Consider the following 68,356-nt stretch of genomic DNA (forward strand, 5'->3'; position numbering starts at 1 on the left):
GCAATATATCCATTGCAAACCCTTTTGTTCAAGAGAGGCTGCCCCTTTGTCTTTAGGACTTTGTCTCTGCAAGAATACAGAATGCTTTGATTTCAGCTGCAAGGGTGTTTGGGTGGCAGCCAGAGTCTGTAACATTTGGGGTCTTTAAGCCTTTATACATCTGTTGTGTGGCCATCACAACTGACTACACTGAGTTGGTTGGAATTACAACTCAATTTACACCCTGTATTTTCCCTTTAGTTATTCCACATCATGCAGGACTTGAGATTTAACAGCAGTTCTTTGATTTTCTGATCTCCTCTCCAGACTTTATGTGATTTCTACAAGCCATATAATAGTGTTTTTCGGCAGCCAGTAGTAAGTGTTCAATGGGACACCCTAATCAGGCTCTCTGCCTTGGCAGTGAGCCCTAGCCACCTTCTCTTCCATTCTGCAGGCGGGAAGATGTCTCCATTTTTAGAATGAGGCCAAAGCTAATTCAACAGGTGAAGGAAAGCCGATTATCATGACAGTGAGACGGGTAATTCCTCTAACAGAAAGTTCTGCTGCTGTGGTTATAATCTAGGGCATCGAGTGTTTTCCCTGATGCTTGCTTGTCTCGTGATTTAAGAAGCCTGTTTCCTTCTCTGGGACTCAGTTTTCCCATCTGTAGAATATACTCTGGCCTCTTCACCACAGAGGTTAAAGCACTTCCCCATATGTTACCTGTTTCCAAGCCATAATCCTGTATGAGTCGGGCACACATCATTTGCTTTAGGACCTGAAAGGAAACAGAGAAGGAAGAAGATGTTGTGACCTTCCCATGGTTGTACTGTAACTGGGATAAAGACTCACCTTTGTTTGTCTTCATACTAAGTGTCCTTGTTATCTAGAAACTTCTTTGTCATGAAATGGAATTATTAACGTAGAAATACAGCACCTTGCTTAAAGTGGTCTCTTGATCTGGATATTTAAATGAACTTGAGAGATCTGAAAATCCAGTCTAATGGAAAACATTAACAGGTAGGAAACATGCTGGCCCAAAGAAGTTTCACATTATGTAAATATTCCACACATGGGGCCTTCCACCTTCAGACTCTTACTACTTGAATCCTCACAGTTACCTGGTGACCTGCATGATTAGTCCCTGGGAGTTCCATTTTACAGCTGGAGGCACTGAGGGGGAGAGTTTTGATGGACTTTCTGAGACCATGGAGAAAGTCAGTACTACACAGGAGAAGTTGTTATATGCAGCCTCTCTTCCCCATACCAAGACAGAAAGCAAATTTTCTGAAGACAGTCTCTCCACGGAAATCCATCTTGCAAACCTGATGCACATCCACATGACGTTAGCTTTGGGTGCAGTCACAGCCATTGCATTTCTAAAATTTTAAAATAAAAGCAAATGTAAAAGCTCCATGTTGGGCAAACATCCTTGAGGTTGGGTTTCTGTAAATGCAGTCCCTGTACTGCCAGAAATTTGAGAGGACTCTAAATTATTCACAGATGATGACACTTACTCTCTTACTCACGAATTAACTATATATTGGTGGCATTCCATCAAAAGCTGAAGTCTTTTCACACGTGTTTGGGCCAAAAATAGCAGCAGGCTTCCCATTGACTCCCACGATGGGAACTGTTGGTGTGTGTGGTGGTGAAGTGTGGGGGGTGTTTGCTGGTGGTGGTAAAGTGTGTGTGTGTGTGTGTGTGTGTGTGTGTGTGTGTGATGTCAATCACTTACTGAGCATCCGCTGTGTGTTAAGCACTGTGCCTCCTTATTGGGAAAGAGAACTAAAACTATCTTCCTTCTGCCCAAGAAATTTAGAATTTCAGTAAGGAAGCAAAACATACAGATATGTACCAGGTTTTGGTAAAAGTGAATTTTAGATATGTACTATTATTTTTCTTCTAAAAATTGTTTTCTTTATTTTGACTTTAAAAGGCAGAGAGAGAAACAGAGAGAGAGAGATGGAGATGTCCCATCTGCTCGTTCACTTCCCAAATGCCTACATCTGGGACTGGGCCAGGCTGAAGCCAGGAGCCCAGAACTCCATCCAGTTCTCCCACATGGGTAGTAAGGACCCAACTACTTCAGTCATCCCCTGCTTCCTCACAGGGTAGGCATGAATGGGAAGCTGGATCACAGTAGAGGAGCCAGCGCTTGAATCTGACACTTAGACCTGGGATGTAGATGTCCCAAGCAGTATCTTAACCACTGTGTCAAAGGTTGGGCCCAGATAGATGTTCTTTTAAGTTTTGCTTCACCCCTTCTTTCTTTAAATATTTGAATCCAGAAATATTTTTCTGGAAGAACATAGGAATGCCACTGCCATTACTTCTTTACTTTTGAAAATTAATTTTTTAAAATCTCTCAATCAATATTCAGGTGTGGACTTTTTGTTCTTTCTTTTTTTTTAAAGAATTATTTATTTATTTGAAAGTCAGAGTTACAGAGAGAGAGAGTGAGAGACAGAGAGATCTTCCATCTGCTAGTTCACTCTGCAAAGGGCTGCAATGGCTGAGGCTGGACCAGGCCAAAGCCAGGAGCCAGGAGCTCATTCCGGGTCTTCCTCATGGGTGCAGGGGACCAAGAACTTGGACCATCTCCTGCTGCTTTCCCAGGTGCATTAGCAGGAAGCTGGATCAGCAGTGGAACAGCCAGGATTCAAATCACCACCGGAAGGGATGCCGGCCTTGCAGACGACTGCTTAACCTGCTGCACCACAGTGCTGGCCCCTAGAATTTTCTAAAATGTTGCTTTACTTAAGCTTACTTATAAAACAATTGCATCACCAAAATGCAAATGAAGACTGCTTAACTTACATTTATATTCCATTATTTTGTGTTAGATTTGGGCCTCCTATCTGCTGTGAGTTGAGCAGGATAAAAGGAATCAACATGCGCCCTGCCTGATCTTGTCATGGAAAAGAGATATGCAAACCAAAGACTGCAATGCGATGAGGGGAATGCCGGTTGACAGAGCCACAATATACGATCAGCACCTAGAGACGGCCGTGCTCCCAGGTGGAGTGCACCGGGATGTGCAGAGTGAGGGAAGGCTTTATGGAGGAAGTGAGGTTTGAGGGGCTCTGAACACGCAGAAGGTCCCCACGGCGAGAAGAGGATGAGGACTTTTCCAGGCAGAAGGAGAAGCAGGTGCAGAAGCACAATGGCATGATTTGGGAGTCTCCTGAGGGGTCTCCCCATCAAAGAAAACCTCCTGAGCAGGCTGACGACTGGTGCAGTGTCCAGAGGGGACTGTGCACAGCAAGCTGAGTCAGACACCAGACTGCTTCAGCATGTGACATCTGCTGCCGGTATCCCCGCTCCGGGCTGCGGCCGCCGAGACGCCCCTGGCTTCTCCCCATTTCCCCTTCCTCCTCCGTCACGGAACAGCAGATGCTGCTTCTGATGCCCCAGCCAGTGGAGAAAGACCTCGTCCTCTATCAGTGAGAAAAACCAAACCTTGTTGGCGTCCTCTTTGTCAGATCCATGAAAAGGACTCTTCAAACAATAAGTAACGGTAACATTTCCAGGGTCCAGTGGCCCATACGTGTATTAGCCCTGCATCTGCGACCCCTTCTTCTGCCATTTACCAACTGGCCAGTTTACTGTTTGCTGCAGTTTGCAGGTATGCACAGAATTGGTTATATGAGCCTGGTTCTTCAGCTTCAGTAATTTCTCACAGTGATGGAAGCTAAAACAGAGGAGTATAATAGGATTTGGAAGTAATCTGTAGAATTTCTTTCTTTTTACTTTTATCTATTGCACAGAAAATCAAGATTTTTTTATTTTTCAGAAAATTACACTCTTGTCAAAATTTTCTATTATAGTGCCTTTTGGTGAAAAACATTTTCAACCTGATTCCACAATTATTTGCCATGGTTCTGCTGAATTTCTTTTTTTTTTAAAAGATTTATTTATTTATTTGAAAGTCAGAGTTATACAGAGAGAGGAGAAGCAGAGAGAGAGAGAGGTCTTCCATCCAATGGTTCACTTCCCAGTTGGCCACAATGGCCGGAGCTGCGCTGATCCAAAGCCAGGAGCCAGGAGCTTCTTCCGGGTCTCCCATGTGGGTGCAGGGGCTTAAGCACTTGAGCCATCTTCTACTGCTTTTCCAGGTACATCAGCAGAGAGCTGAACCAGAAGTGGAGCATCCGGGTCTTGAACTGGTACCCATATGGGATGCCAGCGCTTCAGACCAGGGCGTTAACCCGGTGCGCCACAGCACTGGCCCCCTGCTGAATTTCTTGAGTAGTTAAGGGAAGTTTCTGTAGCAAGCAGTCTCCTGTTTTGACATTATTTGCAAAGGAAAATACTGTAGGAGGTAATTATACTGTGGCTAATGAGGTACCTTAAGCTAAAGTCCTTGAACAAAGGACATTTACATGTCTGAAGTTCTGTAGTGAAGTAATCATGGGATGCTTATGTAGATATGCCTTGATTGATAACTGTCAAATGAAAAGTTTTTTTAATTTTTTTTACTTAAGAAAGAAATTTATCAACATTTATTAGAGCTAATAACAGAGTCAGGTTTTAAAATCAGGAATGTCTAGTTCCAAAGGTTTATCTCTTCACTCTCTCCCATTGGCTTAGGTAACAGTTGGAGAGCTACACACTGCAGATACTTATCCCTAGCCGGAATCATAGTAATACATCACTTTAAAGCCAGCAGAATGTTTTTATATGTGTTAGAATGCAGAATCGCTAACAAGCCTTTCGGTAAGTTAATTAATTCTTCAATTTTATAGTTGGGTAAATTGAAGCATTAAGAAACTATGGGACTGCCGGCGCTGCGGCTCACTAGGCTAATCCTCTGCCCTGTGTCGCCGGCACACTGGGTTCTAGTCCCGGTCGGGGTGCCGGATTCTGTCCCAGTTGCCCCTCTTCCAGTCCAGCTCTCTGCTGTGGTCCGGGAGTGCAGTGGAGGATGGCCCAAGTGCTTGGGCCCTGCACCCCATGGGAGACCAGCATAAGCACCTGGCTTCTGCCTTCGGATCAGCGCGGTACGCTGGCCCCAGCGTACCGGCCATGGCGGCCATTGGAGGGTGAACCAAAGGCAAAGGAAGACCTTTCTCTCTGTCTCTCTCTCTCACTGTCCACTCTGCCTGTCAAAAAAAAAAAAAAAAAGAAAAGAAAGAAAGAAAGAAAGAAACTATGGGATTTACCTGCCTAAGTCACACAACTAGAGTGAGGCATAATGAAGAGCAGTAGTGTGGTTTCCTGACCCCAAACCCACTACCATTACTACCAGGCCACCTTGTACTCCAAAGAGACAGAGAAGTGATAGAAAGTTTGCCCACCAAAAAGCCATGCTCATATACTCAACTAGTAAAGAGGTACTACTCTTTCTGTTTGTACCAATAAAAAAACTTGAATTAAAACATTCACAATTTTATTTTTTAACAAAAATTTTGTAGCAATTAAAAAAACTTCTTAGAAACAGATTTATTTAGGGAGCCAGCGCTGTGGCGCAGTGGGTTAAAGCTACAGCTTGCAGCACCAGCATCCCATATGGATGCCGGTTCGAGTCCCAGCTGCTCCATTTCCAATCTAGCTCCCTACTAATGTGCCTGGAAAAGCAGCCAAAGATGGCCCAAATACTTGGGTCCTTCTAACCACATGGGATAACTAGAAGAGGCTCCTGACACCTGGCTTTGGCCTGGCCCAAAAGTTGTTGAGGCCATTTGAGGAGCGAATCAGCAAATGGAAGCTCTCTCTCTGTCTCTCTGTGACATTGCCTTTCAAAAAAGCTAAGTGAAAGATTTATTTATTTATTTATTTGAAAGGCAGAGTGACAGAGAGAGAGGCAGACACACACACACACAGAGAGAGAAAGAGAGAGAGGGAGAGAGAGAGAGGGAGAGAGAGAGAAGTATCTTCCATCCATTGGTTCACCCCCTCAAGTGACGATAGCAGCAGGGGCTGGGCCAGGTTGAAGCCAGGAGCTTGGAACTCCATCCGCAACTCCTCCTTGGGTAGCAGGGGCCCAAGTATTTGGGCCACCTTTGGCTGCTTTCTCAGGTGCATTAGCAGGGAGCTGGATGGGAAAAGAGCAGCCAGGGCTTGAACCAGTACTCTGATATTGGATGCCAGTGGCACAGGGAATAGCTTAACTCACTAAGCCACAATGCTGGTCCCAGCAATTCGAACTGTTAATAAGAGTAATAACAAAGGCCAGAGAACCACTAGTTTATAAATCCTCATGATATGATAAAGTTTTACTGATTATAATGTATATATTTTTTCTTATTTTGTTTAATAACCTTTCATGGACTAGAAATTTTTGCAAGTTAATTAATTTGAGAGGCAGAGTGGCAGAGAGAGAGGAAAAAGATATACGTATGTATAGAGAGATCATCCAACCACTGGTTCACTCCCCAAATGCCCACAATAATCAGGGCTGGACTAACCCAATGTCAAGAGCCAGGAACTCCACGTGGGTCTTTCATGTGGGAAGCAGGTACTTAAAGCAGAGACAGGACTCTATCCCAGGCATTCCAGTATGGAATATGGGTGTCTTGAGCAGCAGTTTAACGCACCATTCCACAGTGTTAGCCCCTGATTATGTACTTTTTAAAATTATAAGTAATGCTCTGGAAAAAAAAATGAAGCAAGATGAAATCTTTGCATTTTGTTAATTAATGAAGTTGAAAAATTTTAAGTTTAAAATGGAGAGAAGGGGTGGGCATTGTGGCATAACAGGTTAAGCTATCGCTTGGGATACCCGCAATCCCATATCGAAATGCCAGGTTCAAGTCCCAGCTACTCTTCTAATACAGCTTCCTGTTAATAAGCATTGGAGGCAGCAGATGATGGCTCAAGTACTCAGGTTCTTGCCACCAACATGGAAGATCCTGATGAAGTTCCAGGCTTCTGACTTTGGTCTGGCCCAACTCCAGCTGTTGTGATTGTTTGGAAAGTGAACCAGAAGATGGAAGATATCACTCTTTATCTGTCTCTCTTTGTCATTCTGTCTTTCAGATACATAAATAAAAAAAAAATAAAAAAGAATGCACTAAAATGGAGAGGAGAGAGTAAAAAATCTATCCCTATGAAGTGCCAACAACAATTTATACTCACCATGAAGAGCAACACATTCTGCCTCTGTGGTTTGTGTCTGGAGCAGAAAATAAAAGAAAAGGACAAAATTCCAAAGGAGGTTCAAATTTATTCTTCAACCTCAGAGGCTAGTTCAGGTTTGCCTGTGTGGTTTTATTGCTTAGTTCACATATACAAATTATCACTGGAGATCCTAAAAGCCCATAAACAAAAAACTCTCACTCCTGACATTGATAAAAGAAGACACTCTTTCTCAAATACAATTATTTGGTTCCTCACAAATTCAAGATGCATGAAAAGAGAGGGGAGTTTTTTTAAGAGAACTTTTTTCTACCTCATTTTAAAATGTTGCTCTTTCTTCAATGATGGGCAATCAGGGGCTTCTAAAAGCACAATAATATAATGGCATCTTCCAAATTAGTCATCAGGGAACTTAGCGTCAAATTATGTATATCACCAGAATACCATGGAGTTAATTTCTGTGGTTACTCCTTTAGAGGGAAAAAATAATATAATAATTTACATTTTAAATCATTGGGATTTAGCATTGACCTTTACTGCAGTAAAATCCAGTTTTGGGGGAAAAGTCTTGCTATGACATTCCCTCAGGAATCACTTTTTATAGTTATAGCCAGATAAAATATGATTTGCCTGTAAGGTGAAGCTACTACTATATCCTACCATCTGTATTACATATTACCATAAAATTATATTGAAGTTATATTGAAATAAGCATTAGGATAAGACCAATTGTCTGACCAAAGAAAACATTTACAAATCTATAGTTTAAGAAAGGATATGAAAAATGTAAGGGACGGAATATGTGTTTTACTAAAGTCATATAACAGAATAATTGGAGGGGGGTGGGGAATATATATAAATTGCCTAGAAATCCAGGAGTTCATGGTTGTGTGTTAAATTCCAAGTTGGTAGAATCTTATTGTCCTTGCATAACCACAGGAACCACTTGTAAATACACCATGTATGTTAGTATTTGAACTTTACCTAATACCTTTCAACACTTCAGAGGTCACTGCCAACCAACCTAGTTTTTAAAAATACATTAGTGCTTTCTTTCTTGGTCAACACAGTCAAGCTTTGGATTTTTTGAAGTTTTATTTGTTGTTGTTGTTGTTTTGTTTTGCTGGTAATTTTGCTCTTGGTAGCATCCACAATAGGCTGGAGATGAGATGAGGACAATCTTAAAACTCTTTGTTTACTTCTTGAAACAGGCACCATCTCCCATGTCTGTGCTGTCATTCAAGTTTGTTCATTTCCAGTTATTTGATCTTAGCATCTTTTTTACATTTCGCAGATGAAAATTTTCTTCTTAGCACTGTCCAGAAAATTTACACTAGATGTGAGGATTTCAAGGACGTGTCATAAATTGGAAAGTATTATTTACTGACAAAAATTGAAAATTTCAAACACTACGATCCACCAATCTGCCCACTTTAAGTACTTTGAATGAGTCTAATTTTTAAATGATTTAAAAAACTAAACCATGTCCCCTTGGCTGAACCTCAAATGGCCACCTCCTCGGGGTAGGTGTAATGAATTTGAGGTATTGGGGTACAACATCTGGCAAGGACTTGTGAATTACAGTTTTCTTTTACAACTGAAAACCATATCCTGGTCAGGTCTCAGCGGGGTTTAATGCTGTCAGAGCGCACAAGGTTTGTTTTGATCTGTTACGGAGTAACACACATAGCTTTCAGTTCACACTAATAACATCCCTGTGTCTGGTATACACCAATCCAGAGGCTACTAATTAAAGGCTGGAATTAACTAAACACAGTTTCACTATGAAACATGTGAAACTTATTAAAACTTAAAAGTAACTGCTGATTCTCAATGCAGGCAGACTAAAGAATGTTGGAGTCTTGTGAGGTTACTTGAGCAAAAAATTTTTCAAGCACATTCAAGATGCTTTTGGTCTGCCTATTTAGTACACAATGTGTTAACATAATAGAAAAATGTGCTAAACTTTTAAGATCACTGAAAGCAACAGATGAAAAGACTTTAACAGGGAAGCAGCCCATTTCCCTCACCAGGGTTAACTTCCACTTCTGGTCTCCGATCTAACACTTATTTATGCGGTTGTTTGAAAATTACTTTACCATTTTCTCACCAAAAAACCTGTTTGTTGATCTGGAAATGAAAGGAGGCCATGGAACCAGTGAAGATGACAGAAAGGAGGTGTGTTTCAGTAGCCAAGTTACATAATTCCACATAAGACTATGGCTTTGTTTTATTTTTAAAATTTTTATCAGCATGTAATATACATACAGGAATGTGAACATCTTCTTATGAGTGTACAGTTTGCTGGATTTTCACAAACTGAATGTATCTGTGTAACTAGCATTCAAATCAAGAAAGAGAACACTCATATATATATATATACATTCATATATATATTTATTTAACTTGGCAGCAGATAAGAAGGTCTTCAAAAATTCATGGAGTGGACATTTGGCCTAGTGGTAAAGATACTCACATTCTGGGTTCAATTCCTAGCTTCATCTCCTGACTCCAGCTTCCTGCTAATGCAGACTATGGGAAGCAGCATGGATGGCTCCAACAACTGCATTTCTGTCATGCAAAAAGGAGACCTAGATGATATCCTCAGCTTTTTCAAATTAAATGAGAATGTCATGGAAATGAATGTCATGAAAAATTTATGCATGGATTTCAAACATTGCTTTCCCCAAGATAAATGTATCTTTTAATTCTATTTTTCATGAATTTTTGGAAGTGCCCTTGTATCTCAACACACAGCAGGCAATTAGATCTTGCTCTATGTTGTGATTTGAAAGAACAATTAAGCTCTGGATCTGCAAAGCAATGCAGAATGACAACAGGCAATATTGAGTTCTTACTGCTTGTGGTTTTGACAAGGCTGTTTAGTCCCAACATGCCATGTGTGATGCCAGCTGCTGAAGCTGGATCCAAGAAAGGAAACAAGGAGGAGGAAATCACTTCACTGAAAACTTTTTCTCCAGGAAGTACACTCAGAGCTATGGTTAATAGAAGTTGTGAATGCATGGTGGGGCTTGGGCCTAGGTTTCAAGTTCTAGCGTTAAGGAGATACCATCATCACAATTTAGTAGCTGACACATCCAACCTTAGTTACTTAATCTCTCTGGACCTCAGTGGCCCAATCATAAAATAAAGATGTGTCAGTGTCACTGGGATACTGAGAAGATCACATGAGATGCCTCATAGTTTTACATGGAAAGTGCTGAATACAAGCTAGTAATTCAAAAATGGCACTGATGATGATGATGATGATGATGGCAAAAAGCTGATTCACCCACTGGAGAAGAGAATTTGGGTTTTCTCCTCTCTTGAATCTCATTTACCATCTTCATGTGGAGTTTATCTATCTCATAGCCTGTTAGCACTGAATTTAAGACTAAAGGGTATGGCCAGTGCCGTGGCTCAAAAGACTAATCTTCTACCTAGCGGCGCCAGTACACCAGGTTCTAGTCCCGGTCGGGGCGCCGGATTCTATCCCGGTTGTCCCCCTTCCAGGCCAGCTCTCTGCTATGGCCCGGGAGTGCAGTGGAGGATGGCCCAAGTGCTTGGGCCCTGCACCCCATGGGAGACCAGGAGAAGCACTTGGCTCCTGCCTTCGGATCAGCGCGGTGCGCCGGATGCAGCGTGCCAGCCGTGGCGGCCATTGGAGGGTGAACCAAGGGCAAAGGAAGACCTTTCTCTCTGTCTCTCTCTCTCACTGTCCACTCTGCCTGTCAAAAAAAAAAAAAAAAAAAAGACTGAAGGGTGTGACCCCCTGTTGGTGAAAGACCCCTGTTGGTGAAAGAACTCCATCCCTTCTCACTTCTGGATTTACATAATCTGGGAACTTTAAGCACACACTCCAAACATGTACTCTACACAATGCTTTCAAACTTTTATGTGTATAAACATTACCAGGATCCTGGAGCCCCATATCTAAATATTCCTTTCAGTAGATCTTGGGTAGGGCCCAGAAATTTGTATATCATCCCACAGAATCTGCATGTAATCATCGCCCAGGTGACCCTGGCACAGGTGTGTTCTAGGCCACCCTTTCAGAACCAGCCTCTGAATTACAGGACCTCAGACGTTATGAAGAGCATCTGTTGAAGCAGAGGAACAGTCACTGATTTGATTTGCCACGCTAAGTCGACAATATTCACAGCTGACACTTTCCAAACATTAAAGGAATTTTCCAAGGAATAAAAAAATTCTCCAAACATGTGGGTTGCTGGCCTTCATTTCAGATAGATAATTTGCATATCATTAAAAATCCCAAGCAGAAATGAGATGCTAATGAAACTGGTAGAGTCAAATCAATGCAACTTTAAAATTCATGAAAGCAAAAATAAGATTCCTGCTAATGTATAAATGTAACATTTTTCTCATTATGGTTTTCCATTTCTTAAGCATACTTCTTGGCATCTGACATTCTCTCTCTCTCTCTCTCTCTCTCTTTTTTTTTTTTTTTTGGCATTTTCCGTTCCTTTTATTTTTTTCTAAAAATGAGCCCATCAGTACTCTACAGACCAAGACATTAAAATTGATTAATTGATTGATTGATTTGAAAGGCAGAGACACACTGACAGATCCTGTTATGCCACAATGCTGGCTCCTGCCCCAAATTTTATTTATGATTTGAAAAGCACAGAAAGGGAGGGAAGGGTAGAGAGAAAGAAAGAGAGAAAGAGAGAAAGAGAGAGAGAGAGAGAATCGATCCTATCTGCTGGTTCACTTCTCAAATGCCCGCAACGGCTGAGGCTGGGCTTGCTGGGAACTCAAGCCGGGTCTCCCACCTGGGTGGCGGGACTTGAGCTCTCACCTGCAGCCTCCCAGGGTGTGCTTTGGCAGAAAGCTGGAATCAAGAGCCTGAGCTGAGGACTGAACTCAGGGACTCTGCTGTGGGAATCGTGGACTTCTAAACCAGTGTCTCAATCATTAGGCCAACATTCACTCTGGCCCAAGATATTTTTGTAAAATTCATTCATGCATATACACATAAAGACAGATTAGATACAGCTATAGCTATGCTCTGTACCTTGAGATAAGCATAATGGCTTGCTAAATGAGTAACTCTTCCTGGCCTTACATTTTACTACTTTTTCTCCTTTTCCATTTTCATTATCATCATACTAAATTTTGTGTACATTTGCTTAAAAGGTACTATGTTCAATTAAAGATATTTCATAAAAACTGAGGATAGTCTTAAGGAGATGGCTATCCAGACTATACATTTGGTTCTCTTCATTTGAGCCCAATAAACAGACTGCTTGTTTTTCTGAGAGGATGTGACTCTGGCTATTTCTAAGAAAGCACCTGCTAGAGCGAAAAAGAAAAGATTTGAGGCTAGATGAAGTGCACCAGCATAACTGCTTATCCTCAGGAGAAGCAGGGATGATTAACTGTGATCATTTTTCTATTCTCTCCAAATTCTCCACAATGAAAATGTAGCTTTCATAATTAGAAAACGAAACTTTAAAAAATAAGGGGAAAGTGTGTCTTAAACTGGAGTGCTGTCCTGTTAGAAAACATGTTAGTGGGTAGGCATTTGGGACAGCAGTTAAGACATCACATGAGCCACCCACACCTTACATTGGAGTGCCTGGGTTCAAATTTTGGCTCCGTTTCCTGTTTCCTCCTAATGTGCAACCGGGAGGCATCAGGCGATGGCTCAAGTATTTCACTACCACACATGTGAGAGACCTGATTTAGTTCCCAGCTCCTGGTTTTGGCCTGACTCAGCTCCTGCTGTTGTGGACATTTGGGAAATGAACCAGCAGATTGGTGCTGGCTCGCTCGCTTGCTCTCTCTCTGTCTCTTTCTCTCTCTCTCTTCCTCTGTCTGTCTTTCAAATAATAAATAAAAACTGGGTGGGGGGGCAGCGTTGCAGCATAGCAGGTTAAGCTGCTGCCTGTAACATAGACACCCTATATGAGTGCCAGTCCAGTTCCCATCTGCCCCACTTCTGATCCAGCTCCCTGCTAATACGCCTAGAAAAAGCAGCAGCAGATGGCCCAAGTACTTGAGTCCCTGCCACCCATGTGGGAGACCGAGATGAAGTTCCAGGCTCCTGGCTTCAGCCTAGCCCAGCCTCAGCCCTTGAGCCCACTTGGAGAATGAACCAGCAGATAAAAGATGTCTCTCTCTCTCTCTCTCCTTCTCTCCCTACCCCACACCCGTCTCTCCCTCTCTCTGTCTCTCCCACTCTTTCTGTAACTCTGCTTTTCAAATAAATAGATCTTTTAAAAAATTTTAAAGAAAATATGGTATACAGCCATTGTAACTGGTGCTATTATCAGATATTTTTATTTGTATTTGAAGTTCAACTGCATATTAAGTTCACTAATATAGTTGCTTTGGAAAAGGACTGTCAACAAAATAGCCAATTGCTTTTTTCTTGGATATCAAAATTTCAGGCATGAGTGAGATTGAAGATAGCTTTGTTTTCTTCTCCCCACCAGGTTTTCTAAAATACATGAATAACTGTTATAATTAGAAACATAACAATAAATGTTATTTTTCAGAAAGATTTTAGCAACAGCGAGGTTTTGTCCTAATATATATTAGGATATTAATATATATTATATATATATATACTTCAAGAATTTGCCTAAAACTGCTTTCATTGTGTTGGATGATTTCTTAACACTCAGTGAATTCATAAGCTTTTGTGATTTTATAATTATATATCTTATACATTTTCTTGGTTTTTAAGTCTACTTGGTGTTAGGATAAATTGAATTCAAGAAACTGCACAATTAACAAAACTCAATCTGGTCTGGATATGGCCTTTTAAATAAGCGAGCAGCAGATTTACAATGTGGCACTTGTGAAAATGTCTCATTACCTAGGATTATCATAATCCTGGAGATGACAAATTTTAAAATTTGTAGATTCATTTTAAGACCACAGAGAAGGCTGAAAGAAGGAGTCCGTATTTATTGTGACCAGGTGCTCCTGGGCCACTCTGTTTAATGGCTGGGACCACATTGCTCTGTCCCCAGAGCTCTGCTCAGGAAGGTATAAAAGGGCCTGGTAAAATCTTCACCTCCATTGCTCAAAGTGCGCCTCATTCTCAGGGTAGAGTTTAGCAGCTTCCAACTATAGGTGAGAAATGCTGAGGTTTCTAAAAACAGATGTGCAAGTCTGTAACTTCAGTCTGTGTCTAACTCATCATCCCATTGGACATTATGGGGGTTTAAGGAATTAACTTCATGAAAACAAACAACAGTGAAAAGGCAAACATCATGGAAAGATAAATGATGGAATGAGTAATTCTAGGCTCAGTCTGAGCCGACCATCACAGAATTTCTGTGTTTCCACTTACAGGTGATCTTTATCACTGAACACAGTACTGAAGACATGCAACACTTTGAAATCATGCAAGGAGAAAAGGAAAGAGACTCACCAGTCTGTTTTAATTTACAGCGCCTAAAACAGATGATACAGGGACCGATGCCATGGTGCAGCAGGTCACAGCCCCAGCCTGCAGAGCTGGCATCCCATGTGGACGCCGGTTTGAATGCTGCCTGCTCTGCTTCTGATCCCGCTCCCTGCTAATGCACCTGGGAAAGCAGTAGAAAATGGCTCAAGTCCTTGGGCCCCTGTACCCACATGGAAGACCCGGAAGAAGCTCCTGGCTTAAGATTGGCTCAGCTCTGGCCGTTGCTGCCATTTGGGGAGTGAACCAAAGGATGGAAAACCTGTCTCTACCTCTCTCTTTCAAATAAATAAATAAAATAAATCTTTAAAAAAAACAGATTATATGTTTCAACTCCATCTAAGGATAAATATCTTCTTCAGTAGGAGCATCACTGAGAACAAAGCTTTCTTAGTGTTTCATTTTAAGTTTATTCATAAAGATTGGATTGCTCCTTTATTTATTTATTTATATAAAGAGAGCAGATTTCATGTATTTCATATGTACAATTTTAAGCACATAATGATATGTCCCACCCTCCCTCCATCCTCCTTCCTTTCCTTTTTTTTTTTCTTTCAATTTTTGTGATAGCATACTTTCAATTTACTTTATAGGCACAGGCTTAATTTCCCCCCACTAAATAAAGAATTCAATGAGGAGAAAGTAGAAAGACTACTATTCTGCAGGAGTAGAGACAAGGGTAATAAGCGATAATCAAATCTCAATGTGTCAATTTCTCTCAGGTATATTACATTTATTTAGGGATTGATCTTTAAAGATCTTGACTTTCGGCAGCAAAGCAGCTCAGGGAGGGGCACATCAGCTAAGTATTCTCCAACACTGAGACTCAGAGGCCACTGCGTACCTCAAGGTTCCCTATTAGTGCCTCAGTCCTTAGGTTTGAGGGATGCACTCTCTAGTTTGCTTCACATAGACTGAGACTTGAATGGTAATGGAGTATAGAGGTTAAGAACTGGCATGATTCTGGAACCAGACAACTTGAGTGCAAGTCTCTGATCCTCTGCTTACCACCTTGGGTTCTTTGCCTATAGATGAGAATAATTATACCGCTGTATCATAAAGTTGTTGCAAAGTATCAATGGCATTAATTCATGTAAAACTCTCAAAGCAATGTCTGATGCACAGTAAGTTGTCTATAAATGTTAGCTATATTCATAAGTACAATCATAGTGAAGATACAAATGAGAAAAAACAAGAAGGGAGAAAGAACAATTACCGAATAGTACAGAGCAAATCGTCCTAGAAAGACTTACCAATTACATGCGTGGTCTGAGTTATGTAGTTTCAGGGTTTTCTTTTCATCTGGGTGAAAGTCTTCCAGGAAACTGGAATGGAGACTTCTATGTTATCATTCAAAATTTCCCATAAACAAAAAACAAACTCTCAGCAGGCTACGATAGTGTTTTAAAAGAAACAGCAGACACTTGTGAGACATTTTCACCTATACAAATAATGGACAAAACTTGTTCTCAGTTTCACTTAGAACCCATTGTGTTAAGAAGTTAATCTCTTGGGGACAGAACATCAATTGCATGTCTGTGTCCGAAATATTTTTTTTTAGTCACAGACCACTCATGGGAGACGGCGCAGAAGAATAAGCAGGTTCTCTAATGAATGGGAAGCACAATGACAAGACTCCAATTCAACAGATTTCTCAAAGGCCTTTCCAACAGCTATTATAGCAGTCAAAAGAAGGGGAAGGTAACAGTGGATTATTACCTTTCACTCAACACTTCTCTGCCTGCCAAGAATTTTTTAAACGTCACAGGAATATAATTCACATGCTTCACAGATTGTGAACAATTTTTCTCTAAGCCTTCGACCATGGATCCAGCAGCACTCAAGCTCAATATAATCTGAGCACACAGCAAATGGCCAGCGTGCCATCTGTCCTGCCACCCCGAAGCCCCAGGGTACGGAAGACAGCATTCCATGCAACACTTGGCCACGGAGTCAGGAGACAAAATGCTGCAGGGATTGATGCCATGGGAACACCCTGCAGCTCTGCCAGAACAGCCAAAAAGCTGGGAGTCATCACTCTCGGCAAGCCCAGCGAGGAGCTCCTGTTGATGCTCATGTTATCAACTTGGCTGACTGTACAAAGGGGAGGTTACTCTCGAGCCCTGTGGTGCCAATCATTCTCAAGTTGTGAACTCACGGAAAGCCAGGGTCACCCTTCTTTCGTCTGTGGAGAGTTAGAGTTTAACCCAGTTCCTGACATGTAAAAATAATGATAGTCACTAACGTTGAAAGCTTACTGTATGACAGACAATATACTAACAGCTTTTCAAGTATTACTTCATTTAATTTTAAGCATTCCATTTTTTAAAGATTTATTTATTTATTTATTTGAAAGGCAGAGTTACAGAGAGGGAGGGGGAGAGAGAGAGAGAGAGAGAAATACAGAGAAATAGAGAGAGAGAGAGAGAAAGATCTTCCATCCACTGGTTCACTCCCCAAATGGCCACATGGCCAGAGCTGGGCTGATCTGAAGCCGGGAGTCAGGAGCTTCTTCCGAGTCTCCTAGCCAGGTGCAGGGGCCCAAGCACTTGGGCCATATTCCATTGCTTTCCCAGGTACATTAGCAGAAAGCTGGATGGGAAGAGGCGCAGCCAGGACCCAAACCGGTGCCAATATGGGATGCTGGTGCTGCAGGTGGTGGCTTTACCTGCTACACCACAGCGCTGGCCCCAAGAATTCTATTTTATATTTAAGGAAACTGAGGCACACTGAGGTTAAGTATTTTAACCAGTGTCATCCCTTGGCATTTGTGACATTACACAATCAAAATCCAATATGTATTTGGATAAATGAATAAGAAATTGAATGCATTTCAAGTCAGAGTCTAATTTCCCAACATACAAATTCACTATGTATTCACATGTTGCTCAATCCAGAAGAAGGACACCATAAATGGGCTAAGGATCGCAGACAGTTGACAGCACGATTCAACAAAATGGAGAAACATTAATTGCATACTGTAGAGGAAGCTGTCATCACATACCATCCTCTTCCTCTCCTCATTTTCTTTCTGTTGTTACTGAATTTCCCATGGATGTGTTTAAATCAGCTTTGAGGGCTGGCACTGTGGCTCACTTGGTTAATCCCCTGCCTGCGGCACCAGCATCCCATGTGGGCGCCAGTTCTAGTCCCTGTTGCTCCTCTTCCAGTCCAGCTCTCTGCTGTGGCGCAGGAGTGCAGTGGAGGATGGCCCAAGTGCTTGGGCCCTGCACCTGCATGGGAGACCAGGAGAAGCACTTGGCTCCTGGTTTCGGATCAGCACGATGCGCCGGCCGCGGCCATTTGGGGGTGAACCAATGGAAAAGGAAGACCTTTCTTTCTGTCTCTCTCTCTCACTGTCTAACTCTACCTGTCAAATAAATTAAAAATAAATCAGCTTTGAACGCATATGAATCATCATTAACATGGCTGATGCTTTTTTGGAGCTAGCAGTTGATTGGTCTCTCATCCATGGAACAACTCACTAGCAGTAACATCCATTAGTAGTAAAGGATCTGGTTCATTCATTCCTCCTTCAAATGTTCCTGAAAGATCTATTACACATCAGGCCTGAGAGATACAGTGGTAAATGAGACACAGTCCCAATTTTAGGATCTTACAGTGTAGCAGGGAAGGGTGAACAAATAATTGCCCAAGAGTTAATAAATTACCATTGAGACACAAGTTATCAAGGAGAGATGCATCATGTGTGAGGGAGGTAAGAGTTGAACCCCACGAAGTTTAAACTGAATGGAAAATGAATGGAAGCTCACTGAGGGGCTTGGGGGAGGAATAGTGGAAGTGTTGCTGGCAGAGGCATATGCAAAGATGCTGAGGCAGGAAAGTGCTGGGTCTAGTGCAGGTATTAGTTTTAATTATTAAATAATTAATAGAATAATAAATATATGCAATTTGTTACAATTTAAAATAAATATAAAATTATTATAAAATAATAAATAATCACCACTGGTTGGCAAGAGCATAGTATCTTCTAGAAACTGCCATGTAAGCTGAGCATTAGAAAATAGGACACTGCAAGAGAGACCCAAAAAAGCATTCATACCCTCAACAATCACGCCAGTATTTGCTCCAGGAGCAACTTCTTGTGTGCTTGTGAGTCCACTGTGAAGATTCTGTGGCCTCTCTCAGGCTCTGCTTGCCCCAACTGCTGCCACACAGAATCCAGCATGAGAGGGCCAAGGGAGAGGGGGTGAAAGAGAAAGAGTCTTACAGTCCATGCATTTAAAAGAATCTCTTGAAAACATTCATCTGGTGATTCCTCAGTTCTTCCAGCAAGGCAAAACAGGGTGGCAGCCCGACCCACCGCATTTCCATTTTTTCCCCCACACACTTCCTTCCCTGAATGCCTCCACCCTCCTTTCACTTAGTCTTATGCATTTGCCAAAGTAAACAGAGATGCCTTAAGAAGGGAAAGCAGTGAGAGGAGGAAAAAGGAGAGAAAGGAGAAAACAGATCCCTCCTTGGACTCCTTGCACTTTGGGATTCAAACAGCAAAGTGCCAACCTGACTCTGTAGCTTTTCCAAGCACACAACAACCCCTTGGCCAGCTTAAGTGGCAGGAAAAGCATTTGATTGCTTTCAAGGTGTGTGGTCCAGAAAACCAATCCATTCAGAGAACAAAGCCCCCACCTCTTCTTTGCGAGTTCATTTGTTTCTTCCCTTACTGTTTTCTCCAGGTAATGCCTGTAACCTAAGCAGGATCTGTGAAGTTAGTAGCCCTTGATAAGGTACAGGAAACCAGGAGGGAGGGAAGGGGTGGAGGGCAGAGCCTGCTTTGTCCCCTGGACCCTGAGCCCAGTCCGGCCAGAGCCGTCTCCTGCTGGAGAGTATGTTCAAAGCATGGGTAGGGTAGCACCGAGTCAGGAATCAGGACGGAGTTACAGCACTGCTGTGAAGCTGAGTCACAGGCCACTCAGCATTTTCCTAATTTTGAACCCCTAGAGACCCAACAGGCGTGGAAATGCAGCGAAAGGCCCTCCGGGCTTTTCAGCAGTCTCAACCCTTTTTCAAGGATAGATTCTTACCCAGAGTCATTCACAGCTGGTGAGTGGTTTTAAAAGTGAATTCTGGGGACTGGCACTGTGGTACAATGCGTTGAGCCATTGCCTGCAGTGCCGGCAGCTCATGTGGACACAGGTTCACGTCCCAGCTGCTCCAATTACAATCCAGCTCCCAGCTAATGTGCTTGGGAAAGCAGTGGAGGATGGCCCGAGTGTTTGGGCCTCTGCACCGGTGTGGGAGACGCAGAAGAAGCTCCTGGTTCCTGGCTTCGGATCGGCACAGCTCTCGCCCTTGTGGCCATTTGGGAAGTGAACCAGCTAGCAGATGGAAGATCTCTCTTTCTCTGTCTCTCCTCCTCTCTCTGTAACTCTGCCTTTCAAATAAATGAAATAGTTTTTTAATTAAAAAAATGAATTCTGAAGAAACTAGGAGTTGTTTACACTATCCTTAGCTCCTTATTGGGTGTTAAAGCAATCCTTTTCTAACCAAGCAAAAAATATGTTTAAAAGATTTATGTATGTATTATTTGAAAGGCAGAGAGAGGGGAAAAGAGACAAAGAGATCTTCCATCTGCTGTTTCACTCCCCAAATGCCTGCAACAGCCTGAATCCAGGTGCCCAGAACTCCATCTGGGGGTCTCCCACAGGGTGACAGAGACCCAAGCACTTGAGCCATCGTCTGCTGCCTCCCAGAGCGGACATTATCAGGAAGTTAGAATAGGAGCAGAGTAGCTGTACTTGAACCTGGCACTCTGATGTGAGATGCAGGTGTCCCAAGTGGAGGCTTACCTTCAACAAAATAAATAAAGATCACCTGAAAAGACAAGCACATCTACGCAACAGGTCTAATTCTCTCTTCCTCAGATTTCCCCTCATAAAGCAAGAAAAATTAGAGCCTCCTGGGGCATGCTGTCATTTTCATTTTGTTCTCCCCTTATTATGGGCCTCAGTATCCTGATCTTGCCTCCACAGAGATAAGAATTGAAAGCAGAAGCATAAATACATCACACGAGTGAGAGCTGGTTTTACTTAAAAGAGACATTCATTCACTCTGGTGTGTGGGCCACCCCACAGAGAGAGTCTTGTCATGAGTGGACCAGAGTTACCTGCGAGGAGAGAGTGAGAGGGGGGCCAGGGAAGGACCCACAGCGTGGTCTAGAAGCCCATGGCCAAAGGAGGGTCCCTCTCACATTACCGGTCTCTTTAATGAGATAGGAGGTGGTACCCTAATGAAATATACAAATGGTAGGTAGTTTAGTGAGTGTCAGGCTTTCTGGGAGTCTCACAGCATATTCACATGGAGTTTACCCTCCACATGGCCATCTTGATGTTTTCTCTTTCCTGGTCCCAGATCAGACACAGCTGCATCAAGGGAAACTGGGCATACTAGCTTGACAACGCGGGGCTGGCCAAAATTCCAGCTCATCTATTCCTACCTAATCTTCCTGCCTAGATCCCCATCACCCTCCGTTTCCACAAAAGTGAACCACACAGTGCCCAACCGCAGGGAACACTGGTTTTGTTATTAACTATGATGTGAACAGTACAACGTAGAAGCTGCTCCAAACACATATGAAGATCAACGTCAAGGTCAATATTACAGAATGTCGGCCTGATGTCCATCGACACCTGCATTTACAACAGTGCTTCTCACAGCCCTTCTCTCTCCAAAATAATTCTTTGTGTTGCCAATGCCCTGTACAAGGGAGGGAAACAAGCACCAAGGGAAGCAGGGCCAAGTGAGAAGCAGGTTGATTAGAAACCCATTCAAATCCGCCTTCTGAACCACATTTGCCTGGGAGAAGCCTGAAAACCTACGCTTTTTGTACATCTTCTTAAATTGAAGTATTTCCCACTGAGTGTGAGGTCAGCCACCCTCCCTGTGAACACACATAGGGATTCACAAGACCCTCGGCGCGTGTAACCATTGCTCATTTCCCAGCTGGAACCTGGAGCTTCTGGCTGCAGCTTAGTGTCCAGTTGCTTCCCTCAGGCGTTTGCTCTTCAAGAAGGGACAGCTCAGGGAGGCGGCACGTTTTCACTGGCACCCCGGTGACTACACGGCCACTTGAACTGATCAAGGACTCAAACGAGATAGCATAAGGAAAGGTGCTTGGGAACTAACGGCTGGCTTAGCTTTTGAATGCTCTGCTCCCAGAATGCCCTCCCAAGAGTATCAAACTTGTAGGACACTTAATACACAGATGAGAATGCCCTGCCTCTGCAATGGGCTGTTTACAGGATGGGGAGCAGGAGAACAACAGTTTTCTCCAGCAATACTGGAGAATGCAAAGATATATTTGATAGCAATATTTGATGGGGATGGAGAAATAGCTTTTTTTTTTCCCTAGGAGAACTTTCTTCGGCACCACAAAATTAAAGGATTTTGTAACCCTGTCTTCTTTTCGTCTTTCCCAGAGGAGGAAATTGTAAAGGCCAGCCCTTGAAAAATAATATAGTAAAATCTAACTTTATTCCCCTAATCTCTTAATAATGCTGCAGCTGGCCATAATCTATTTAGCATAACACAAAAATAATGTATTTGTACCAAGCAGATTTGAAATGCTTTAAAATAGTGAAAGCTATTTACTTGATTGATTAAGTTAAAGTGTTTACATAAAAGTGTCATATTTTGACATCAGTCATACAACACCACATCTGGTGCTTCTAATTAAATTGTGTGAAGAAGACGACATTTTTTATTCAGTCACAACAATATGGCTAAGGGGAAGTACAAACGTATCCGTCATGCCCAGAGCCGGGGATCTGCATTTACGGCATGTGGCTGCTAAAATCCCCAGTTTTGGATTTTGCAAAGCTTTCATAGCCTCCAACACATGTTTTGCCTGAACAAAGACTAAGAAACTGGGCCCCACCTCTGTGAGTCAACGGTTATTATTTTTCCTATTTTGATTTAAACCTCTCCCAGCGCCCTCCGTGAACTAAAACGTAATGAGAATTAGAATAAAGTTGTCTTAAGGAATTGGTGCCCAGAGCCCAGGTAAGGCGCTTTGTTTTGTTAAGCTTTATTCCTGCAGATTAGGAAATAAACTCAAGAAACTTTAATGGGGGAATAGGGGAGCAAAACCCTATTATTCATTCGGAGTGGGAGCTCATTTGTATCTTCGTTGAAGTGTGGAACTCATACATCCCTTACAAATGGCCTGCTCCTTACAGGAGCACTTGATTTAAACCACTGATATTTTTTTTCTCCGAAAATTAAGATGAAATATTTTACATTCAGCAAAGAAAAGGACAAAATGGCCAGGCTTGTTAAGGTATGCTCGCTTCACTTTTAATATAGACAAATAATACTTCAAACCCCTCCTTTTATTTTTTTAACTTAAATTATGTCCACCCCATGTGCGGATTCAATTTACCGGCTAAGTACACAACCACGTCTAGCCTCCCTGGGAACCATCCATTTGCTTAAGAAGGCAGAGGAGACACTGCTCTATTTTCTTAAAGAGATTCCTGGCATTTTTTTCCTCCTTCGTTTCGCCTTAAAGACTACCTTGAGAGAAGTTGCCCAGCAGTAAAAGGAAAATGAGTTCAAGCTTCAAAATCAGGAAATTTGGGTAGTAAAATGTAAGTTATAAAGTCAATGTTGATCGAAAAATAAATCGAGCTCTTATAAATGGGTTAAGTGTCAGCCATGAGAAGCAAAGACCATCCGACTTCCTATAGAATTATTCTTCCTTCCTCAAGCAGACGTTGTTTCTAAAAGACTCCAAAGCTGCAAAAGGATCTGTTGGCCCAAGATGGTGAAGTGTTTGAATCCGTATGTGGGGTATGCACTTATTTACCATGTACTACGTTCAACTGAAAGAAAATAAACGTGAAGGCAGGAACCATGAACAAATAGAGGGCATGGTTTTCCATAATTGCAAGGAGACTTAGGTAATGTTCTATGCGGTGTTTGATTTAAAATGTTAAAATATTAACAGAAGTTTTCTATAGTGGAGTGTTCCTATCACAGTGAAATGACTCATAAGAATGCTAAATTCAAACCAGATGGGCACAAACATTAACTGAAAAAAAAAAATCAGATATTTAGGGGTCAGCATGGGTCTTCATAAAAATGAAGACCTTGTCCGAGTTAGAGAAAAATGAACTTTCAGTGATAAAAAGAAAAATGAGAGAAAATATTAGTGACTTTATTTTAATTACGCAAGCCACTGTCAATTAGAAGAGCTAACATTTACAAAACTTTATATTGCCATTTTAATTTGAAAAAGGTGGCTGTGGTGATCTTGAGACTGCAGATAAACAGGGCCTTCACTGTCCCATCTGCAGTCAGAGTCAGGGTCTTGTAAGCTCAGCAGTGTGCCACGCTAACAGTCTACAAGAACCTCCTTGCTTCCCACCGAAAAGTCACCCCCATTGAAGACTCGTGTGGTAGAGAAACCTCCAACCGTCACTCCACGGCAGGATGCCAGCCTCTGCTCTTCTTTCAACAGACCACAGAGGAAAATTCATGGCTGGGTCAGACACTCCACCAAATCTCGGCTCTCTTGTTAAACATGTTTCCTCGCATTCCCCCCTCCCCTTTTTTTGTTTGTTCCTCCAGTGCTCTGTGCCATTTGCAGACTGTCTGCAACATGTGCTGTGTTTAAATGTGTACATACCCTACAAGAAGAAAAGTATGTGGTCTCAGAATTAATATTGTTTTTGACTTATAGGGAAATTCCAGTTGTGTTTAACTTGGACTGTGGGATCCGGGAACTTTACAGAGAGGAGAAACGAATGTGTTTGGAGCAAAAAAATGTGGATGGGGAATTCCCTACTGTTTTGTTGCTGGAATCTTAGACAACACCGGGAAAAATGACAAGCACATAATTTAGTCTGGCAGCCGTACCACTTTGTGCTGTGAGCCTGTCAGTTCTTACTAGCTAAGTAAGGGCTGGCCTGCTTTGGTGCGAGGATGAGAGACCTCCCAGGAACAAGTAGGTACTTCAGGAAATGGGGTTTCTTATTCAGTAGGTGGCCTCTCCACCCTGGGTCCGTGTGAATCGATGCCCCGCATGGTGTTAGGGCCGCTGTGCTGCACCGAGCTGTTTACCTTTCGGATGAAACTTAAAACCACAGACCTAACCATTTGTGGTCACCAGAGATCTTATGGCAGACTTTCTAAGAGCAGTTGTGTTAACTCCAGAATCCTGGCCCGAGTCCAACTCAAGTAATTACACTCTGCCTCCCTAAAACTCCCCTGCAGTTTCCATTGAATCCGATAGTCTCACCCTGTGTCTCACAGCGTTGCTGGGCACGGGGTGGGGGTGGGGGCTGCGGGGGTGCGCATTCCATGTCTGAGCAGCCTGGGATTCCACACTGGAAGCTGTGATGCCCTGGTCCCCACCATGGTGTGGTGATGCTTCACTTGTTAGTGTTCAGAAAAGCATGCAGAAACCTAAGTGTTCAAGTGCCCCTGGTATGCAAAGTGGGGGGACTGTTCACGTGTTCATCTGTCTCTGCAAGAGCAGGTAGTCAGGGTGATCCCAACCCGCTTTCATGGAAGTACAAGTCCAGAGTAAGAAAGGAAGAGTCAGATGTGGAATTATGTTCTACTCCGGAGGTGCGTTTAAAGGAGGCCCCACTTTTAAGCAGAGCATGTCCTCCTAGGCCACAAGATCGAGGTAGGAGGTAGAAATAATGTGGTATGGGGAATGGGTAAAGGTACTCGGTGAGGGAGTAGAAGGAAGAGCAAAGAAAGAAAGAAGAAAAGGAGGGAGGGAAGAAGGAAGATGGTAGGAAGGAAGGGAGGAGGGAAGGAAGGAAAGAGAGGAAGCAGACTAAATTTTGAAGCATACACGGAAGTTAGAGCCCACAGAACACAATGAGGACCAATGGGTTGAAGTTACAAAGAGGCAAAGCAAAGTCCTTCCTCCCAGTGCCAGCCTACAATATCTTTCTCACGGCCTCGTATGCATTAATTCAACTCTTATCTATTCATCAAGTCCAAATTCAAATCCATAACCTGACAAAATTCATTGCACCACATATTTATGTCTGCAGCACCAATTTGGCCCTTTCGAGAGGCTATTAGTAGCTATCTCATTAATTCTGACTGTCTTATCTCATCAATGTGTCCCTAAGATTTACCAGAGCAGCAACCATGGCTTACACATCTCCATATCTGCTGTCATGCTAAAAAAAAAAAAAGTACATCTAACTCAGTCTTTCGCAATAGCTGTATAGTAAGAACCTGTGATGTGTGTTAGGTAAGACAAACCGGCCATCAAGGGTGGCCTCTGACAGTATGGTATAAATTAAAAAATAGCATATACACAAAAGAAATTAGAAGGTTCAGGAAAGATTGGTAACAGGCCAAAGTGTCACAGGGGCATATTTTACAAAGAATGAACCTTAAGAGCAAAGGCCTAGACATGGTAAAACATGGAGTCATTTCTTGTGTGTGTAAAGATATTTCTTGAAATAGAGAATAGGGTTAGGGAAGGCACAGGAGGCCAAAGGAAAAGCCAGTGGAAATATATTTTGGAGGGCCCCAAGAAATTAACACCTAACTCAGAAAATAATACTTGGCTATTGAAAGTTTTCTGTTTTTAAAGAGGAAGTATTACGTGAAACTATGCTTTAGGACTTTAGTACAGCAGGGCTGTGTTACAAGGACTAAAGAGCTAGAAGTGAGAGGCCAGGTCAAAGTCATTACAGGTCCAAACAGGGAGTAGGCAATGGTACAAAAGGCATGGAGGGTGGTGTTTCCCCATATTGCAGGTAACTCCATGCAGGAAGGAAGGAAGGAGGGAAGAAAGGAAATAGACTAAACTTTGAAGTATCAACATAACAAAACCAAGACCAATAGGCAGAAGTTACAAAGAGGCAGAGAAAAACCACACGCCAGGTCACCACCCTGACTTTCTGGTTGGCTCTATTTCCCCCCTGCTATCCCCACAGCCTACTTGTGGCACACCCTGGCAGAACAGGGTGGAAGATTATGAGCCTCAATCCCACCACGTCCTGGGAATCGTAGCCCTTTGTCTTTCTGTCTCCAGCACCTGTAGCATAAGCTCAGATTAATAGCTGAGGCGTCACACACACACACACACATGGGCACCTGGATTTATATTTTAGTTGCCAGGCAGGCCTGGCTCCAGGTTCTCTCTTTCCTCAGCAGAAGACCTCCCTGCGAGGCTTTCCTGGAGATAATTTCCTCAAAGAATTTGAGGAAGGAACATGGTCAGGAGGCCAGTAGAGACTAGCACAGCCCAAGAGCAGAAAGGAAGAAACCGGTGCATGGTGGAGGGCCCAGGTCCCTCCATTGCAAACTTCCCTTGCCTCAGAGACTTCTCCTCTGCAACCAGTGCAGACCACATATCCAGGTGGAGAAGAGTTTTGCTCCTGAGTACACTTTGGGGAGATCACAGTGTATTTTGCCTTAAATAAAAGCCTTGACATTTTACCAGTCCCACAGTTTCTGTATTTCACTCCCAACATTGAAGTTTAAATCAATCGAGTGAAACCAGCAACCTTATCTCTTTTTTGGGGGATAAACTATGATTTGTTCCAACAATTTGGCAAATCACTGTCTGTGAGTTCTGGCAATACATTTTTGTGACTGCCCTGTTTGGAGGAGATCCCAGACAGACTGAAGCTACAATCTGACCCTTCTCAAGGTGAGAGTGGGCTGGTGTCGTAGAATAAGAATGTTTTCAAGAGGGTTCAGGACCAAGAAGAAAAATAGCCCAAAGCGTGTGCTCTGTCTGTACCAGCACTCAGGCACTCTCTGCATGGAGCTTCCTCTTAGAGAGCTGTGAGAACTGCAAGGTCATCTTTTTTGAAACTTTTTGTATTTGAGAAGCTAAGAGATAGAGATAGACAAAGAGCTCCCATCCTCTGATTCACTCCCCAAATGTTGCCAACCAGTGGGACTGAGCCGGGGCTGAGCCAGGGGTCAAGGAGGGAAGCTGGGAACTCAATCTGAGTTTCCCCCAGATGGCAGAGACCCAATTACTTGAGGCAACACCGATGCCTCCCCAGGGTCCACGTTAGCAGGACCCTGGAATCAGGAAGTGAAGCCCAGGCGCTCCATTATGGAATGCAGGTGTCTCAGCTGGCATCTATATTCTTAAGAGTTGATTCATCTATGTTTTGTTGACCTACTAACTGCAAAGTTTAATGCAAAGGGTACCAATATGTAAAATCTACTACCAGGTCCTTGAACACAGGAAGTACTCAATGATAACAAAAGGAGAAAAATGTCAGAATGTAGCTATTGCAAACTGCCCTGTGTTTATTTCAGTCTTTTAACACTTTGTTATAAAGATGAGGAAACTTATTTGTCTAAAGTCACAATTTGTAAAATGTGGAAGAGATACATCTGACTTCCAAGCCTATTCTTTTTCAGTTTCAGCGTTTTTTTTCTGTGTTGATTGCCCATAAATCTGGGTTTGCATGTTAAAATCACAATTATGACTTCCATTTTAGGAATGTCTCACATCATAAACCATGCGAGTGTCTTTACATGGCTTCTTGTCACGTGCCTTACTGTTAATCCCTCTCATCTCTTCAATCTTGCTGTCACCAAACCCCTCTCCAAATAAAATGATCCACAAATCAGGGCCAGGGATGAGCAGAAACTATTCAATCTCACCTTCCCCTACAAGTTCAAAGTTCTTCCTTTCACTTACTTGGTCATGCTCAAAATATATTGCTTGTCCTGCTTAAAAATGGAGGGTCAGCAATAATCTCTTTAAAAGCAGCTAGCATATCATCTTTTATTTTTGAAAAGAAAGAAAGAAAGAAAGAAAGAAAGAAAGTAAGTTAGTTCAGCTCAGAAATTCTATAAGTTTTTCTATGCCAGGTCATAGAAGACCATCTTTGTTTTTAACTGAGAACAGAAGGGCGATGTCACAGAATATAGGCATCTTTTCTGTTATCTCCAAGGTGGTAGAAATTGTTTTTAGTGCAAAGATACATTGTAATACACAGTGTATTCATAGAACCATTCATTATTTAAGCAAACATCTATTGAATACTTCTTATGGATTAGGTGCTATCAGACTTGCATTTTAGCCTCCCAATTGAGATCTGAAATAAACAAAAGTTTAGGAACTCTAAGCTCATAATGGGAAATATGATACTGGAATTAATGCATATATTTCCCTGCAATGATGCAAGGCATTAGCCTTTCCATAAAAAAGAAAAAGGGACCAAATTTTATTGTAGTGGCAATATGTGTTGATAGTAATTACAAGAAAGAACAACACAAAACTTCTTATGAATGAGCTTGAACTGATGCTTCAAGCATTTTCTTGCTTCCCACACAAATACTTGTGTATATCCAGCCACAAATATAAACACCGCCCTCCCACTTGGTCCTGGTACTGCAGAGAAGAGAAGACATGAAACAAAAGAGCTCATTTGATGACCTCTTTGTGTTCCAGCTAACATATGGTAACAAGATCCTTTCTGATTGAAAGTTTAATCAGCGACCCTTATATGATTCTTGGCTTAAAATATAAGATAGGAAAAATATTCATAAGTTTTAAAAAATTTTATTTATTTGTATGAGATGCAGAAAGAGAGAAAGAACTCCCATCCACTGTTTCACTCCCCAAATATCCACACTGGTCTCAGGGCCAAAGCCAGCAGCTGGGGACCCCATCCAAATCTCCCATTTGGGTGGCAGCGACCCAATCACTTGAGCCATCACTGCTGCCTCCCAGGGTCCACATATGTAGGTCTTCCATCTGCTGGTTTACTCCACAAATGGCCACAAAGGCCGGAGCAGGACTGATCCTAACCCAGGAGCTAGGAGCTTACTTCGGGTCTCCCACATGGGTGCAGGGGCCCAAGCACTGGGCCATCTTCCACTGCCCTCCCAGGTCATCAACAGGAAGCTAGACTGGAAGTAGAACAACTGGGACTCAAACTGGCACCCATAGGGGATGCTGGCACAGTAGGCGGAGGCTTAACCTACTATACACAGTGCCAGCCCCTAAACAACATCTTTCTAAAAAGTCAAAGGGTGAAAAAGTCAGAAACTGAAACTCAGATTATTAAATTCATTTACCTGATCACAAAGATGGTTTCAAAAGGACGAAACAAAAATCATACCATGTTGGAATTGGTACTGTTTTGGGACACAGTAATTCAGTTCTGTCAATTTATCCTATAGATATGCATGCATGAGTGTGTAAGTACATGGTCAAGGATGTTCATATCCATGAACTCTCTGAAGATTTCTTGTCTGAATGGGTTCCAGAATTATTCTTAGCATTCAAATAAAGTTTTCTCTAAAAAACAAAAAAAGACTTCTCTATTTATTTATGAGAGAGAGAGAGAAGGAGAGAGAGAGAGAGAGAAACTCTTCCATATGCTGGTTTATCTCCAAATGCCTGCAACAGCCAGGTCCAGGCCAGGCTAAAGCCCAGAGACAGGAATTCTATCCTGGTCTCTCACATGGTTGGCAAGAGTCCAAGTCCTCGGGCCATCTTCTTCTGCCTTCACAGGCACATCGGCAGGGAGCAGGATTGAAAGCAGAGCAGCCAGGACTTGAACCAGCAATCCAATATGGGATGCTAGTGTTACAAGGTGGTCTTAACCCACTGCACCACAGTGCCGGACCCAAAACTTATCTTTTAATTCCATTTTTTGATGAACTTTTTGAAATACCTTCATTAAAGGGCTTTTAGTTTAGTGTTCAGTACATCATATTATGCGTTTCAGTTCGAGTATGATCAGGAAAATGGAAGTCACTCTATTATTTCAAATAGGAAGGGGAAAGTCGTGACTTACACAACCATTGATAGAACTGGGGAACGAAGGCCTGTGACACCACTGCCCATGATCTCAGACTGCAGTACTGCAGCCTGCGCTTAAGCCAATGACTGTTAATAACTGTTAATAACTCAATAGCACTACAGCAGTCACCTAGGATGCAGAAGGCAGCAATTAGCAGAGACTTACCCAGTAGCAGCTATGGAGCATTTGTGTGCCACTTGTATGCATTCCTGGTTAATACTCCTCTGGAGAGTAATGGCCTGAACTTCTCTTCTCTCTTCCCAGACCCATGGGCCTTGCATTGGTCAGCTCAAGTCTAGAGGGGAGAAGGGAAACATGGTGCAGAAGAGACTGAAGTGAGAGTGTCAAAGACGGTGGCTTTGACCACAAACAGCCCATCACTCTGCCATTTACAAGACAAATTAACAGAAGAATTCTTCAATTAGTGGCCACAAGCATGTATGAAATACTATTTTACAAAAAACACATAATTTATACTCCATTTCTCTAAGACAATGTTTTTATGACTTGCACCCATTCTCTTTTGAAAGGTAGATGTCACACTTCATAATCAAAACTGAGAAGTCCAAAGAAACTTCTGATCTTCAAAAAATTCACTGCTCTTTTCTACAGTCCTTGCAGAAAGTGGAAGGATTTACAGAAAAGATGCCCTTTCATTTTGTATGATAGTGACATCAGTTAGTATTAAAGTTTGTTTAGGGCTCATTTGTACAAGTGTGCATGAGTGATGTTTCATGTGTTCCCCCAATAGTCCCTGAGTGGTGTCAGCCGCATTTCACAGAAGAGAAAACTCAAGGGGTGAACAATTTCCTTAAGATCACACTGCAGCTTGTGGAACCTAGACTTGAATTCCAGTTCATTCTAAAATTCATTTTCTAAAGGAAATGATGATTCCATGTCTGCCTGAGGGCAAGAAAGAAGTAAATCAAAAACTGTAAAAATTATAGTACTTATGAAATGGACTTGAGAGGTTTGAGCAGAGAAAGAACATGCTTTGTGCATGAATTGAGGCAAATATTTAATAATCTTGGGTTTAAATAAAAAATGTTGACTATTTTAAAGTCCTTTCTAAGATATTTGAGCTATTGTTATGTACATGACTATATTGCTAGTAGTATTAAGTCACCCCATACCAAAAGACAAAGTTCACAGTGCAGCAGGAGAAAACTGATTTTTTTCCTTAGAGAAAAAGGAACTGAATTTCTCGAAATATCTAGAGTGAATAGCATAGAGATGGGAAAAGACTTTTCACTTTTTCTTTGTTTTTCTTTTGACAGGCAGAGTTAGACAGTGAGAGAGAGAGAGACAGAGAGAAAGGTCTTCCTTTTCCGTTGGTTCACCCCCCAAATGGCTGGTGTGCTGCACCGATCCAAAGCCAGGAGCCAGGTGCTTCCTCCTGGTCTCCCATGCGGGTGCAGGGCCCAAGCACTTGGGCCATCCTCCACTGCCTTCCCGGGCCACAGCAGAGAACTGGACTGGAAGAGGAGCAAGCGGGAAAGAACTGGCACCCCAACCGGGACCAGAACCCATAGTGCCGGCATGGCAGGCAGAGGATTAGCCTAGTGAGCCGCTGTGCCGGCTAGTCCTACAGTTCTTAACATGTCCCAAAGAAGAACATCTATGCAGTAATTATTGCCAAGAGTTATTTTACTTCACCGTTACTGCTATTTTGAGGCAGAAATACTACAACTGGTTTCTTTGTGATCAAGTCAACAAAAACATCTTAATTTTGGGGAAAAATACACATAATCTCATGCTTGACAATTTTTTTTATATTGTAACTTTGAATTTGTTTCTGTATGTACATATATTCTCATATTTGACATATTGGTGGTAAACATTTTGTATTCAGTCTCTTATAAATATCTTTCTATATTTTTATAAAAACGACTTAATGATCTGATTTAGTGATTTCCTAATAGTTGATTGAACAAATTTCTATGGTTTCCTTAAGCAATCTGATTTTGTGAGAAATGCAGATGGTTTCTGTATTATACAATCTACTGTAATAAACATCTGTCTATATTATTTTTGTTTTGTTTTGTTTAAGAAGTTGTTTTTCTTGTTTGTTTAGGAATTGCTTCCTTACATTACAATTCCTAGAGTAGGATTACTGGAACAAAAAGCTAAAGGACACAAAGAGGGCTAAAAACATGGGATTTGAAATCAGATAACCCCAAGTGCAAATCTCAGCTCTGTTACTTAGTACATGACCTGAGATCTGTCACTCGCTCAGCCTTTCTGAGTTTCCATTCCCTATCTGTAAAGCAGGTATAAGAATATCTGTTGCTTTAGAGTTGTTGAGAAAACCATATGAAATAATTCTGCAAAGTAGCTATTGTAGTGTTTGACCTACAATGAGCACCTCCAAAATTATAGTAAATATTGGAGTTATTATCCTATGACTCTGGATGGTAGAACATCATACTGCTTAGAAAAGCTTAATAATTTGCATAGAAATCTACCTAGTTTTTATTACAGCAATAAAATATATATACTCTGATTTTATAAGTCATCAATTTAAAGTGGAAGATTAAAGTTATTTTAATTGAAACCTTTCTGATGACTGAAACAAATGAAACTTTCCTCATATCTTGTTAAACCAAATTGTTCCTAACTGAAAGGACATTATCCTGTCAAACTTCTATAAGTGAGTCAAAATCTTCCAACCTAAAAGAGGGATACCATTAATAAGAGTGATGTTTTGTGGTGGAGTTTTTCCACCTGAGGACTACATCCCTTGGGGGTCATTCTAGAATTGGAAAATATATGGTTTGAATAAGTCTCTCAGGTAATTTACCTCATTCACTTGAGAATCACTAATGCAGGGGCCAGAACTTTGGCATAATGGATAAGGCCATCGCCTGCGGCACCGGCATCCATATGGGCACCAGTTCAAATCCCAGCTGCTCCACTTCTAATCCAGCTCCCTGATAATATACCCGGGAAAGCAGTGGAGGATAGCCCGAGTCCTTGGGCCCCTGCACCCACATGGAAGACTCAGAGAAAGTTCCTGGCTTCTGGCTTTGATCTGGCCCAGCTCCAGCCATTGCTGCCATTTGGGGAGTGAACCAGTGGATGAGAGATCTCTCTCTCTCTCTCTCTCTGTAACTCTACCTTTCAAATAAAATAAAAGTAAATCTTTAAATAACAAGTCACTAACATAAATAAACAAATATGAATATATTTAATGGCATTAAAGATTTAACATAACATCTACAACTTACCATCTTCCTTGTTTTTCTATCCATGGGAAGTCTATAAGATTGGAGAACCAAGAGATAGGCTGAGTTAAGTATATACCGGAATAGGTTCCTCTTAATAGGGACTTTAGCAGTGTGCTTGCTCTTCTTCTCATTAATAGAGAAGTTCAACTGGGCCCTCTACCCCTGTAGCTGCAATGGAAGCAAGCAAGTGACTAGGTGACGAAGAGAGGATGATGATGTGGGGGATCTTGAGAGGTGAAGTTCATTAACACTTAGTGACAGAATGACTGATTTCTCCCATCCTACCCCAACCCAGTGACAGAAATGGGATATAACCACCTAATAGTGTGCATGGTTCCAATCTCAAAGGACCACTCCTGACAGAGTCAGTGCTTTGGGCCCAGTAGGACAGAAGGGAAGATTCAGTTCATGTTTTAAAAGCCCATTGGAAGGATTAACAAGCGAGAAAAAAAGGAGCCTGTGAAGGCAGAGGGCTTCCAAGAAGAGTTTAACAGTGTGAATTAATAAGGAGAAAAATAAACACTGTTGGCATCTTCTTTGTAATATCAGGAAAAGGACACTATATTGAGTTTCTAAGCTTATCGGTTGACTTTATAATAACACGGATCCCCAACACTATCTTCACCAGCCTTCACTCAGAATGAGGAATAAGTTGTAGTCTGTGGTTTATGTTCACCAAAGATTAAATTGGGCAGTCCTTAAGGTGAATGTGATAGAGCTGAGATCTTCTTTGCCTCTGATTTTGCCCAAGACCAGGGGATAGATGGAGGACAAAGTGACAGAGGCAGCACAGCTGATGGAGGGATGGCAAAGACAGGTTGAGTCTGTGGTCAGGGAAGGAAGGACACTAGGAAAAGCATCTCTAAGCCTAGGAGACAGAGGGCCAGGGACTGAAACAATTGCTCTGGGCAGCAAAGGGAGTGACAGTAAAGACGGAATGATCTCAGATTGCTGCCTGTCCCTACTTTTTGTTTTCACTTAAAACCAGGATTCTTGTAACATAGCATGAAATAAGAAGTCTCTTAAATGGCCCAGTTTGGTAGAATGAGAAGGCCATGCCAAGATGGCCACTGGCAACAGAAACTGCCTGGCAACAGGCTGTGATTGGATGGTTTCAGAAACCACATGACAACAGAGCCTGACAACAGGTCATGATTGGGTGGCTTCAGAAACCACACGACAGCAGAGCCTGACTGACAACAGGCTGTGATTGGATGGTTTCGGAAACAAGAAGGATCATCAGGCCTCTGAAGAAATCTCTAATGTAAAAAAAAGACAGGGTCTCAATCAAGAAACAGAAGAAATTAACATAGAAGTAACAAACTAATCAGTAGGAAATGTGTCCAAAACTGTCACTGATACTCTAAGAAAGAGAAAATAGTCATGACACAAAAAACTAGGAATTTTTTAAGTGTTCTGAGAAGTTAAAAAGAGATCTTATATACTTAAATGCATACTAGCAGAAATAAAAACTAAATTGAAATTCAATTACATTTTAAATGTCAATATTACTAAGAAAATATTTATTATTTTTCATGTATTTTAGAATATGGGATACCTCACAAATGTTTAAATGAGGGCTGGCACTGTGGCATAATGGTCTAAGCTTCCACCTGTAGTGCCGGTATCCCATATGGGCACTGGTTCAAGTCCCAGCTGCTCCTCTTCCAATCCAGCTCCCTGCTAATGTGCCTGGGAAAGCAGTGGAGGATGGCCCAAGGGTTTGGGCCCCTGCACCCATGTGGGAGACATGGAAGAAGCTCCTGGCTCCTGGCTTCAGATCAGCTCAACTCCAGCTGTTGCGGCTATTTGGGATATGAACCAGAGAATGGAAGACCTTTCTCTGTGTATTTCCCTCTCTCTTCTGTATCTCTGACTCTCAAGTAAATAGATAAATCTTTTTAAAATATGTTTAAATGGATGTCTAGTCATTTTGAGGTAATTGGTAGCAAGTTGGAGTTAATATGCAAAAACTATGAATGTCTAATGACCATCTACGTAGGTAGCACTTTGAGAAAACTAACAAAAGCATGTTCACCGAATGTTAGTACCTGGAAGTATGATTTTACATTACCAGATCTGTACCAAATACTTGGTAATTTGCCACCATCACTACCTCATAGCACCTGGTAATTTAGCAGAACACCTACTATGGTGGATTAGATTATTTTTCTGATTTCCTCTCTACCCCACCTATGTTGGACTTGGACATATGATTTGTTTGTGTCATTGGAATATGGGCTGAAATAATAGGGCAGAGGTTTCTAGCTTAAGCCTTAAAATGTATCACTTGTTTCCACTCATCCCTCTGAAAGCTTCTGACTTGTGTCATGGGAAAAAGATACCCCAGTTAAGTGCTGTTCCTCCAGTTTAGGACCACAATGAAGCATAATGAGCAGATTTGAGCCTTAGCCAATCCATAGACCCATGCAAAAAACAAAAATTTATATATACATATATGTGCATGTGTGTGTGTGTATTCTTATTTTGTGTGTACTGTGGTTGGTTATTACACAGCAAAACTAACTTAATATAGTGGAAGTTTTCTTTTTTTTTTTTTTGAAGGGATGCTTTTAAATTCTATTTGAAAAAAAACTAAAATATCATACAGTTTGGAAACTTCATATAGGAAAAGTTCAGGCTTTATACTCCTTTCTACAGTGACATTCTTATTATCCCTCATTTACATTTAGCTTGGATTGTATAGATATCATTTTCTCAATTGAGTACATATTCCTACCCATTTTCAGATTGCTGTTATTTACAAACCATAGCATAAGCAATCTTTCAAACACGGAATAACTAAGTCACTTAGATCAAGCTTTCCACTGAAGCAAGCTAAAACAGCAGAAGAATCTTCTTTAAAAACTAACAAAATCGTGAAGACTTACTGGGCAAAAATCCAGGTGAAGACAAGACCCCAGAGAGTTAAGCCCAGCATTGAAAACTGCTTTGCCAGAGGGCATTTGATGATCCACAAGAAGCAGCTTTAACATTAAACTGTATTTTGAGTGGGCTTCAAAGGATTGAGAGGATGAAAGTAGAAACTTGGGGCCTGCTAAAGGCAAAGACTGATATACTTTCCTTAAGATCAGGATAAGGATGAAGTAGAAGTAACCCAATCTTCACCTGGATTTATACTAGCATCATCTGGGTTTTTCAAAAAGTTTAAGCAGTGAATGTGGATAAGACAGTCCCATATTGGTAGTGCTCTCAGGCTCCTGGTCTAAGCAAAATAATATGCTCAAGGGGAAGATAAATTTTTCTAAATGCAATGTCCAGCACATAGCCAAAGATAACCAGGCACATAGGAAAAATAAGACATTGCCCATGACAACCAGAAGAAATAACAGATAACAGACCCACAAACAGTTGTGATATAGAAATGATCAAAGGTCACACAACAATCACACTTATTTTTTATGAAGAAGTAAAAATCAAGCCTGAAAAATGTCATTGGAAAAGCAGAAACATAAAAGGCAACAGAGTAGATTTCAGAATGAAACAAACAGAAATTTCACAAATTCATAAAGACACAAGTCAAAATATAAAAACCAAGGTATTAGACAAATGTAAAGAACTATCTGTGTCAGATGGAGGATAGACTATGGTATTGTCCTTTCTTCAGTGCTAGAAAATGTCTGTAGTAATAATTCTTAAAACCCAAAGAGAATTCATATAATTATTTTAATTCTTCTAACTACTTCTAATAGTTGGTACACAACCAAAGCCACATTAAAGAAACACTGCTTGTGTGTAAACTTGGAGTATGCTGTGTTGAGTAGCAGAAGCTTACCTGACTTTAGATGGTTCTTGTGCTGTATCTAACTCTTTCAACTACAGTAGAAAACCAAATCCAAGCCATGGATTTATTATTTGATTTGAGGTCCTGGCTGGCATCCACATGCACAGCCATTTTAAGGAGCAGTTCCCCGTTACTGGGAGTTGGGTAAAGACCTCTGCTATTTGTGTCTGTAGACAATGTATTCCAGATTGTATACCACAATTTAGAAATAGCAACAATAAGAAGACACAAGGAAAATCTAATACCATGTCTTCCCCTTTATTTCTCCTTAAAATAATACTTATCTCTTATTTTTTCATGTTTTCACCAAGGGAGGAATAAATCTTGTCTTCAGAGGACCTTGAAGTTTAGGTCTGGCACACCAGATTCTTCAGGCTTTAAGATAAATAACTTCCCCTCTGTGATACAGAGTTCTGAACTAACATCTAAGGCATATGTAATTATGATTTTTTTTAAATTGAGGAGCCATGTTTAGGATATAATGGACATTCAATAGGTATATATTAAATTAATAATACTTCTATGTTCATTACCAACACACTTTCATTTAATCTTTGAAATAGATGTAATTATCAAAGGTGGGTTCATAGAGGTTTAGCAACTTGGGGAAAAATCACACAGATAAGGTGTACTGCAGCATCAACTCAAAACCAGATCTTACACCAAAGCTAGCATTATTCAACAATCTTCTTTGTTAAATGAGCTGAACAAACTCCAGACTTTCCAAAATCTTTACCTCTCCTATGAGGTGGAAAGAAGAGTTACTGTGTTTTTATCCTTTAGAAGCAATCAGGTATATTTTTCTCCCCGTACTTTCTCCACCTTAAAAATCTTCAACACTCCTGTGGACACTACAGCAATACATTACTCATGATTAACAGGTTGCTGTTACAAAGGCCTGGTCCTTTTTAGCACATTTCAAGCAATGGCTCAATAGTCTTCATATTTACATTTTATGGTTTGCCGTTTGGAATATCTATGTAGAAGACTGGAAATAAAACTGTTTTTCCCACAGACTAGTTTCTGTTTCCATTTGGTAAAGGCTAATACTTCTTTGTCTTCACATTTCCAATTCAGCTGAAGTCAAAGTGGTATTTTTTTTTTTTAAGCCTCCCTTTTATTGTTTTCATCCTGTGCCACAGGAAGGTCAACCAAGGGGCTCCTGAGAGAAAGGCCTGCCTCAGGGAAGGCAAAGATTCTAAAGCTGGCTGCAGTTGAATGGGCTTCCTTCCCTGCAGGTCAGAACTCCTAGAGATCTCCATCGCCTCTGTCTTGGGGCCTTGATGAGCATTTCTCTCCTTCTGCAGCTCCAGTCTACCCTTCCATCCCACTCAGCTTCCCGGAGGATTTCCTGACACCAACTTGTAGTATCAAAGCTTAAGACTCCCATAGGCACCCAACACTGGCTCACCTGCTCTGGAACATGCTGGGGACAACTCTTCTCCTTGACTATCTAATTGCCCCCCAAAATGATTTACTTTATTATCTGCAAGATACAACTCTATATTAAAGCCAGAAATGAAATAAACTGTAACTGAAAGTTTTGATTACAAAGGTATCAACAAGAGTGTCAGATGCTGCATGCAAAACAAAAACAAACAAGAGTGCCTCCAAGGAGGGCAGACTTGAAGACAAACTTGGTATCTTGAAATAGAAAAAAAGCACCAGCAAATAACCATCATCCATCATCCTAGGAAGTTAATCTTGCTAGTCTGCTCACAAATTCTAGTCACGATATTGTCTCCACCTTTAGTTTTTTTTTTTTTTTTAAGGATTGTATTTATTTATTTGAGAGGCAGAGTTACAGACAATGAGAAGGAGAGACAGAGAGGTCGGTCTTCTGTCCATTGGTTCACTCCTCAGTTGGCTACAATGGCTGGAGCTGTGCCAATCCGAAGCCAGGAGCCAGGTGCTTCTTCCTGTTCTCTCACGCGGGGCCCAAGAACTTGGGTCATCTTCTACTGCTTTCCCGGGCCATAGCAGAGAGCTGGATTGGAAGAGGAGCAGCCAGGACTAGAACCAGCACCCATATGGGATGCCAGCACCGCAGGCAGAGGATTAACCTACTGTGCCATGGTGCTGGCCCCCCACCTTTAGTTTTGAGTCTTAAATGTTCTCATGGTTTCTCCTTTTACAGGTGCCTCTGGAATTTGGATGTCTCTCATTAATACCCTGCTGATTGTAGGCCCTGGATTTTATATCTGTCCTGAATATAATTTGGGTCTCTAATTCTCTAATCTGCTCTTTAGTTATTTTTTAATTATTTACTTACTTGTTTGTGACACACAGAGATGGAGAGGGAGGGAGGGAGGGAGGAAAAAAAGGAAGAGAGAGAAGGAGAGAGACAGAGAGAGAGAGTGCTCCTATCTGCTAGTTTACTCCCCAATTGCCTGCAATAGCTGGCCAAGGCTGGGTCAAGCTGAAGCTGGGAGCCAGAAACTCAATTTAAATCTCCCTCATACATTGCCAGGATCCAGCTACTCAAGCCATCCTCACTGCCTCCTTGGATGTCTATCAGTAGGATGTTGGAGTCAGGAACTGGAGCTAAGAAATAACCCAAGTGGTACGTGGTTATTTCAACCAGTGACTTAACTGGTGGGCCAAGTGCCTGCCCATGTCCTTTAGCTTTTGTTTGTTCTCCGTGTTTGACTGCTTACCAGAAATGAGAATATCTGCAGAGATAACGGGAGGTTTTGTTCAGACTTCCCACCCACAGCAATGGCTTGTTTAGTTGAGAGTTAGCTTCTCTTACAGACACTATATCTACCACGTAATTCTTAGAGTTGATTTCTACTCTCAAACCTTCGGACTTGAGGGTGGAGTGAGATCAGAGATGGAGTGGCATTTTACATTAAAATGCGGTCATGCATTTGTTCATCTTGATGAAGAGCTATGTGTGTTTGTGCGCCTATCTCCATGTAGATGCATATATCGCTGAAATAAAAGCACATATATATGTTATTCTCTAAAAATACACACAGAAAGTATTACACTGCTTCTATTTCTTCCTATATGAACATATTTCTCTCATGGGGTATTTAGATCAACAAAAATATTCTCCTGAGTTTCACTGAGAAATGGTATGACACATAACCACTAAACGTCATATTAAGAAAAAGTTAGCTTAAATGAGAAATTGAAAAATCTGCCTGCAAATAATATTGTAAAAGTTTACAGCCCATCCTAACCATCAAGGATATTTTCCATAACTTTAGGGTTTGATAGTAAAATATATACACACACATATGTATGTTTCTAATAACAAAGCACTAAAGTAAAATAAATCTGCTTGTCCAAATACGGTGGAGTTTCAGTCAAAGTTTTGCTTAATATTTTGAGAAGAGCTTTGTGAAGATAAATAGTCTCAGCCTTGGATCTTATATCAGATGCTCATGGTGCCATCTACCGGCCATTGGTTCAATGACTCTTGATTGGGAGAGCTAGATTTGGAACGCTTGTTTTCCCAGCAAAGAAAACTCCGTGTTGCCATTTATCCACAGCTTCTGCGGTGGCCCAATTTTAAGATAGTGCCTGCTGTGTCGATTTCCTTGTCCACAACAGGACATTCAAATTGCATCTCATTTTTGAGCAGCAATATTTCTAGCAGCACAATGCATGTGCTCCATTCTGCACCCATAGCGGCAGCAGATTTGTTGTTTAACTGCAGCCAGATGCCTTCGTGTGTCTGGCTCGCCAGAGCAAGTTGTCTGAGTCTACTGCGTCTTTATGGAAATACCATCCCAGGAGCATTCCCAGGAGAGTGAGGCTGATGAGGAAAGAGAAGTGTTGGGTATTGATGACAAAATCCCCTCTTGCTAGAAAGACTCAAAGTTGAAAGACCTTCCTCCTCTTTTGCAGGGACCATGAGGTTACTGCTGGCTGATGACACCCCGTGACCAGTGGCTTTTTTTTTTTAAGATTTATTTATTTATTTGAAAGTGAGAGTTATACAGAGAGAGAAGGAAAAGCAGAAAGAGAAAGAGAAAGAAGTCCTCCATCCGCTGGTTCACTCCCCAACTGGCCGCAACAGCTGCAGCTGCGCCAGTCCGAAGCCAGGAGCCAGGAGCTTCCTCTGGGTCTCCCATGCAGGTGCAGGGGCCCAAGGACTTGGGCCATCTTCCACTGGCCAGGGAGCAGAGAGCTGGATCAGAAGTGGAGCAGCCAGGTCTCAAACCGGCGTCCATATGGGATGGCAGCACTGCAGGCAGCGGCTCTACCGGCTACACCACAGCGCTGGCCCCTCACCAGCAGCTTTCCATCAAGCTCCCTCCTGAGAGCCACTCCTCAAGAGCAAGGCTGATGTCTCCTTCCTTCCTCATCTGCCCACTCCTTTTTGTGACATCTTTTTGCCTTCATTTGTCTTCCAGAAGCACAGCTAGTTCCACCTTTTAATATGCTCTGGGTTTCCTTGCGGATATTCCACATATCACTAACCACCCCCCTGATCACCCTGCGTCGCCCAGTGGGGCTTCTCTGCAGTCAGAGCTCCGGGGGCCTGGCCGTTGGAGAGGCTCAGCACACCTCAGCCACGGTGGGAGGGCCGCAGAGCAGCCCCAGCTGTTGTTTAAGCGGACGACTGAGCAACCGCAGTCCTTTTACACAGTGGGGTGGTCCAAAAATTAGGAAGTGTCATGTAGGTCTCTGTCTGGAGACCACCTGATCATATCTCCAAAATCTCTTTTTTATTAAAAAAAATCCATGAAGAAACTATTTTCCAAGAATTAAATTAAATTCAAAACCTGATGTATACTTGGGACTAGAATCTCAGATTCCAGGAGGAAGGTAGGGCCCTCTTGAACCAAATACCAACATAGCCTCCTTTAAAATGCTGTGATTATTGAATCACAAAATTTGGTAAAAAAGAATGCATACAAAATTTGGTAGAAATCAAAGACAATGCCTTTCCCATTTTACACTCAACACAGGTCTATCTGTAGGTCTTTAAAACTATTCCTTTCAGTTATGAAAAAATACAGGCGGCATACTGATGATTGTAGTAATCGGTCTCTTTCCTTGAGAAATAGAAATGGAAATATGGAAAGCATCTAGATGCTTCCAAGAGCACATAGTCCCAGACTACAGCAAGAACTGTAAACCGTAAGTTCTACAAGCATGTCTGATTTTAAAAAGAAAAGTTGTACAAAAACATTGCTTTATATTAAAAACCAGTCTCACTTTAGTTGGTCCAGAAGAGGGGCTTAGAAAAACAAATGGTTGTGTCCTGAAAGATTTTGTGACATTAAACACACTCTGTGACAACCCACCAATGCCTCATGTGTTCGTAAGTGAATGGAGGATCCATGAGGCAACACAAAATAGTGATTTTTCTGCCCATCTGGGCTGAAAAAGAAGCCTATTCTTAAAGGATAAGTCTTCAATAATTTAACCAAAAACAAAAGGATACAAAACCAATTTGTGACGCCCAGGGAAAGAACGCAAGACAAAACACTGACATCTGCAGCAATGCCCATTCAGAGCCCCATATAGTTGACGCAATTTGTGAGTTTTCACATTTCTATCTTAACAAAACATTGATGTGAGTTTGGGTCTGGGTCTTTGGAGGATCATTCTCTTGTTTCCAGTTTTCTAAATGAGTCTAACAACTGGTATGAGCTGTTCCTACCACAGGCAGGAGTCCAGGTGAGAGGCAGTAGAGGCAGACTCCAGAGAGGCAGTAGAAATACTGTATACACAAGATAGAGTACACCTATGGAGTTAGGCCCTCAGCCATATTTTTGCAATGATATTAACAAGGCTGCACCACAGAGAAACTAGGATAATTTCTTTCCATTGCCCACACTTCCTAGTTTCTCAAGTGCTCACTGATTTTTTTTTGTTTTGAAAGAAAGAAATGTATGATCCATTCTGAATTTCCTTTAATGGAGCTGCCAAGGATCTCTTTGAATTTGAACACTGCAGCAAAGGAAAAGTAAATCATGCTGAATTCAATGAAAGAAAGAGAGTGGTGAGGAATGGAGAGGGAGAGAGGAACATCAAGAGGAAAAGAGAGAGGAGAGGAGGAGGAGGGGAGGAGAAGGAGGAAGAGATACGTAAGAGACCAGGGGGTTGAGGGCAAAGGAATAGAAAGGACAGAGAAAGCTAAGTGAAGGCAGAAGGGCAGAGAGAATAGAGCACAAGAAAGAGGAAAAATTGAAAGAGTGAGAATAGAAAAACAGGGAAAAGGAGACCATTACAAGAGAAAAAAAAGTCAAAGGGCAGGTGGCTGGGGGAGGGATGAGGCAGTGGCAGTGGGGAGATTTCTGGAGAGGCGAAGGAACAGAAATAATAAAGTTACCCAGCCTCTTAGAAACCCAGGAGGTCAGAATTGGAGAGAAAATTATAGAACATTTCATCTAACCCTTCAGAGTACAGATTTGGAAATGGAGGCTTGAGGTCTAAGAACCGCACAGAAGCCTCAAAGCTGGATATGGCTATGGGGGGGAAATGCATAGCAACAAAACAAATGGGTACTTCAGGGCAGCTTTTTGAAACTGACAGGCTCACCCATCACCCCTGTGTGTTAGACTGCTGCATCCTGCAGGTTTGAGGGCCGGGGACAGGCTTAGGGTGTCAGGAACCGGTTCTTGTCCAGAAAGAATTCGGAAGCAATCGTGACTCAGCGTCGTCTGATGTCATTACTTGGCTCCAAGTGAATTCCCAGTGCAACTGACAGCTCCATAATCAAATAGAAGTATCAAAAACAAAAGAGCAGGAATAACAAAAATCTAATCCCTCTGGTATTTAGAGGAGAATGAGAGCTTGAACTCTAGGGTCAGGCTGCCTCAGTGGGAAACCGCACTGAACCACTGGCTGGTGACCTTGTAACAGCTCTTTCTTTACCTCAGTTTCCTAGTCTGTAAACTGAGATAGCAATAGCATTTAGCACCTAATATTTTTGCAGGAATTAAATAAAATAGTTTGTGTAGTATGCCCGGCACATCCAACACAAAAGGTTTTTGGATTCCTGTTTGGACTACTGGAACTTCAGCGCCACAGCAACTGCATGTAAAGAAGCAAACCTTTTCATGTTTGTAAAATGCTTGGGCATTTATTATGAATGAAGGAGCCACTTACATGCCTCGCTGAGACAATCACTCGGTGAGGTTTTCAAAGCGTTTTACCTATTTTTTGATACTTAACTGTCTAAAGTTCCCAGTCTTAGTCATGAAGGATAAACTTCATTTGGAATTGAGCTTGCCTGGCTGTAGACCCCTTGAATGCTATTTGTTTTCAAATGAAACAGAAAATTTAAACTAAGGCAGGACTTATTAACTTAAAAACATCAATGCTGACCTGTTGCTTTTCCTATTAAAATCACCTTCCATACATTTCAGCGGAGGTGCTGATCCCTCCATGACCGCTTTTGTGGCTTTCATGTCCCTTCTGAGTGCTCTTTTATTACAGGAAGTGAAGTAAATCAGTGGGGAGGCTGATTAGAATCCCCGTTAGAGGCAAGTGGATAAAAATGAGATTAGGGAATGTGAGTGCATCTCTAAATCACTGCACTTGACCAAACCAATTACATTTAAGTACACCTTCTTCTTCAGTCCAGAGCAGTGAGTAGAGATCCAAGAAAAAAGATTCAGACTGTAAGGCTGGTAAGCAATAGTCACTGGTTTTTCACATACACAGAAACACGCATGCACACACATGTGCGCATGTGTGCACAGGCACACAGGTACATGCATGACTTTCCTCCACTGGACTGCTATTTTGCCTCTGTAAAACTTCTCCAGATGTCCTTCCGTCTGCTTTGCAATAGCAGTAATTCCTATTTATGGTGTACTTTGGAAATGCCAGGCACCAGGCTGGGAATCTTACATATGTCATTTCATTTAATCTCCCCAACAAATGTGTGATGTTGATATTGTTGCCCTTTTAAAGTCATGAAACTGAAGCTTGGAGAACAGTTAGTTACATTTTTGGAGTACCTATATGTGCAAGGTGGTTTTTTTTACATATGCTACTTCATTTAATCTGTTGAATGGTTCTGTGAGATAGATTTTGTCTTCATTTTAGAAGGGAGGAAAGTATGGCTCCAAATTACAAGTGTTAGCAGTTTGCAATAGCTACCACTTCCTGCATTTTAATTGCATGCCAGGAACTGTGTCATGTATTTTAAATATAGCACACTATCTTTTGTAATTCTTACAACCTATTAAAACAAATCATCCTCATCGCTTTACAAGCTAAATGAGGGAAGAACAAGGTATAAAACTTGCCCAATGTCATTCAACTAAGACAAGACAAAGCTAGAATTTTAACCAAGAACTTGGTGATTTCAAGGCAGCAGCACCTAACCCATGGCATACATTTTATCTACTTTATTGCTTTCTAATTTTATACTTATTTTTTCCTTTGTCTCTATTTATAGCAATGAAAATGGTATAACTAAAGAAACTCCAGAACTAGAAATCATTAATTCAAAACCATTTTGAAGAGACTCCCAACTCTCCAAATATGAGACAATTTGAGCATTAAAGCAAATCATGACTGTAATGGATTAATATCCATTGGATAAATATGAGTTAATGAATCTACATAGATATGAATAAATGAATGAAAGAGGACAAGAGAAAGTTTTTCCTTAAAGTAGAAAGCCAGCCACCAGGAATGGTGGAATAAAAAGCCAACTTGTGGTTTATCAACATATAGTAATAATTAGATCTGGCAAGAAACATCAATGAGTGGAATTATGGGTAGGTGTTGTGGCGTAGCAATTTAAGCTGCCACCTGTGATGCTGGCATCCCATGCGGGCTTTAGTCCAAGTCCCCTGCTGCTCTACTTCCAGTCCAGGCCCCTGCTAATGCAACTGAGAAATCACCAGAAGCTGGCCAAGTACTCCTCTACCCGTATGGGAGACCTGAATGAAGCTCCTGGTTTCTGGCTTCAGCCTAGTCCAGCCCTGGTTTTTGTGGCCATTTGGGGAGTGAACCCAAATGGTGGATGGACGATCTCTCTCTCTCTCTCTTTCTCTCCCTCTCTCTGTATAACTCTGCCTTTCAAACAAATAAATAAATCTTTTAAAAAAGTGAGTGGAGGCCGGCGCCGCAGCTCACTCGACTAATCCTCCGCCTGTGGTGCTGGCACCCCGGGGTTCTAGTCCCAGTTGCTCCTCTTCCAGTCCAGCTCTCTGCTATGGCCCAGGAAGGCAGTGGAGGATGGCCCAAGTGCTTGGGTCCCTGCACCCACATGGGAGACTGGGAGGAATCACCCGGCTCCTGGCTTCGGATCGGCATAGCGCCGGCCGTGGCGGCCATTAGGGGAGTGAACCAACAGAAGGAAGACCTTTCTCTCTCTCTCACTGTCTATAACTCTCTCTCTGTCTCTCTCTCTCTCACTGTCTAACTCTGCCTGTCAAAAAAAAAAAAAAAAAAGTGAGTGGAAGTAGACTGAGAAATGAGCTTTTATAAAGTCCCAGAGTATTTCCTCATGAAATTTTTATTAATTACAAGGAAGAAAATAACTTTACAGTAGAGACCAAGCAGACATCCCAATCTTAGAGGTTAAAGTTTATGCCACCAATAATAGGACACTCATGTCAAAAAGATGCAACAGAAAGAATACAACATCCACAATAAAATGCATAGTGTCTAATCATAAGAAAATGCCAAAAAAACCCACACATTGAGAAACATGCTGCAAATTACAGGTTTATATTGTTCATAAACGTCAAGATCATGAAAAGACTGCAAATGTTTTCGAGAATGAAGACGCTAATGACACAATTAAGCACTATGTGTGTCCCTGGATTGTAGTTTTTCCTGTGACGATTAGAGATATTTGAATGGGCTCTTTGAGTTATGAATAGAGTAGTAAGAACATACATCTGTACCACTGGCCATGTAGTTCTACAGTTGCCCTTGCACTGTGGGCGGAAATATTTTCCTACTTCAATTCCCACTGGGCTTGAACCATGACTTGATTGGCTGACGGGAATGAAGCAGAATCTAACAGTGAATTTAGATGGCTTGTTTGATCTCTTGCATTTCTGGAAGCTTCCATGAGAATAAGTGACAGAAGGAGAAAACTCACCATTAATGCTGCTGGCTGAAGCAGAATGAAAGAACCATGGAGCACACCTGAACTCAACCTATGGGCTGGTGTGTCTGCCCCTTGGAAGCTATAGAACTGTGAGCATAAGAAAGAAGTGTTGATTGTCACAAGCCACTGAGTTTGGCCTATTGTTAAAACAATTAAAATCTTGTTGACTTATTGTTGTAAGCCACTGAGTTAGCAATAGTTAATTTATAACTATACAAAAGTCCCCTGGAACACTTACACAACCCAAAGAGAAGTAGATTCTCCCTACCTTGGTCAGAACTGCTTTTATATTATTTAGATAAACAATGTAATATTTTTTGCACCTGCATGATGTGGTAGAAATCTGTTCCCATCAGTGTGTGTGTGAGTTTGTGTGTGTTTTAATATTTCTCAGTTGACACTCATGGTCATGTTCTGGAATCACTAGATTAGATGACATCTAAGGTTTCTTCCAAATCTAAAATCTCATGATGCTACATAACCTAGCTCATGCCATTTGTTTATTGCTTCATATGTAGCCCCTCCCTTTTGGTCACTTCTGCTTCAAGTTAAGTGGAGATTGCCCTCAGCTCCTACACTTTGGTGTCATTATTTCTGAGGTCCTTTGTAGCCAGAAACTACCAGAGACCTCCACCTTTCCAGATGCTTATATTTAAAAAAGCCTGAGATAACGGAGGATGAAATGAGTGTGGAAATGGAGTAGGGTGTGGTGGGAGCAGGGAAGACAGGTGGTGTTGGAAGATGCCAGTCTCCAGTTCCCTGGACATCCAGATCATGTGACTGCCTGCAATAGATTGGGTGGGGGTCTGGAAATAGGGGCAAATCCAGTTTATTTCCACAAAAGAGGAAATAAGAATACCATACTAGGAATACTGGCTATCATACTTAGTAGATACTTATCAGATTCATCATTTGAATAGAGATGCTATGATGGGGGGAGGAGAGGATGAAACTATGTAGAATATTTGAAAGTCTCATCATCATGGATGACCCACTGACATCTTAGAAATTCCTAGGGAGGTCTTCACCTTAAATGTAGGTGAATATTGAAAGGATAATCTCTCTCTCTCTCTCTCTCTCTCTCTCTCTCCCCCCCCCCCCTTGTAACTTCTGGGGAGCACACAAAGTTACTGAGATATAAATTCCATCTTTGGGGGAGTCCTGAGTACTTTTAGAGTTGTAATTCACTTTAATAAGGTGTCAACACAGAAAGCAGACTAGTATTCATGCCAGACCCCTAAAGAATTCTTTCTGTCCAAAGAGCTTGAAGTTTACTGGATTAGCCAGGAATTTCCCTCTTTATCTATAGAGATTATAAACGTCTTCTTTTTCTCTCCTGGAAGGTTGATCTGTTCCTACTTTGTTCTTATTGATGCATCTCACCCTACTCCAAAGAAGTTAAGTTGAGGTTTAGAGAATTCCACAGACTATGTTTCATCGTCTAACTTCTGTAAAAGAGACATAAGAATCCTGGAAACTCTGCTGGCTTCTCTTGGACATCTTGAGACTCTGGTATCTTTCTTTGGTGATCTTTAATTCTAGTACAAATGACACACACATGTGTAGGGGGTGGGGTGGGAGGAGCACATCTGTTAGAAGTGATACTATATTTTTAAAGCTTCTTCAACAATGTACCCAATATTAACTCACTCTGGTAGGCTATATGTTATTCTAGCTTTGAGCCATCATTCCTCAGAAAGTTTTCAAAAGTTGGCTACACTAACAGAAATGTGGTCATCAGACAATATAATTCTGTAAGGTTTATTAATCTCATCTAAATAAAAATGGAAGTTAAAGAATCAGTTTCAGTTAAATGCAATTATGGTACATGCATATGATAAAAAGAATTTCCAACTCTGAAGCTGTTAAGAATTATTTAGCTTGGGGCTGGTATTGTGGCATAGCAGGTAACACTGTTGCCTGCAATGCCAACATCCCATATGGGCACCATTTCACGTGCCAGCTGCTCCACTTCTGTTCTAGTTTCCTGTTAATGACCTGGGAAAAGCAGAAGAAGATGGTCCAGGTATTTAGTCCCCTGCCATCCACATGGAAGAGATGGATGAAGCTCCTGGCTCCTGGCTCCTGGCTCCTGGCTTTGGCCTGGCCCAGCACTGATCTTTGTGGCCATCTGGGGAGTGAACCAGCAGATGGAAGATTTCTGTCTCTCTCTCTCTGTAACTCTTTCAAAATAAATAAATAAATCTTATAAAAGAAAGCTCACTTTAGCTCACTTCCAAGAAACATTATTAAGTGGAAAAAGACACTGCTATGTGTTTACTGAACTACCGTTTATGTGAGAAGAGAAACGCACACAAACAGGTTTAGAAAAGTATAAAAATTGCCAAAAGACACAGGAAATCACCACTGTGGTATTGTGATTGCCTGAGGGAGGGTGGCCACAAGATGAGGCAGAAGGGAAGGAAACCTATTTATGATTGTGTATTTGATTTTATTTTGTATACATTTTACCTTCTCAATAACAACAATCAAGACAAGATGTCTGCTTTAGTTCATTTTTAGTACTCATGGAGTAAAAAATACAGCTGGCTTGAGACTGTTTTGGGGTCTGCCAGGTTCAGATTTGAGTTCACAGGCAAGTGGGAGACTTCCCTGACCAGCTGGCCCCTTCTCTGTGAGAGAAAGCAATAAGCCCCTTAAAGGCTTGTCTTGGGCGTGAATGAGCATAGCTAATGGAGAGATCTGGTAGGCACTCACAGAACCACAGCCGACTTTGTTTATACACTGTCCTTACTCATTCGATAGAGCAGTAATCAACGACAGCCTGTTCTTTGACATCTCTGTTACATCCAAAGGTCGCGGACAAAGCTTTGAAAAGCAGCAGCCTTGCTGTGTCACAGGGAGCACATCTTAGGAATAGATCTAAACCGAGGTCCTGGCTGAATTATTGCCTTGAGAGGAAAGTGTGTTTGAAGGCAAAAGAGCAAGAAAAAATATTTTTTTTACTCTTTGTCTTGGTACATGAAATTTCACCATGAAATTTCTTTTATATCTTGGTGGCTAGTAAATCCCTAGCAGCCTTTACACTGATGATATTTAAACCTCATCTGCTAACACTTTGCCTGGAATTAGTTTAAGCAATTAAAATCTTCCCCTTCCCCAAACACCACCACCCGGAAAACAGGGGGCTGTGAAAGAGCAGGCCAGCCAGCCTCTTTCCTCAATTGCAAGCTGTAACCTGATGCGATTTTAGAAGGAACTCCTTCCTTGAGACCCTTTACTGCCATCTGCTGGAAGTTGTAGGTAGTAACCTGCAGGCTCCCCCTTGACTAGAAGACAATAGACCCGCTGAGGTTTTGCACAGTGCCCCCAAACAAGCTTTACAGTTTTGCCCAGGGATGGCAGTGTTCCTACAGCACAGGCACCAGTGATAAGCTGCTTTGCTTTCTGGTGTGTATCCTGAGTAATTCGTCCCTACAAGCACTTTCTTGGTCACTCTTGCCGATCTGTGGTGCTAGTCTGAAAGTGGCTCCTGTGCCGCTTCTAGAATAGAATATCTGCAGGGCCCTTGCAGACCACTGCAAAGTCCCCTTTCGGAGTCCACAACCTCCCCAGGTGAAAAAGTTTTTAAAGAGTGTGAATTCATCTTTCTATCATTGCTTAAGGCAGCACCATAAATTGTGACAGTCAAGAGAGGCCTGAAGGAATGCGGCTTTGCAGGCAAGCTCCATGGATGGGAAACAGATCTGACCAGGTGCCAGCAGAGCAAGGTGCTGGCCATGGAAACTCTGCTGAGCTCTCGAGAGGGTATCAGGGAGCAGGGGGAGCAGAGGAGCAGAAGAAGGAGTCCTGTGGGGCTCCCACAGCCGCCCAGTCCCTCAACTCAAAGACAGAAATGAGGTTGGGCTACATTTTTTTCAGCCCACTGATTGCTTTATTTCAAATTACCCTAACTACTTAGCATGGTAAATTAAGTTGAAACCCCCAAAAGTTTGCGGAGGATGTCATCTAATCTGATTAAAAGGAATATTCCCGTCACAAGCTAGGGAGGAAATGGAAATTACTCTGAGTGCACTGCTATTAAATAATTTGCATAGACTTGCATATGCTATACATCAGAAAAGCATATGCGCTTTAGATTTAATGAAATAATTTTCCCTCTCCAAAGACTCTTAGAGTCTCTGTCCTCCCCTATCTGTCTTTTTCTCTTCCCATCTGTCTCTTTTTGAACATTAAAATTATTTCATGGGAAGGGTACATTGCTATGCACAAATTACATGAAATATGCTAATAATCTTCCTGCTGGCAGGGCTGGGAGGTCCTGAAACTGCATTGCTAAACTCCCCGAATGTCCCCTTTGTCAATCTCACATAATTAAAGGCTCCCTTTACAGCCCTTAAAAGGTTCAGCTTGATTCATTTGGGGCTTCCATTGATGGGGGAAGGGTTGCTAAAACCAACCCTCTGGCTCTACTTTCCAAATAATGTCTTCCTAACCCTAAGGAATAGCATCTAAATCAACATGGAAATGAAAGGAAAAATCATGTCATCCACATTGATTGGGGCTCTGACATGGTCATTGTGGTTGCACGTGTGCAATAACCATCCTCAAAAGGTTTCTGTGCCTGCTCTGCTTGTCAAGGTTCAAAACCCTTGACAAATACTGACTGCTGTTAAAGCACCACCCTGATTTTATCCAAGGAGTTAAGGAAGCCCAGATAGATGAACATGATGGGTTAGTGGCTAGTGGTGGGGGAAGGGAGGCAAGGGGGATGAAATCTATTTTTGTATTCTCTGTGGATATTCACTCGCTTTTTGGTAATATTTTAGCAGATCTCATGTTCAGTTGTAATGTAGCCAACAGAGGAATTCTAGTGAATTCCCCAACAAAATTACATTAGGATCAAATGTGATCGTTATAAACACTATCCAGATGTTGGGGGTGGACTGGATATAACTCTTTAAGCCCCAAATTACAGTCTAATAAATGCAAGCATGGGGATCTGCCAATGCATCTGAACTTCGTGTCGGAAACCAGGTCTGACCTTGATTTAACTCCATAAGGAACTAAGAGTTTCCCCACTTGGATAGTTAGGATGCATCCAAAGATCTCCAAGTGCTATACTGTCACAAGTTTTATCACTTACATGAAGCATGACCATATCAGATTCTGGACTCAAGCCAATGTTAATGCAAGCATTTTATTAACACATTTAGAAAGGAAACAGAATTGTAACTAGAAATAACTATTGAGGTTATGAAACAAACCTGTGAAATGAAATACAATATAATATTAAAATCACATTTGTCCTTGGTAAGTCTCAGGGAGTTAAGATACTGTAATAAGCACACACTAAAGTATTTTACTATGTAAACCAGGGATACAAACTAACACAGGCCCACAGAGAAAGATTAAGCATAGTGGGAAGAAACTTCTTCTGCCCCTGAATTTTTTTTTTCTGTCTGTAGGGCTGATGCAAATTGGTAACTTTGTGTGATCAGTATAGAATATGTTATAATTAGAATGTCGGTGGTTAAAAGAGAAGATGACTATTTCAAATATTCTAGTGTCAAATATAAAAAAATAGCACACACTTTGAAAACCTGGAATCAATAGACTAACCAATTTGTTAAGTACTAAACTATAGCATGACTACTATCTATGTGATATTTTGTTGGATGCTGCTGGAAGAAACAGAAAGTAAAAGGAGGGGCCGGCGCTGTGGTGCAGCAGGTTAAAGCCCTGGCCTGAAGCGCCGGCATCCCATATGGGAGCCGATTCTAGTCCCGGCTGCTCCTCTTCTGATCTATCTCTCTGCTATGACCTGGGATAGCAGTAAAACACGGCCCAAGTCCTTGGGCCCCTGCACCCACATGGGAGAACCAGAAGAAGCTCCTGGCTCCTGGCTTCAGATTAGTGCAGCTCCATCAGTTGCGGCCATCTGTAGAGTGAACCAGCAGATGGAAGACCTCTGTTTCTGTCTCTACCTCTCTCTATGTCTTTCAAATGAATAAAATAAATCTTAAAAAAAAAAAAGTAAAAGGAAACATTTTAAGGAGTGCCAAACATGCATCAAGACCTTTAAGAAATGTATGCTCTTTATCTGATTTTAATGTTGTATGTCTTGAATCTTAGAATGAGCTCCTCAGAGAAACTGACCATACCTAACCAAAGATGTGAAATATATAGGCCCCCAAAATTCAGACGTAAAATCACCCAAGAAGACAATAGATGTCACAAGTCAGTGTAAGTAGAGCATTGAGGTTCTCTTTGTGTCTTCTACCACTAAATTTCCAAATGCAAAAAGTTATTTGTAGCAGCTGAAAAATATTGAAAACACATGATATCAGCTACCCCAAAATGTGAAACCTATGTCATGCTTATCATTGTTTACAGGAGTATTTTTTTAAAAATCACTCAGTTATTTGCAAAAGAAAATTAAAACCTATCACCCTCCCATCCATACAGTCTGGAACCTCTCCTGTGTTTTTTGTCAGGACTGGTCCCAGTGTCTTCATCACTGGGTATGCGACTGTGAGACAGACAAAGAATGGGAGGAAAAGGAGTTGTGAGAAGAGAAGAAGCTATCTCTTGATGGAAAACTCAGATGAATTAGTGCTGTGGACCTCGAGATATTGTCAGGGAACAACTCAAGTGTCCACTGACAGATCAATGGGTAAAAATAATGTGGTATAAATTAGGGGTTTACAAAAGTTCATGGAAAATAGAATTAAAAAAGTAAGTTTATCCTGCTGCAAAAATATTTTGAAAAACATGCATTGAAGATTTTCAAAAAGCTTGTAGTTGGGGTAGGCATTTGGCCCTGCAATTAAGATGCAGGTTAAGACACTCATGTCCCAAAACAGAATAGCTGGGTCTGAGTTATCGCTCAGGCTCCTGACTTCGGCTGATGCAGACCCTGGTAGACAGCAGTGATGGCCAAGGTGGTTGGGTCCTTTGCTGTCATATGGGAGACCTGGATTGGGTTCCAGGCTTCTGACTTCAACCCACAGCCCAGGGCTGTTCTGAGGAAGAGACCAATGGATGTGATAACTCTCTCTCTCTCTCTCTCTCTCTCTCTCTTTCTGCCTCTCAAATAAATAAAGCTTTTAAAAAGCTCATAGAAATACATATTACGAAAGAGGTATGCATGGATTTCAAAAACTTTTTACACCAAAGTAAACATGTCTTTTAATTGCATTTTACATGAACCTTTTGAAGCACACACGTACCACTTCTGAAAAAATATACCATGGGCTATTCCTCAGCCTTCAGAAGAAATACTGATACATGAAATAACGCGGATGAACCCTGAGAACCTGCTACAAGAAGCCAGACACAGAACAAACAATGATTCCACTTATGTGAGCTACTGGGGATAGGCAAAGTCAGAGACACCAAAGAGAATAGTGGGCCCTGGAGTCTTCAGGGAGGGAATGGGAGTTATTGTTGAATGGGTACAGAGTTTCTACATGAAATGATGAAAAGTTCTGGAAACAAATAGCAGCAATGGTTGTACAATGTTGTGAATGTACTTAATGCCTAATGCCACTCAAAAGTACTCTTAAAAACATAGATAAATTTTAGGCAATTATATACATATAGATTCATAATCTCAGGGGAACAGCAATGATGGCCAGGCGGTGATAGCTCTAGAGTGTGTGTGGAAGAACTGATCGAGGCTGGGCAGAGCAGGTGTGCCCAAGGCAGTCTTCCTCCCAGAATCAAGTAAGTAAGTGTACAAAGCCAAAGTGTGGGGGATAACTGAGAAATCAGAATTGCCAAACCCACCTCCAGGCAAACATCCAATAAAAAACCCAAGCAGGAGGAAGCACTTGGCCTGGCAGTTAAGCTGCTACTTGGGATGCTCACACTGGAGAGCGCAGGTTTGAGTCCTGGCTCCACTTCTAATTCCAGGTTCCTGCTAATGCAGACCCAGGGAGACACCAATGATGGTTCAAGTATTGGGGTCCCTTCCCTGCCGCTCACATGGGAAACCCTGATTGAGTTCTCAGCTCCCAGCTTCAGCCTGGTCCAGTACTGATGACTGTAGGCTTTTGGGGAGTGGGCCCCAAAAGCCCACTCTTGCTTGCTTGCTCTCTCTCTCTTTTTTTTTCTTTCTCTCTCTCTCCTTGTTTCTCCGCCTCTCAAATAAATAACAATTTTAACATAGCAAATACTCTAGGCAAAGTTTCTTTAAGTATGAGGGTACCACTTTTTCATTCCCAGTGTTAGAGATCCATATATTCTTAGATTTACAATAAACATGCTATTCCTACTATAAATGTGAGTGGTCTATTTTTTGGGGGAAAATGTGTATTATGGAAAAACTATGCATGAATTTCAATTTTTTTGCACCAAAATAAACTTATCTTTTAATTCCATCTTCTGGGAACTTCTTCAACTTCACTTATTCATTTTCATTTGACAGGCAGAAAGACAGGGGCTGGCACTTGGCATAGCAGATAAAGCCACTGCCTGTGGTGCCAGCATCCCATATAGATTCCGGTTCAAGACCAGCTGCTCCACTTCCAATCCAGCTCTCTGCTATAGCCTGGGAAAGCAGTAGAAAATGGCATAAGTCCTTGGGCCCCTGCACCCACATGGGAGACCTGGAAGAAGCTCCTGGCTCCTGGCTTCAGTTCGGCACAGCTCCGGCTGTTGTAGCCATCTGGGGAGTGAACCATCGGATGGAAGAACTCTCTCTCTCTCTCTCTCTCTGCCTCTCCTCTCTCTGTGTAAATCTTTCAAGCAAAGTAAATAAATCTTAAAAAAAAAAAAAAAGGCAGAAAGACAGAGGGAGAGACAGACAAACAGAGAGAGAGAGAGAGAGAGAGAGAGAGAGATCTGCCATCTACTGGTTTACTCCCTAAATGCCCACAACAGCCAAAGCTGAGCCAGGCCAAAGTCAGGAGGCAGGAACTCAATCCAGGTCTCCCATGTGGGTAGCAAGGTTCTATGTACTTGAGTCATCATCTTCTATCTCTCAAGGTGTGTATTAGCAAAAAGTGGGATCAGAAATACATTAGCCAGGACTTGAACCATGCACTCCAATATGGGACACAGACATCCCAGTGACATAACCACTGTGCCTGTCCTTCCAAGAAACTTTTGAAATCCCCTTATACCCATATTGAGCTAGAAAATTATGGAATATGGTGCAAGAGACTGAAGGGAACTGAGAGGTGGAGTAGGAGAACACCAAGGGTTTCCTCTGATACCAAGTCAAAGGCAAAGTCACAAAATTCAATATCAAATGCTATGGAGAAAGAAGGACTCAGCCAAGGCTCTTCCCACTAGGTTAGGTGCAATAAGAAATGCCTCCAACATCTTGGGCTGGAAGGTCACAAAATCTAACTTTTGCTCAAGATTTGTGTTTCTACTACTGGCCAACTAGGGACTTCCCCCAACAATGACGCTCTTTCTCCTGCACCCAGACTCATGGAGCAACGGCCACCCACAGCACTGCCCTTCACCATGGGAGAGAGGACGGGAGACTGGCTGCCAAAGGTTCAGTTCACAAAAGACTCTGCCCTTTACGTGCACACAGCCATTTCTATTCCTATCACATGGGCCAGAGCCAGTGGTGTTTCCATGTCCAAATGAAGGGATTGGACAAGTGAAATTCTATCATAGACTTAAAAGAACCAGAAATATGTACTGAACAGAACTAATAACCACCATACTACCTTCAAGACTAGTCTCAGCCACTATTTATCCCTCAATGTTCACACGGTGCTCCACTGACTACAGACATTCTTTATGCATGTTATTGCACAGGAGCCTCACAAATCGAGGTCTGTTCAAGCTGAGGAAGCAGGCTCAAAGAAATTAAGTTACTTGCCCAAGGTCAGGTACTAGCAAGTGGCAGGGCTGGGATTTGAACTTTCGTTTCCTGACACTTAGTCCAGGCTTGGGCTGTTTCCTTCATGCGTTCAGCCATGCAGATGGGGACAGATGCCAGACTGCAGTGAAAATAAAAAAAAAAATGGTAGAGTTCACTAAGGAATTTAGACTTGATCTTGCAGCCATGGGAAGTTTCCTAGCAGGAGAGTGACACCTGGAAAGGAGTGTTGTAGTAGGGTGCTCCAGCCCAGCGCTCACACACTCCTGGAAGAATTATTAGTTTTTGTCCAGTCTCTCAGGACAGCAGTTTGGCAACTCAGATCAGCAATCTTTTTAAAAGCTCATACACTTCTAGAACTCATCAACAAGAATATAATCAGATAAGAGTTAGATTTGCATCTCAGGCCACTAATACTGCAGAGAAGTATTTTAATAGTAAAAAATGTTTTTCAGAGAAATTTAAATGTCCAAAAATAGGCAAATAGAAAATGTATTATTTATGCACAAGACAGAAAATGAGGGAACTTTCTAAACAATGCTTCTGAAGAATTTCTAGGGGCCCCGTGCTGTGGCATAGTGGGTAAAGCCAAAGCCTGCAGTGCCAGCATTCCATACAGGCACAAGTTTGAGTCCTGGCTGCTCCACTTCCTATCTAGATCCTTGCTAATACACCTGGGAAAGCAGCAGAAGATGGTCTAAGTCCTTGGGCCCCTGTACCCAGACCTGGAAGAAGCTCCAGGCTCCTGGCTTCAGATCAGTCCAGCTCCAGCAGTTGCAGCCATTTGGGGAGTAAACCAGGTGATGGAAAACTCTCTCTCTCTCCCTCTTTCTCTCTCTCTCTCTCTCTCTGCCTCTCTGTAACTCTGCCTTTCAAATAAATCTTAGAAAAAAAAAAAAGAATTTCCAGTGGCTTGGGGAAAAAAATCCTCATTTGGTACAGTTAAGAAAGCAGGATATAGAGCCGGCGCCACGGCTCACTAGGCTAATCCTCCACCTTGCGGCACCAGCACACCGGGTTCTAGTCCCGGTCGGGGCGCCGGATTCTGTCCCAGCTGCCCCTCTTCCAGGCCAGCTCTCTGCTGTGGCCAGGGAGTGCAGTGGAGGATGGCCCAGGTCCTTGGGCCCTGCACCCCATGGGAGACCAGGATAAGTACCTGGCTCCTGCCATCGGATCAGCGCGGTGCGCTGGCCGCGGCAGCCATTGGAGGGTGAACCAATGGCAAAGGAAGACCTTTCTCTCTCTCTCTCTCTCTCTCTCTCTCTCTTTCACTGTCCACTCTGCCTGTCAAAAAAATTTTTTTAAAAATTTAAAAAAAAGAAAGCAGGATATAGAATTATATAGTGCCGGGTAATTATGAAAATATACACACAGCTATACATTCTCTAGGTGGTTGCATTTTGAATGATTTTGTTTCATTTAGACTTGCCCAGGTTTTTAAATTTTCCAGAACATACATGTGTAGCTTTTATAAAGAACAAATAATAAAAGTTATAAAAGAAAGAGAAATTGACAATCACACAGGGTGAAATGGAAGGAAGAGAGTAGAGACAAAAAGAAATCCACAATCTAGCCTTTTATGGGGCAGGGAGGAGGGCTTGGGGGCAGACAGGGCAGGGAGAGGCTCATTATTGTTTTGCTTCAAACTAAGAAATGGTATACCACCTGTGAGGCACAGGGGCCTTGCTTTTTTTTTTTTTTTTTAATGCAAAGACTGAATGGAGCCCTGTTGGAAGTTGCAGGTAGGGATCACATCTGAAGACACACACAGCACAGGGCCTGTCTGGAGCACTGTCAGGTGGGAAAAGTTTGGTTATTCACTACAGCAGAAACCGACTGCAGAGAAGATCCCTGGTCATACAACACAGTTCCATCTAGCAGCCCCTCTTTTTATAGGAAAAAATTAAACTGACACATTGCAATGTGTCACAGGTTTATGGTTTTGAAAAAGACTGGTCCAAAATACAGAGAGATGGCTCCTGGATTCTGCTCTGGACAGCTGGCATTCTGGGAACACCAGCCCCAGTCTCCTCATCGGTTAAAAAGCACAGGGTTAAAATAGGTGACCTCTAAAAACGTTCTCCAGCCTTCAGTGCTAGGACTATTTCAGTCTGTATTAATTTCATGGTAATGAAACCAACCTGCAAGTGTATTTGTGTAAAAGATTTTCAGCTAGACCACCCACCAGATCAAACTGCATTGGAATGCCTTTATATGTGCCAGTTTTCTAGGTGCCCTATTAAATTAGAACCAAGTCCTTTCTCAAGCATTTAACATTTTTAAAAATGATTTGTAAACAGAAAGGAAAAGTTAGCTCTGAGATTTGGGAAAAGGTTGACAGTAGAATCAATTTTTTTTTTTTTTTAACCAAAGACTAAAAGGACCCCAGCTGGAGGCGGCAGGTGAGGAACACCTCTGAACACACAGGGGCTGCCCATGTTGCCACATTTAGTGAGAGTGGGGTTAACTGTCTTTTTCTTTTGGCTACAACTGCCATCAGGTAAGAAAGTTGGGGAAACTTTGAAATATAAAATGCAACAGGATAAAGACTGAAAACAGATCCAACTCATCTGAATTTCTGAGTAAACAACAAAAGCCATCATTAATGAATACGGAAAATATCTTAAAGCAGGAGCAAGTTTTTCTTTAAAGGCCAGATTGTAATTCAGGCTTACAGGCCATGCAAAGGTCTCTGTAAGAGCTACTCAATCTGCCTTTGTAGAATAAAAGTAACCCTAGATAGTGAATGAACAAGCAGGCATGCCTATGTGCCAATAAAACTTTATTTACAAATACACATGGCCAATCTCTTGCATATTCCTATTGAAAACCAGATTTTCCAATCCTATTGCGTCCAGCGAATGTTAGGAGATAAGGGTGCAAACACAGGTGCAGGAACGAGTGAAGATTTGAACCCAAGGAGGAAATTAAATTAAAAGTTACAGAGAGGAGGCCAATGCAGAAAGGAGAAAAGAGGGAAATGCAGAAGAATGGAGTGATAAAAGAGAGGCAGCATAGAGGAGGCAGGAACCTCTACATTACAGCCACTGGGACACTCCCCCGCCCCCCATACATAATGCCTGGGGTCATTTAAAAACAAAAACCACTTATAACTAAATTTGGTGGCTTTAAAAAATGTCTGACTCACATCTTTAAGTTTTTATCTATTAGAAAACAGGGGGTAGACATTTGATGCAGTTATTGGTATACCCATATCCCATCTCGGAGTGCCTGTGTTCAAGTTCTGCTTTGCTCCTGATTCCAACTTCCTGCTAATGTGCATCTGGGGAGGCAGCAGGTGATGGTTCAAGTACTTGGGTACCTGTAAGAGACCTGGATTGAGTTTCTAGCTTCTGACTTCTGCTTGGTCCAGCCCTGACAGTTGCAGGCATTTGTGAAGTGAATCAGCAGATGGCAGATCTCTGGGTCTTTCTGTTTCTCTGCCTTTCAAAATAAAATAAATTTTAAAAATACTAACATGGCATGCCGGCACTGTGGCATAGTGGGTAAGGCTGCCATCTATGGCACTGGCATCCAATATTGGTGCCAGTTCAAGTCCCGGCCACTCCAATTCTGATCCAGCTCCCTGCTAATGCGCCTGGGAAAGCAGTGGAGGATGGCCCAAGTGCCTGGGCCCCTGCACCCATGTGGGAGACCCAGAGGAAGTTTTTGGCTGCAGATCAGCCCAGCTCCAGCTGTTGTGCCCATTTAGCACAACACTGTTGTTGAACCAGTGGATGGAGGATCTCTCTCTCTCTGTCTCTCTCTCTCTGTGTAACTCTGCCTTTCTAATAAATAAATTTTTCTTAAAGTGTATCATGTAAGAAAAACAGACTGAAGGAGAAAGACTGAGAATATAGGGATGTAAAGAAAGGGAGGTGAAAGCAGAACATGAAAAGGGGACCCGGACAGGGCAGTGATAGCCAAGAGGGAAGAAAAAGGAAAAGGTCCATTTTTCCCTATCTTCCCAGTTTTGGTTTTCTGAAATTCCAAATGCCATGTCTGATCTGCAGCCGTTGGTCTTGCTGGAGATTTCCTAGTTGAAATAGTCGGTGGGCACATGCTCACCAATGACATAGCAGGTGTACCTGTCCCCCAGGCCCTCTCTCATCCCAAGTCCAAGTGGTCTCAGCCTACTAACCACTTGCCTGTCCAGCAATTGCTCAGTGTTACATTCCTCCTTGCACTGCGAGCTCAATGTAGACTCCGGTCTTTAACAGCAAGAATGGAAAATTAGCCAGTTTCCTCATCCATTGGTCATACCGTAGCACTTCCTTTCAGTAAAGAATTCCATGGGAAGGATCTCCAGATCCAGGGGTCATGTAACACTTTGGTTCTAAGTGTACTTGAGATGGGGGTGTGAGGAAGAGAATAAAAGCACCAGGCAGAATTTCATTTGAGCCATCTTGATTTAATGGGGATTGATCTCTCTCCCTGCCCCCTTCCATTTCTTTCTCTCACCCTCTTTCTTCTCCAGAGACAATTCAACAGTCTCTTTTCAATCCATACCTGGCTTTAACTAACACTCACATTCAGGAAGTTCTTCTTTATATTTAACCCAAATCCTTTCTGCTACAGTTAAACCCATTTCCTCAGTGGAGATTTGGAACAGCTGGTTCCCATTCTCTTTATGGCAACTCTGCTTACAGATTCATCTGCTTATAAAGGACGTCTATACCAACCTCTCCCAAGGCATCCAGATCCCTTTATTTAAGCATTTCCCAAGAATATTTTCATATACATTTATTGATAAGCAATTGGCTAGTGTTTGGAGTTCTGACTCATTGAGGAAATTTCTACAGCTCAAGAAAGACAACAGCCTCTATCCACAAACTTGACAGGGAAAAGGGGCAATATTTAAGAACAATCATTTTTTAATTGAGTCATTAAATACCAGCTTTTTTGGGAAGATACTGCTAATTCAAAGTTTGGGACAGAACAAAGACTAAAACTAGAGCAGAGTCCTTGTGTCTGAGTAGGGAAGCACGTAGATGACCAATCTTTGGCCAACTGCCTACCTACATCTCCACGCAAGAACATAACCCCTTTACATGCATATGGCAAGGCATTTTAGAAATTTGACAAATAATGCCCAATGTTGGTCTCTCAATGAAATTTGTAACTGTCTTCTCCCCATCACACATCTCAAACAGTTTCTTCTCTAAAGTATTAAAAAAAGAAAAAAAAAAAACCCGACAACTCTGGAGCAATACAAAAGATCTTCAGCTGACTTTTAGGAGCAAACAACATATGCTCTTGAACATCTGTGCTTTTCCCAAGCTATTTTTTTCCCATTATTGTCAAGAGAAAAGAAGTTGAGTAGAATCCTTCTCCACAGAGGCACAAGTCTATAATACTCCCTGTTGATTACATATAAAAGACACAAAATATTAGTTTATTAAAAGCAGCTTCAACCATTGCTGTACAAAGCAGTTTTCCGATGCAACAGATTTATGAAGTAACAGCTGAAAGGTATGCAGATCACAAGATACATGACAAATGTACTTTATTACATGGATCAGAAATACCATATGTACTAGCAGTTACTGTACAATGATACACAACACCCAACTAAGACCATTTAAAGGTTTTGCCAATATTGAAAACTATAAAGACACAATGTGAGAGTGAGAAAGTGTTTCATAAGATAGCATAATGCCAATACAATTCATCACTTTAGGAAATAAAATACATTCTGCATATTATAGACTTAATGTATTATAAAGCAATGCCTTCCTTTAAATTAAAATTTGAAGGACTTTACCCCATTCATTGTTTAAAGCAGATGTTTATAACATTTTTCTGTACTTTTAAAGTGGAACTTAGTGGAATAAATAACAGACAACGATATTAAGAAAATAAAAGAGATTTCAGATTCTGGTATTTCCACCAAAAAGATACTTGAGTCTACAATCATGCAGTGTACAATTCATTCCCATCATGACAGCTTCTAGAGGCATTTTTTGGCTGGAAAGGACTTTAACAGAGTTCATCCCAACAAGTACAATGTTTAAATTCATTCTGCTACATCCCAAGAGGCTGCTCAGCCTTGGCTTAATGGGTAGTACACCCAAGACTGCTAACACCTCCCAGTATCTTCCAATGAATGTCTTGGTTAGAAGGTTCCTTCTTAAATTGAATCAAAGTCTGGCTCCCTGTAGCATGCCCTCATAGGTATTCAGTCTACATTTTAGGATAGCCTTACTCACTGCATAACAGTTGCATGATTTGGGGCAAGTTTATATATGTCTTTAAACTGTTGATCTGGAAATAGGGATAATAAGAGCATTGATCTCCTGGCCTTGTTTTAAGGATTAAATATTAGCAGAGTAAACATTCTCTAAATGTTGGCTGTTGTTATTTTTACTACCATCCTACCAATGAGTTTTATTGCTCCCCTGTTCTAAAACACATGCAGAAGACTCTTGACATTCAACTATGTAAACTTTAGAATTTTTTTGGTAAGCAGGCTCAGACCTGGCCCTGGAACTCCTGGCTGCCTGAAGGACCTCTGGGAACAACAGCCCCCTCCTCATCCTCAAATGCTTCCTTGCATTTGTGTTTTAAATATGCTGGCAAATACAGGGGAAAATAGTTAAATTTTGGATCACTCTGCCAGGTGGTGTCAGAAGTGAGTCACTTAATAAGATTAGCTAAGAACCAAATACCTGCATTTCCTTTGTATTTATTTATTTGGCAGTTCTTTGAGGTCTCTTTAGATCCTGCCCACTCCCCCCACTCCCAATTTTATTTTGTGGCCAGCACTTTAGTTTAAATTACATATCACTGTCCATCATAACCACAGTGCCATTCAGATATTTAAATCAAGTCATTTGCAGCCAGTTATTTTTCCTTCTGTAACTCCTAAAAACTTATATCCTAGGCCGGCGCCCCGGCTCACTAGGCTAATCCTCCACCTTGCGGTACCGGCACACCGGGTTCTAGTCCCAGTCGGGGCGCCGGATTCTGTCCCGGTTGCCCCTCTTCCAGGCCAGCTCTCTGCTGTGGCCAGGGAGTGCAGTGGAGGATGGCCCAAGTCCTTGGGCCCTGCACCCCATGAGAGACCAGAAGCACCTGGCTCTTGCCATCGGATCAGCGCGGTGCGCCGGCCGCAGCGGCCATTGGAGGGTGAACCAGCGGTAAAAGGAAGACCTTTCTCTCTCTCTCACTGTCCACTCTGCCTGTCAAAAAAAAAAAAAAAAAAAAAAAAAAAAAAACTTATATCCTAGATATAACTTTTGGAAACAACCAAAAAATTGATTTGAGGCTTTATAAATGATTGCTCTTCTAAAACTTGTTTTTTAGCTGATCATCATCAATCCGTCACAAGTTGAACCAAAAAAATAGGCATTCTACCCTAAAATTACCTTTCTCTCTTAGCAAGTCTATACATCCTTGAGGAGGAGGATGGCATGACAAGAACAGGCTCTGGATCACACTGCCTGAAGTGAATCCCAGCCTTCCTAGATTTAGTTACGACGTCTGTGCGCGTCAATTTCCCCAAATGCAAATAGAAATACTAGTACCAAACTCATAGGATTCTTGGGTGGACTAAATGAATTAATAGTTTAAGTAATTTTGATCATCCTTATTCTAATAATAAATTTGACATTTTTAAAAAGCAAAACTAAAACATTACATTTAATTCCTAATATGATGTAGTTCAATCGAATTTCAAAATGATTTGGTGCTTAGCTTGAGCTCCATCTGGTGGTTTTTTTAGCAATCCTCTGGAAAATATTAGTCAAAATGACAAATTTCAAAAAGATAAGCTAATTATTTAGAAAACTAAAGGACTATGTTATACTTAATTTATAATTTTGAAGAATAAAATGACAGAGAAGTGATCATAATACCCCTGTACCAGCTTTAGAAATGCCAATTTAAATTTCCTGCCAAAATTCAGAGGTGGGAAGAATCTTGCAGGAGGTATAACTTGAGAATTCAAGTGTGTTAGAGGCTACTCACAATAGAGTGCAAAGGAATTTCCCTTTAATTGCCATCTTTCCAAAGGCCATCTGACACTTGAGAAGTTTTTTGGTAGCAGTGCTTGATTTTTTGTTATCAAGTTAAATCATAAACAAATTTCATGACAAACAAGCAAATGAACATTCTATCAGAGAGGCCCTGGATGAGCTACTACCATTGGAGTGGAATTAGAGATTGAGTAATAAAAATGCGAACAAATTCCTGCAAATAGTCTCTTAAAGGAAATCTGGTTAAAAAACATGACAATGCTGGGAAAAGTTATATAAACATTTGGTGCATCACTGATACAGACAATTCCTGGGATGAAATAAGTCAACAAGTATACTTACAATGATTTTGTCAGTGGTGTAACATTTGCAGCTTTTCATTTCGTGAATAAACATTTACATATCCACTTTCTCCTCACAAACTGTTGTTATTCACAATTCTACCAAAATGCAACAAAGGCCATGAACCAATGATATCCACCTTTCATCTCATCTTTCTTAGCTTAAAACTGACTTTAAATATTTTAAACTTACCCACAAGTTTTTAATGAATTTTTGAGTAAACTAAGATAAACCTTACTATATTAAAATAGTTATATATAAGATATTTTGGTCAACTTTGCACTGCACATACAATGGCGGTTCTATAAGATAGTGTCATCTGGTGACATCACAGCCATCTGTGTAAGTACACTGATGTTCCTATGACAAAATTGCCTAACGTATTTCTCAGAATGGATCCCTGTCCTAAAACAATGCATGACTCTAATTCCAACATATTACTGGCAATGTTACGGATCCTGACCTCCTGAAAGATGTGGGTCATGTCCTATTCATCTCCATGTTGTGACCCTCCAGCCTACTGGTACGCTTGGCAGTTTGTGATCTCACATCCAAGTGACCTTATTGTAATACATTGCACCGTTGTTTTCCTGTGAAGTTAGCATCTTTTTCTGGGCAGATGCAGTTTCTGCCCCTAGAAAGTTGATAAACTTGTCTTGTTCTCTCATCCCTAGCACTTGGAAGTCTCCAGCACATAGGAGACACTCAATAAATATTTGTTCCAATGAAAATGAGATTATAGTGAAATTTGAGGGAACACAATTCTGCTTAACTAAAAGTAAATTTAGTCAGAGTGCAATTAGCAAAATAGCAAGACAGATTTAACTAAAAATCATTTCATTATACTGGGCTTTCTTGTATCTTTACTTTTTGGAAAACTAGTTCAGTCAAGGCTGAACAGGTTTCTCTACTGCTAAATCTGTATGGGACTATACTAACCTAAAATCTTGTGAATCTTCAAGTATGTAGTATTTCTCACATTGATAATTTTTTTTAACCATGCATCTGGAGAAACTTGATTCAGAAAAAAATACTCTGGGAAATACTGTATATTAGGCCATATAATATCAAAATATTAAATGAATCAGATACTCTAATCTAAAAAGCATGCTGACTTGTACATGCTAATTCTACCTAAAATTAAGATTTCTGAAAATAACTGAAAAATTTGGTCTTCTCTACTAGTAAAGTATCTTAACCATATAAGGAAAAGATCAAACTCCAAGATCTATACCCAAAGTATTTTTATTCTGAATTATACAAAACCAAAACTCCAAAGAAGTAATATTCATAAAATAGTTTTTTTTTTTTTTAAAGATTTATTTATTTGAAAGACAGAGTTAGAGAGAGAGGCAAGGGCAGACAGAGTCTTCCATCCGTTGATTCACTCCACAAATGGCTGCAATGGCCAGAGGTAGGCTGATCTGAATGCAGGACCCAGGAGCTTCCTCCAGGCCTCCCACGTGGGTACAGGGGCCCAAGGACTTGGGCCATCCTCCACTGCTTTCCCAGGGCATAGCAGAGCTGGACAGGAAGTGGAGTAGCCAGGACTAGAAGCAGCATCCATATGGGATGTTGGCCCTGAAGGCACCAGCCCCCACTGTTTTATTTTTAAATATGCTTATATAACAGCTTTCTTTAAATCTGAGTTTATACAAATTTGTCAGTAATAATTCATTTTACCTTTACTGATTATAATTACCAAGTTTTAAGAACAACCATAACCATATTATTACTTGACAGCATTTTGATGTCTGATAATACCTAGATATTAAGGCAGCATCCAATTAAAATACAAATACAGCTTTCATTCACCACAGAAAATATTTTATTTTAGTTCTCCTAAAAAATCTGAGGAGTAACACTGGGTCTGAATTGAAGGGGGAAAAGGCCAACTTAAAACACAAAAAGAAATAGTCTTCATTTGGTGAGAGTTGAAAGCAAAGCACACATTCTTGCCAAACAACTGTCCTGTGGGGCCTTTTTCAAGTTTAGAATGAGAGTCTCTCTACCACGCCAGGCCCTTCGCTGCCTTCACTGCTTTTGCTTTGCTCTTTCCCTTTCCTTTCTCTCTCTTTGCCTTCAGCCTTTTTCTTTGTCTCTGGTTCATCCATATGGGGTACTGTCCATGTTGATCTAGAAGAGTCTTTCTGTTTCTCTTAATTTCAGTCTCCATTTTCATGTCATCTGAATTAAAAAAAAATAACTATTAATACTCATGCATAAAAAAATCCCTATGAAAGCATATTAATAAACTGAGAACATCATCAGAAGTGATAGTGGGGCTGGCGCTGTGGCATAGCAGGTAAAGCTGCTGGCATCCCATAGGGGCTCATGTCAAGGCTGCTCCACTTCCAATCCAGCTCTGCTACAGCCTGGGAAAGCAGTAGAAGATGGCCCAAGTCCTTGGTGCCCATATAGGCCCTAATCAATGATCATTTCTAACGGACTCAATGGAGCACTCAGCAGCATAGTTGAGATGAAAGAGGCAGACAGACAACAAAGGAGGAAGACTTGGTCACAACCAGAGGCTGCTCCATGTTTCCTATCCAGATTATACTAGAGATCCAGTTCTGCTGCTAAGAGGCTTGGCAGAAAGCTCAGTGCAGCTATGCTGTGGTGCACTGTCATCACCCTGAACTGCTGTAAAGGACAGGTCCAGAATGTCCTCCCTGGGACTGTTCCATGACACAAGGTCTTTTATTATATTAGATATTTATCACTGTTCCCACAGTGCCTAGAATTGTGCCTGGAGTATAACAGTCACTCAATAACTAACAGGTAGATGATGATTTTAGATGATGTACTAGGTTCTGGGCATGCAGCAGTCCATATAAGCTCCTTGCCTTCATGGAGTTTACACTGTTCTGCTGA

General features: G+C 41.6%; 1 protein-coding gene and 1 long non-coding RNA gene across 4 annotated transcripts in view; both read right to left on the reverse strand.

The window, feature by feature from the left end:
- Positions 1-1,103: 1,103 nt before the first annotated feature.
- LOC138844385 (uncharacterized) lies at positions 1,104-30,579 on the reverse strand. Of its 2 annotated transcripts, XR_011380146.2 has the most exons (5): positions 30,448-30,579; positions 18,564-18,665; positions 15,754-15,825; positions 14,468-14,624; positions 1,104-1,361 (listed from the first exon to the last, which is right to left on the reverse strand). It is a non-coding gene; the product is annotated as an uncharacterized LOC138844385 (long non-coding RNA). The 2 variants fall into 2 exon arrangements; XR_011380147.2 differs by lacking the exons at positions 1,104-1,361; positions 18,564-18,665 and adding an exon at positions 9,430-9,633.
- A 36,708-nt stretch (positions 30,580-67,287) lies between these two features.
- LLPH (LLP homolog, long-term synaptic facilitation factor) overlaps positions 67,288-68,356 on the reverse strand; it is a 6,791-nt gene continuing 5,722 nt past the window's right edge. For both annotated transcript variants that reach the window (XM_051845647.3, XM_089308624.1), the window contains one exon: positions 67,288-67,669. In XM_051845647.3, coding sequence (XP_051701607.1) covers positions 67,491-67,669 — 179 coding nt within the window. In that variant the 3' untranslated portion in view covers positions 67,288-67,490. The remainder of the gene's footprint in view (positions 67,670-68,356) is intronic.

This window comes from Oryctolagus cuniculus, chromosome 11, assembly GCF_051225735.1.
Source record: "Oryctolagus cuniculus isolate XC-2025 breed Fujian yellow rabbit chromosome 11, ASM5122573v1, whole genome shotgun sequence".
Lineage (NCBI taxonomy): Eukaryota > Metazoa > Chordata > Mammalia > Lagomorpha > Leporidae > Oryctolagus > Oryctolagus cuniculus.